Source organism: Gadus macrocephalus, chromosome 19 (genome assembly GCF_031168955.1).
Source record: "Gadus macrocephalus chromosome 19, ASM3116895v1".
NCBI classification, from domain to species: domain Eukaryota; kingdom Metazoa; phylum Chordata; class Actinopteri; order Gadiformes; family Gadidae; genus Gadus; species Gadus macrocephalus.
In genome coordinates, this window is record NC_082400.1 from 17,440,332 (window position 1) to 17,511,923 (window position 71,592).

The 71,592-nt window shown below is 44.7% G+C and overlaps 4 protein-coding genes across 13 annotated transcripts in view; 3 read left to right on the plus strand and 1 right to left on the minus strand.

The window, feature by feature from the left end:
* Positions 1 to 230: 230 nt before the first annotated feature.
* On the plus strand, positions 231 to 4,871 carry atp2b1a (ATPase plasma membrane Ca2+ transporting 1a). Its single transcript, XM_060038882.1, has one exon. The coding sequence runs from the start codon at positions 1,043 to 1,045 to the stop codon at positions 1,565 to 1,567; it is 525 nt and encodes a 174-aa protein (XP_059894865.1). The 5' UTR covers positions 231 to 1,042; the 3' UTR covers positions 1,568 to 4,871.
* Positions 4,872 to 11,483: 6,612 nt separating this feature from the next.
* Positions 11,484 to 41,686, plus strand: LOC132447360 (NACHT, LRR and PYD domains-containing protein 3-like). Of its 9 annotated transcripts, XM_060037993.1 has the most exons (16): positions 11,484 to 12,135; positions 12,827 to 12,923; positions 13,108 to 13,224; positions 15,755 to 15,871; positions 16,862 to 16,978; positions 17,581 to 17,647; positions 17,826 to 18,051; positions 18,515 to 20,333; positions 23,470 to 23,643; positions 24,928 to 25,101; positions 34,083 to 34,256; positions 37,238 to 37,411; positions 38,367 to 38,540; positions 38,756 to 38,929; positions 39,100 to 39,146; positions 39,934 to 41,686. In XM_060037993.1, exons 2-16 carry the CDS (start codon positions 12,841 to 12,843, stop codon positions 40,497 to 40,499), a joined length of 4,203 nt encoding a protein of 1,400 aa, XP_059893976.1. In that variant the 5' UTR covers positions 11,484 to 12,135; positions 12,827 to 12,840; the 3' UTR covers positions 40,500 to 41,686. The 9 variants fall into 9 exon arrangements, with proteins under 9 accessions (XP_059893976.1, XP_059893980.1, XP_059893982.1 ...); XM_060037997.1 differs by lacking the exon at positions 38,367 to 38,540 and having other exon boundaries at positions 11,485 to 12,135; XM_060037999.1 differs by lacking the exon at positions 23,470 to 23,643 and having other exon boundaries at positions 11,485 to 12,135.
* Positions 41,687 to 58,958: 17,272 nt separating this feature from the next.
* LOC132447325 (mesoderm-specific transcript homolog protein-like) lies at positions 58,959 to 65,473 on the plus strand. Its single transcript, XM_060037935.1, has 12 exons — positions 58,959 to 59,183; positions 59,436 to 59,620; positions 59,721 to 59,800; positions 59,930 to 60,007; positions 60,366 to 60,502; positions 60,748 to 60,806; positions 61,125 to 61,165; positions 61,268 to 61,338; positions 61,593 to 61,694; positions 61,912 to 61,988; positions 63,885 to 63,948; positions 64,992 to 65,473. Exons 2-12 carry the CDS (start codon positions 59,467 to 59,469, stop codon positions 65,107 to 65,109), a joined length of 981 nt encoding a protein of 326 aa, XP_059893918.1. The 5' UTR covers positions 58,959 to 59,183; positions 59,436 to 59,466; the 3' UTR covers positions 65,110 to 65,473.
* A 12-nt stretch (positions 65,474 to 65,485) lies between these two features.
* copg2 (COPI coat complex subunit gamma 2) overlaps positions 65,486 to 71,592 on the minus strand; it is a 19,801-nt gene continuing 13,694 nt past the window's right edge. For both annotated transcript variants that reach the window (XM_060037934.1, XM_060037933.1), the window contains exons 19-24: positions 70,756 to 70,937; positions 69,775 to 69,904; positions 69,124 to 69,221; positions 68,327 to 68,465; positions 66,532 to 66,630; positions 65,486 to 65,830 (exon numbers count right to left, since the gene is read on the minus strand). In XM_060037934.1, coding sequence (XP_059893917.1) covers positions 65,700 to 65,830; positions 66,532 to 66,630; positions 68,327 to 68,465; positions 69,124 to 69,221; positions 69,775 to 69,904; positions 70,756 to 70,937 — 779 coding nt within the window. In that variant the 3' untranslated portion in view covers positions 65,486 to 65,699. The remainder of the gene's footprint in view (positions 65,831 to 66,531; positions 66,631 to 68,326; positions 68,466 to 69,123; positions 69,222 to 69,774; positions 69,905 to 70,755; positions 70,938 to 71,592) is intronic.

A 71,592-nucleotide genomic window follows, 5' to 3' on the forward strand; every position in this document is an offset into this window, starting at 1 on the left:
CTTCCAACTCGTTCTGTCCTTCTCACACTGTGTGTGTCCGTCTCTCTCTCTTACTGTCCTTCTCACTGTCTCTCTCTCTTACTGTCCTGCTCACTGTCTCTCTCTCTTACTGTCCTTCTCACTGTCTCTCTCACTTCCTCTGTCCTTGCTGTCTCTCACTTCCTCTGTCCTTCTGTCTGTCTCTTTTTCTCTTACTCTGTCTTTCTCACTTTCTCTCTCACTTACTGTCTCTCTCTCTTACTGTCTTTCTCCCTGTCTCTCTCTTGTATTTTTGCTTGTCTCTCTCTTACTGTCTTACGTGCTGTCCTCATCTGTCTCTCCTATACATTTACTCTGCCAATTTCTCTATCTCTCTTTCTGTCTCTATCTGTCCCTCACTGTGTGCGTGCGTGTGTGTGTGTGTGTGTGTGTGTGTGTGTGTGTGTGTGTGTGTCTCTGTCTCTGACTCTCTGTCTCTCTCTCAGTGTGTGTGTCTCTCTCTGTCTTTGTCTCTCTCTCTGTCTCTGTCTCTCTCTCTCTCTCTGTGTCTCTCTCTCTCTGTGTGTCTCTCTCTCTCTCTCTCTGTCTGTCTCTGTCTCTGTCTCTCTGTGTGTGTATCTCTCTCTGTCTCTCTGTGTGTGTATCTCTCTCTGTCTCTCTTTGAGCATGTTCAACAACAATAACCTCTTGTCTTTGGACCTGTCCTCGGTCAAAGAACTATTTTCCTTCCTGTCCCCTCTTTGCACTTTTGATTAAATTGGCCTCGGCCCTAATCCAGAGATGTTATTTGGTGAAATGCCCCTTCTAACCCTACAGTCACAGACTGCATTCTATTGGTCGGTTTCAACGCTCCCCAGGGGTCACTACTTACTTCTTCCCAAAGTATTTATTTGAACCTCCTCACTAAACAGACCTGAGTGTTTCAACGGCAGTCAATGATTAACCACCAGCATCAGGACTACTCAGATGTACTACTAAGCACCACAGCATTCCTGCATGCATGCCCCCGCCGCCCAAAGCACACGAGTCGTCCCTACTATTGACCCTATTAAACCCCTCCTGAATGCAGTGCTGCCAGCTGTTTAAGGTCCAAATGTGTGTTTCTATGGAAACGAGACTGACTTTATCTCTATCCCCCCCCCCCCCCGCGGTGCAGATCCGGGTGGTGAATGCATTCCGCAGCTCCGTGTCCCTCTATGAGGGCATGGAGAAGCCCGACCCGCGCTCCTCCATCCATAACTTCATGAGCCACCCCGAGTTCACCATCGAGGACTCGGAGACGCACATCCCCCTGATCGACGACACGGACGCCGAGGACGACGCGCCCACCAAGCGCAACTCGGCCAGCCCCCGCAACGCCTCGCCCGCCCCGCCCTCGCCCGGCCCCGCCCCCGGGAGCCCCGCGCCCAGCCCCGCCCCCACGCCCCCCCTCCAGGGCCCCGAGCCCCCGCCGGCCACGCCCAACCAGAACAATAACGCCGTGGAGAGCAACAACCACCTCCACGTCGGCCTGAAGCCGCCGGCCCCCACCGCCTCGCCGCTGGCCAGCCCCGGGAGCCCCCTGCACAGCCTGGAGACCTCCCTCTGAACCCCCACCGAGGGAGGGGGCCCTCACAGCCTGGAGACCTCCCTCTGATCCCCCCCCAGGGAGGGGGCCCTCACAGCCTGGAGGGGGCCCTCACAGCCTGGAGACCTCCCTCTGATCCCCCCCCCAGGGAGGGGGCCCTCACAGCCTGGAGACCTCCCTCTGATCCCCCACTGAGGGAGGGGGCCCTCACAGCCTGGAGACCTCCCTCTGATCCCCCCCCCAGGGAGGGGGCCCTCACAGCCTGGAGACCTCCCTCTGATCCCCCACTGAGGGAGGGGGCCCTCACAGCCTGGAGGGGGCCCTCACAGCCTGGAGGGAGACCTCCCTCTGATCCCCCCCCCAGGGAGGGGGCCCTCACAGCCTGGAGACCTCCCTCTGATCCCCCCCCAGGGAGGGGGCCCTCACAGCCTGGAGGGGGCCCTCACAGCCTGGAGGGGGCCCTCACAGCCTGGAGGGGGCCCTCACAGCCTGGAGACCTCCCTCTGATCCCCCCCCAGGGAGGGGGCCTCACAGCCTGGAGGGGGCCCTCACAGCCTGGAGACCTCCCTCTGATCCCCCCCCAGGGAGGGGGCCCTCACAGCCTGGAGGGGGCCCTCACAGCCTGGAGGGGGCCCTCACAGCCTGGAGGGGGCCCTCACAGCCTGGAGACCTCCCTCTGTTCCCCTGGGGCCGGGGGGGCCACACTGCTACTACTACTACTACTACTACTACTACTACTACTACTACTACTACTAGTACTACTACGACACACACACACCCCTGACACCACCTCCCTCAGTCCCCCCCAACCCCCCCTCCACACACACACACACACACACACACACACACACACACACACACACACACACACACACACACACACACACACACACACACACACACACACACACACACACACACACACACTGCTCCACGCACGCCACCACTTTACCGCCCAGCTCGGGAGGAAGCTCTGACTACCGGACAGATGCACTAGCAGGGGAAGGGGAGAGGAGACGAGGAGGCGAGGAGAGCAGTCAAGGAGGGGCCGCAGGCTCCTCGGGGGGAGCAGGGGGGTCCGGGATTGGCCCGGCTGGGCCTCGTGATGCATCAGACATTGGTTCAGAGTGGAGGGTTTTGGTTGGTGTGGATGCATTTGTCTTTTTAAACATTTTTTCTCTCCCCCCCCCCCCACCCCCGGACTCCCCGCCCTTGCCCCCCCACCCCCGGACTCCCCGCCCCCGGACTCCCCCCCCCCCCCCCCCCCCCCCACCTCCCTTCCTCCGTGGTATAATTGTCTTTTTCTCGGTGCACGAGAGGTGTGATAACAAACTCGGATTGAAAGTGACCTGTTTTTATTATTATTATTATTGTTGTTGTTGTTATTCTTCTTCTTCTTCTTATTATTATTGATTGAGGAGAAGAAGCTCCTCCTGGCTTGATGATCGGCTGTACGAATTTAAAAGAATCTCTACGCTTTTATCTGAATGATGTATATTTAGCTCTCTGGCCCTCGCTCATTCAAAGCCTCTGCTCCATTGGCTGTTAATATTCTGAACTATTTATGTTTTTTTTTTTTTGATAAAGCAGGTCTGTTTACAAAGTTTGTAGATACTTTTTTTCTGTTCGTGGGCAAAAAGAGCTTCCTGGCGTACGATCGAATTAAAACTGGGGACAGTTTAAAAAAACTAAAAAGAAGAGACACAAAAGATCGAATGAGACACTATTTCAGATACTGCTGTATTTTCAGGAAAAAAAGGGTGTTTCTATGGAAACCTAACTATTTTTGCCTGCACGTTTTACTTGTTATATATTTGTAGATAAATATAAAACTCTCTAGCCAAACAGATAAACACTAAGGCTTGTGAAACAGTGGAACAGAGGTCTGCCGCAGGGGATTTCACAGGAAAAAGGGTGTTTGTAGGACAAACCGGACCTCTCTCCACTCACATTTCTATGTAAAGTTTCTGAGGAGCTCCGAGTTCTATTCACTCACTCATTCATTCAGTCATTCATGGGTTTATTGATTGCATTCAAGGGCTCTGGACACCTTGATGGTCACGTTTTGAAAGGGTATGTTCTTAAGAGTTTTTGAAAACTGCTGGTTGACCTACACATTGACCTTCTCTTGATTTCTTTCCTCTCCTTTTTTTACATCAGTCCCTGCCAATGTACAATATTCATATTTGTTTACTCAGGCATAGAAAGGAATTAATACAACAGCAACAAAAAAAATCGACTAAGACGGAATCTTTTAACTTAACTTTGTCTTTAGTAGCGAAATGTTGTCTCTGGTCAAATCAAATGGATTTTTTTTCCTTCATATTTCATTCAATCTTTAAGATCTCTCTTTGGAACAACTTTATGCATCCCTCTATCCCATATCTATTTTGTTGACTCTTAAAAAATAATCCCTCACCACAAAAAAATAAACAGTTTGTATCGTCCATCTTTGTCCATAAGACTCCTTCTACCACCACCATGAAAATGTTGCTGCATCTGGGTTGTTTGTAAAATATTTTTGACACCTGATGTACTGGAAACAAACAAAAAAAAAAGGATTTGACACGTCAACATAAACGACACATACACTGGTATCTGCACAGGGTACTTTATTTCATAGCGTCCCTTGGGGAACAAATTTTGATACACACCAGACAAATTGTACCTTTGTATTTTTATGACGACACAGATGCTAACCTTTCCTCCTACTCGCAGAACGCGAGACTTGACACACAAAAACGCGGAACTGGGGTGGGGGGGCTTCGGGCTCTTGAGGATTAAAACAAATGGGTGTAAATTGGTGTGATAGGAATATTCTTCTCAGGGTGCACACGTTTTGAAAGAGAACCGGCTTCTATAGTAGAGTTTGCGGTCAAAATTGTAATGCATTGTGAAACCGATTGGGGGAATTCCTTGGCCGGCACGGTGACTGCATAGCATCGCTCCTGGTATGAACCTGGAGGACGGAGGCACAAGGGAAATGTTAACCACAATAATACATAACGTTATTTTCTGGAAATGTTTTCTTTTTTTTTTGTCATGTTTTACAGATGAAATAAAGCAGCTTGATATGGCGTACAAACTGAAGGATGAGAAAAAAGCAGTATCCATACAAAGGAGTTTGTTCCGTAGCTTCTTCCTGTAACGGGAATGAATGTTTATCCATCTGTTTTCTGGACTTTTTTTTAACATTTGGAAAATAAAGTACTTCATGTCTGGTTATCTTGAGCAATTTAAATGGTTATCGTGATTGGATTTACATTTGAAACTTTGTCAAGTAATGTGTATGGTTTTTAAAAATAAAAAATGTATTTAGCCTAAATGCAGGGCCCTGCGTTTTATTCATCAGTGGCAGTTTTGGCAGGAATCCGTGAAGACGACTAAAATGTGTAAAAAATATTCATGTCCTAAGGTTAGGGTGTCCGGGCTGGCCTCCAAGGTGGGCCAATTAACAGCGGAGCTCGAAAGCATGAAGTCCCTGTTCCTGGCCTTTCAGGCTGGGACTGGTGCAGGGGAGCCAGGTGCTCTTGCTCCTCCGGCAGCCGCCTTGGAGCCGGAGGAAGATGTGCTTTCTCTGGCAGCGTCAGCTGCCGAGTACGAGCCGGATGGGGTCCTACAGGACGCAGCCTCCCGTGCCTCCGCAGCGTGCTCCCGTCCTTCGACCCACAGCTCTACTAGTGCTTCTGAGGACAACTCAATGGGAGCCATCATTCGTATGGCCCTGGCCCGTCTGCAGCTAGACGTGCCGCAAGCGCAGCCGGCTCCGGCCAGTGCTTTCTTCAGGCGTGGCCCAGCCCCCACCAGCTTTACCGTGCCTCCATCGGAGGAGTATCTGAGGGATTTGCATGCATGCTGGAGGGATCCTAGAGCCCTCTCTCATGCAACATCCGACGGTCGGACCCTGGCAGCCATGCAGGATGCACCCAAGTTTGGCTTGGACCGCATGCCAGCAGTTGAGCCGACCATAGCCGCTCTAATTGTCTCGCCTGATGCGGCTCTAAGACCGGATGCGGGGTGTCCTCGTCCCGAGTGTCGGGTTCCGGATAACCTGCTCTACAAAGTTTACGACGCAGCGGCACGCATGGGACGCATAGGCAATTCTATGTCCCACCTGATGCTCGCTCTGTCAGCATCCCTGCAGGAGGTTGCAGTGGATGCTCCGGCCCATGATTTCAGCGACGCTTCTCTGCAGGCGTTCGAGCTGATGTCCAGAGAGTTGGGGCGGGTGATGTCCACTCTCGTCCAGGCTCGCCGCCAGGTTTGGTTGGCACAGTCTCCTCTCACTGAGGCGTGCAGGAGAACCCTCCGCAGTGTTCCAGTGGAACTTGGGGAGCTGTTTGGCTCTGCAGCTCGAGAGGCGCTTGAGCGAAATGTCCAAGCCAGAAAGACTCGCCAGCAGCTCTCTGTGCTTCAAAAGAGTCTGCCTCCTCCTAACAGGCCTAGAGGTTCTTCAGCTGCCCCACAGCCCAGCTCTCGACCACAGGCTCATCCCAGTGGCTACCTCAGGCCTCAGCACCCACGTCCACAGCCTGCTCAGCAGCAGGCACCGGCCTTTCGGGCCCCTGAGCGGCTGCCCTCGGGGCAGCCTCAGGTCCCATATGCTGCCCGTCGTTCCCCCAGAGCCTTTAGAGGCCGGGGGACCCGGCGCTGAGGGTCGGGGCCGGTCGTCGGATGCTTTTCCCAGCAGCAGCTCTGCTATTGGGCTGCTTCCACCAGGGACCCGTGGGTGCTTTCCACCTTGAGCCACGGGTACAAACTACAGTTCCCACGCCGGCCCCCAGCCTGTGGCCGGGTCAAGATGACCATCATACGACCCGGCAAAAACCCAAGCCCTCACCCAGGAGTACTCAACTTACTTTCTGGTAACAAAGAAAGACGGCGGACTCCGTCCTATCCTCGACTTGAGGGGTCTCAACAGGTTCCTGAAGGTCCTGAGGTTCCACATGCTAAGTACTGCAGAGGTTCTGCCTACTGTTGCCAGAGGGGAGTGGTTTACATCAGTAGACCTGACTGAACGATGCCTACTTTCACGTTCCCATAGCACCGCACCACAGACAGTTTCTGCGGTTTGCTTTCCAGGGGCGACGTTTTCAGTTCATGTTGCTGCCGTTCGGCCCCTCCCTTTCCCCACGGATGTTCACCAGGTGTGTGGCGGTAGCCCTCTCACCCCTGCAGTCGCGGGGCATGAAGAACCTGCCATATCCGTTTGCCTTCTTGCCCTGGCTCCTTGCAGGGACAGATCGTTTCTTCTCCAGGGCAATCAGGCTGCAGACTCACTCTCCCGTTGCAAGCCGCCGCCGGGGGAGTGGCGGCTTCATCCGGAGGTCATCCTCAACATCTGGGACGGCTTCGGCAGGGCAGAGGTGGATCTCTTTGCCACAAAGGAGTCTACCCATTGCCCCCTGTGGTTCTCCTGGACAGAGGAGAGCAGCCCTCTGGGCCAGGATGCTCTCGCCAACGATTGGCCAGAGGGTCCCCTCTATGCCTTTCCACCAACCCCTCTGATATTTCAGACGCTACAGAGGGTCCTCCAGCAGGGTCACAGACTGCTGTTGGTAGCCCCTTTCTGCCCGGGAGAACGTGGTTTCGACCGCTGCGCAGGCTCTGCAGCAGTTCACCACAGCGCCTTCCCGACAGGAAGGATCTCCTGTCTCATTTACAGGGCAAGATCTGGCATCCCGACCCTCGTTGCCTGCAGCTATGGGTCTGGCCTCTGCAGGGAGTGCTCAGACGATGTCTGCAATACCATACTATACGCCAGGGCGCCTTCTACCCGGGCGCAGTAGGAGAATAGGTGGCAGCTATTTACGGCATGGTGTTCAGACAGGGCTGAGGACCCTGTGCATTGTTCAGTTCCAAAGATTTTGGAGTTCCTCCAGTCACTCCTGGATGGCGGCCGGGCCCCTGCTACTCTGAGGGTATACGTGGCAGCCATCTCCTCGAGACATGCTTGGGTGGATAATAACACAGCGCGTTGCGGTTACAACCCCCCGAGCACAGCGTGCCCCAGTATGGGATCTGCACCTGGTGCTCGATGCTTTATGCTTGCCTCCTTTTGAACCCCTGGCTCAGGCGGAGCTGAAGTGGGTGTCCACTAAAACTTCCTTTCTCCTCGCCATCGCGTCAGCGAAGCGCGTCGGGGAGCTTCATGCTGACTCATGTCTGAGGTGGAACTCAGATGGCTCAGGGGTTACCCTGTGGCCGAATCCAGCTTTTCTCCCGAAGGTTCTGTCATCATCGAACCTCAACCGACCTGTCCGCCTGGCACAATTTATCGCCTCGGAAGGGGAGGACAGGTTCAAACTGCTGTGTCCTGTGCGAGCTCTGAGAGGTTACGTAGCTGCGACCGCAGGCATTAGACGGTCGGACCAGCTCTTCCTCTGCTATGGTGGTCCTAGGAGGGGCTGTGCTCTCTCCAAGCAGCGATTGTCTCATTGGGTTGTGGACGTCATCACCCATGCCTATAAAGGAGGTGGTCACCCCCTGCCATCCAGGGTCAGGTGCCACTCTACCAGGGCTGTCTCAACGTCATGGGCTGCCCTGCGGGGCGTGCCCCTGGAAGACATCTGTGATGTGGTCCTGTTGCCCGACTCTGCTGTTCCCTCTCAATGAGGTAGGTGTTAGAGTTCCTCTTGACCTTGTTGGTATGAGTAATCCAGTGCTTGAAGCACCGGTCAGTAAGTATGAAATAGAACGATAGTTACGTATGTAACTACGGTTCTATGAATCCTGGATGACCGCCAGAGTGCTCTGTCACTCAGAAGCCTCGGTACTCGCGAGAAGATTCTGCAGGAACTGATCCTCTAATGTCAGCGGAATATATAGGCTGTCCGGAGCTCATCAGGGGTCACAGCAGGTGTCTTTGTACCGCCTCTGGCGGTCATCCAGTATTCATAGAACCGTAGTTACATACGTAACTATCGATTCATACGTTCCACTGACGCAATTAAAGTGTTGATTTAAACAAGGTGGTGATATCTTTGAAGGATGGAGGAGGATTGTACATGGGGGAGTTCAGCAGACACAGAGCAGAGGAGGCCTTTTCTACTTGATGTGCTTCTATTCATGACGTTATCGGTCTCTTTATTGATAACATGGTATCTGTGTTCCTGTTGGTTCTGCTGTAGAGAAGCAGCTGACTCAGTGACTGAGTGGCTCTACAGGCTGGTTGAACCATCTAGTGTCTCTTGGTTTTTCTCTGAGCTTCTACACATCACAGCTCTCTGTCCATCATTCTTATTTTAACAAAGTTATTATTCTTGGATCAGCCGCCTTAGCATGTTAGTCTGGGAGGAGTATGAACTAGGAGTGGAACTGGTCCAACTGGTTGGTTCATCATTTCCTTGTTATGATTCGGACGGTTTGGTGTGGCTCACTTCATAACAGCAGGAAGACGACTAAGGTACTGTAGTCCACTCTGATCCGTGATAGATCAAAAATAACTTTGAATCTCATCAATAGGGTGATGGTTAGTTTCCTGTAAAACCACATGGTTAAAAGCTTTAGTCAATATATGGATGCATTGCTATTTGATAAATTTGCTATTGAATCATTTTGAAGATTCCCGCTCTGTGGAATGTTACTAATGTTAGAATGTGGCAATTGGGGACCAAACCCTGAACCTTCCAGTCTGGAATCAAGTGTCCGGTTGAGGTTATAATGACTGTTTCCTCTGAGTTAGAATGTGTTCTTAATCACAAGTGTCCTTTGGTGACTTTAAAGGTACTTAAGATATAATGTACAGTTGTTATATTTGTAGTGTGTTGTTATGAGTACATTATTTAGACAGGAAGACGGCCATCTTGGTTAGGGAAGGTGTTTATACGTCCTCTTGTACTGGGTCTTTTTCTCTGTGGGCCTGCATCATTCTGCAGTAGTGTATAACCTTCTCTATATCTGAGAGTATCCCTCGTATGAGACGGAAATGACCTTCAAGTTTAATTAACTCTGCTGTAGAGAAGCTGACTCAGTGACTTCTGTGTTGACAGCCTCAACACAAGTCACTGGTGACGACTGGTTTGTGTTTTTTAAGTCAGCCAATCGCACTGACATCCTCTCACCAGCAGGTGGTGCTGCGTTGCACCTTTTCCAGGGTTTCAAACGGACCCTGTGTCAAATCATTTGGTTAACTACTCTCAAGACGTTTAAATGATTCATGTACACTTATAGCAAAATGTTCCACTTTACTACAGCTGGAGTTGAATGAATCACAGACTGCAGCAGAGTAGACCGTTCGGGATCTTAAAGGGTAGGATGTTAAACGTGGCAAAAGTGAAGGTGTGTGTGTGTGTGTGTGTGTGTGTGTGTGTGTGTGTGTGTGTGTGTGTGTGTGTGTGTGTGTGTGTGTGTGTGTGTGTGTGTGTGTGTGTGTGTGTGTGTGTGTTGGGCCTTATCTGAATACCTGCCAGGAAAGGGTGTAGCATAAGGGAGGAAAAGACGCAAGAAGAATCCAACCGAACGAGATTCTATTCTAGACTCATTCAAGAGAAATGAAGAAGAAAAAAAAACTACTATTAAAAAAGGTAGGGTTCCTGGGAATCTGTGTTGCCTGATTAACAAATGGCCTTTATCGTCCTTTGTAATTGTTTGGGTAAGTGGGGTTAATGGGTTGGGGTAGTTAATTGGTTGTGTGTTGTTGAGTGTTAACATGTTGTGTGTATTGTTGCCGCCAACGTTACCAAGAAGGACATGTTAGTTTGTTGGGTGCGATGTTTGCCGTATGGTCATGAATAAAGGTTCTGCAGTCGTGCGGTGTATGGTACGCAGAACTACGATTTATTAAATGTAGACAATGTGTGCTTCTTGGCAGCCGTTACAATCTGTTCATCCTGAGGAAATAGAGCGGCAAGGTCACGCCCCTTCCGGTAGAGCCCATGGGACCTATGAGATCAAAAAATATGAATGGGTTTCAATGGAGAGAAGTAATTATTTTCTGGCCCCAGTCTTTACATGCCCCGGATTACACATACGTTGTTTTTGGATTTAAATGATAATTTTTCATGTCAACAGTTTTACCGTTTATTATGGAATTGTTCAGATAAAGGCTGTAGAGGAAACACAACGAGAAAGACTACATGTCTCGTGACGTCACTCTCCCTGCGACTGGCGTGGACGAGACCGACAATCTCCCCATCGGCATTACTGAAACTCTCCACATGCCTGACTTTTAATGGTTTTCATCTATTTTGATGCTTTTATCCTCCCCTTGGAAAAAAGCGGTGAAGTGGAACAGAGAGATCGCCATGTCTGTACCAGAGTGGTGGTGACGTATATCATTCGCGTCGAGAGCAACAAGGGGCTGTAGTTCACAAAGCGGCCTCACACAAATCCTAACATTATCAAACTTCTTTTTATTTTTCTTTGCATGAAAAATTATCATTTAATTCCACAAACAACCGCCGCTTTGTGAACTACAGCTCTTCGATGCTCTCGACGCATATGATATACGTCACCACACCCGCACTTGGAACTCGGCACAGAGATGGCACATAGTGATGGCACATAACTAAAACTCTCCACATGCCCCGACTTATAGTGGTTTTCACCTCTTTCTATGCTTTTATCCTCGCCTTGAAAAAAAGTGGTGAAGTGGAGCAGAGAGATCGCCATCTCTGTGCCGAGTTCCAAGTGCGGGTGTGGTGAAGTATATCATATGCGTCGAGAGCAGCGAAGAGCTGTAGTTCACATAGCGGCCTCACATAAAACCTACAATTATCAAGCTTCTTCACGAACATTTTTAGTTTTCTTTGCATGAAAAATTATCATTTATATCCACAAACAACCTATGTGTAATTCAGGGCATATAAAGACTGGGACCAGAAAATAGATACTTTCCATTGAAACCCATCCATATTTTTCGATCTCAAAGGTCCCATGGGCTCTACCGGAAGAGGCGTGACTTCGCCACTCTAATATAAACTAGGTAGTGATCCTTTAGGATGGAGGAGGATTGTGCATGGAGGTGTTCAGCAGACACAGAGCCGAGGACGCCTCTTCTACTTGATGTGCTTCTTTTCAGGATATCAGTCTCTTTATTTGTAACACGCCATCTATGTTCCTGCTGGTTCTGCTGTAGAGAAGCAGCTGACTCAGTGACTGAGTGGCTCTGCATGCTGGTTGAGCCATCAAGTGTCTCTTGGTTTTTCTCTAGTCTGTTTACATGAACATACAAGTTAATGGCCTTTAGCTGTGATGTGTAGAAGCTCAGACTAGTATTCATTTGTTTGTATCTGACATGTTTTGAATACTTCCTGCAGTCTTCTTCAGATGCGTCAGCTGTTGCTGTGACGTGTGTTGTGTCAGCTGAAGTTATAGACAACCATGTCAGATACAAATGAATAATAGTCTGTTTACATGAACATACAAGTTAATTTATCAAGTTAGACTAAATGAACTTTTTCTGAGCTAAAGTCCATCATTCATATTTTAATAAAGTTATTATTCTTGGGTAAGCCGCCTTAGCATGTTAGTCTGGGAGGAGTATGAACTGAGAGGGGAACTGGTCCAACTGGTTGGTTCATCATTTCCTTGTTATGAGTCAGACGGTTTGTTGTGGCTCACTTCATCACAGCAGGAAGACGACTAAGGTACTGTAGTCCACTGTGATCCGTGATGGATCATAAATATGAATAACTTTGAAACTTATCAATAGTTTGATGGTTAGTTTCCTGTAAAACCACATGGTTAACAACTTTAGTCAATGTATGGATGCATTGCTATTTGATACATTTGCTATTGAATCATTTTTAAGATTCCTGCTCTGTAGAATGCTACCTGTTAGACTGTGGGCATTGGGGATCGAACCCGGAACCTTCCAGCCTGGAGTCAAGCGTCAGGTTGACGTTAATAGTGAATTTTTTTTCGTGTGTCTCCTTGTGTCCTTGGGTGACTTTAAAGGTACTTAGGACCGAATGTACAGTTGATATATTTGTAGTGAGGTATATGATTACATTATTGAGACAGGAAGATGGCCATCTTGGTTAGTGAAGGTGTTTAAACGTCATCTCTTACCAGGTCTTGTTCTCTGTATTTGTTCTCTGGAATGATGATATGTTATTAAATAGTATATTAGAAACGTCTGGGCTGCATCTCCTCATCCCTCCCCTCGTTGAGGACGAGAGGGTCTATGAATCTGCGTCTAGTTAAGACCACCCTGCCCCTGGTCCAAAGAGACAGAGACAACAGCCCCCTGTGACCGGAAGTACGCAGCTCATATAAAAGCAGAGAATAAAGCAGAGAGTGGTCGTAGGAACCTTATGGAGCTGTGTTTGTATCCAGGTCTCCGGTCGACTATGGACGAGGAGAGAGAGGAGGGGGGGCCTACCTCTAAGACCACTCTGTCCGGGGAACATGGTGGCCAGAGCAAAGCTAAGAGGTAAGAAGAGGATCTCTCTGTCTGTGACTGTTGTCCATCTCAGAGCTCAGCAGTGATACATCATACTCCATCATTAGTCTGAGTAACAGGTGTGTGTGTGTGTGTGTGTGTGTGTGTGTGTGTGTGTGTGTGTGTGTGTGTGTGTGTGTGTGTGTGTGTGTGTGTGTGCGCGTGTGTGTTGAAGCCCAGAGCAGCAGGAGAGAGCACACTCCCCTGGACCCAGCTGTGTCTCCATGAAGAGTGACCGTTCTATGGGTAGACCTCCTAACCTTAAAGATGGATGCCCCTCCAGAGAGGAGAGGTAGGAGTTTCAAACAAACGATAACAGGCTGTGTCGTTATTATCAGACTAAAACGATACTGACGTTTTCAATTCAGGAAAAATGCAATTGATTGTGTGTGTGTGTGTGTGTGTGTGTGTGATAATAAGCAAAAACCAAATGTAGATTCAGTTGATTAACTTTTCTTCAGATTGATTTCTTCGCACTTCGCTCAATGACTGCCTGGCTTGTACCTGTTCCACCTATGGTCTCAGGTAGCACACACTGTCACCTCCCTCTCCACCTCTAGAGGGAGCCCTGGCACAGAGTCACACACTGTCACCTCCCTCTCCACCTCTAGAGGGAGCCCTGACACAAGGAGTCACACACTGTCACTTCCTTCTCCATCTCTAGAGGGCGCCCTGACACAAGGAGTCACACACTGTCACCTCCTTCTCCACCTCTAGAGGGAGCCCTGACACAAAGAGTCACACACTGTCACCTCCTTCTCAATCTCTAGAGAGCGCCCTGACACAAGGAGTCACATACTGACTGTCACCTCCTTCTCAATCTCTAGAGGGAGCCCTGACACAAGGAGTCACACACACACAAAACGTGTTTTACTCACGCACAACGATTCACACACACACTCAGCGTGGTTTGCAAATACAAACCATCACAAACTAATGCATTTTTCTTCAGAAACAAATACAGTATGTTTTACACATACAAAGAAACATATTTCTTTAATTACAAAAAAATATCCTCCAAGTACAAAATAAAATCTTTCAAGTACAAACTAAAATCTTTCAAGTACAAAAGAAAATCCTTCAAGTACAAAACAATTCTGCAAGTACGGAAATCTGAAAGTTGCACGTGGATCTGAAGGCATTTGCGCGTGGATCAGCAAGGCGGAAAATTAGTGCCAAAAGTCACGTGACAAACAAATGTCCTGTGATTCACACTACACAACAGCAGGTGGCGCTTTTGAGTCAGTTTAAGGCCGCCAGGACGATCTTTTTTTCTACCCAAAATCTTTATTTGCAACACATTCTCACTCCGAGCGTGACGATTTTTGACGGACGGTCAGTGACTTTGGCTTCAGCCTCTGACGCAAAAGGGTACCCTTGTGCTTCTTTTTTCGACGCATGGGGTTTTCAACTGGTTACAATGTGGGCCTAATCCCTCCACGGCAATATATGAAGCTATGAGAATTCATCCCATTGGCTAACGGAAGACCCGATAGCTGCACATTAACAGCGAAATCTGTGACATTACTCAACACAACTACCCCAACGTGTCCTTGTTAATTACACAACATGTATGGGTTAAGGCTATGGACATCAGTTGTCCTGTTTTGTGATTTGATTGAGAGAAACAACATTTTTTTTGATCAGTGTTGGGTAGCTGAGGTCGTTGCTATAGAGACCACATCCGTCCGCTTTTTTTGACGACTGACAGTGCAACCCAATCTCATCAAAATTACGTTCCCAGAGAACTATTCAGCATTTTCAATTACGTTTGTCTGAACGTATTTTGTCCGTGATTACGTTTTATTGAACATATCGCAAATGCGTATCCGTTCTCAGCCTATTTTTTGCCATTTATTTACCGTGTTACAATGGCAAAGAAATATGTTTCTTTGTATGTGTAAAACATACTGTATTTGTTTCTGAAGCAAAATGCATTAGTTTGTGAATGATGTTTTTTATTTGCAAACCACACTGAGTGTGTTTGTGAATCGTTGTGCGTGAGTAAAACACATTTTGTGTGTGTGAATCGTTGTGCGTGAGTAAAACACATTTTGTGTTTTTTGGTCTCAGGTAGCACACACTGTCACCTCCTTCTCCACCTCTAGAGGGCGCCCTGACACAAGGAGTCACATACTGTCACCCCTTTCTCCACCTCTAGAGGGAGCCCTGACACAAGGAGTCACACACTGTCACCTCCTTCTCCACCTCTAGAGGGAGCACTGACACAAGGAGTCACACACTGTCACCTCCTTCTCCACCTCTAGAGGGAGCCCTGAAACAAAGAGTCACACGCTATGAGAGATATGAACTCATGTGCAGTAAATAAACTGTATTGTATAACAGAAGATAAGAAGTATATCTGGCTCCTACACAGAGGATGGACACTTTCCAGTTGGTTTTTATGAGACCCTGTGGAGAAGATACATATAATAGGTCAAGGTCAAGGTTGCTTTATTCATAGCCGTGGGTAAATATGGTTTGCAGTTCAAGAAAAGGGCGTTCACGGAAGACAAGACAGACACAGACAAAAATCACAGAGGTGCTCAATACATCAGAAAGTGCAACAAAGTTATGCACCACTAGTGGCGCTGCAACGATTTGTTAGTACAGATAATGGTTGCAGGAACAAAACTGTTCCTGTAGCGGTCGGTTCTGCTTTGGGGAACTTTGAGCCTCTGTCTAGACTGAAATTGTGTGTGTGTGTGTGTGTGTGTGTGTGTGTGTGTGTGTGTGTGTGTGTGTGTGTGTGTGTGTGTGTGTGTGTGTGTGTGTGTGTGTGTGTGTGTGTGTGTGTGTGTGTGTGTGTGTGTGTGTTGAAGCCCAGAGCAGCAGGAGAGAGCAGACTCCCCTGGACCCAGCTGTGTCTCCATGAAGAGTAACCGTTCTATGGGTAGACCTCCCAACCTTAAAGATGGACGCCCCTCCAGAGAGGAGAGGTAGGAGTTTCAAACAGACGATGAAAACAGGCTGTCTTGTTATTATCAGACTAAAACGATACTGACGTTTTCAATTCAGGAAAATTGCAATTGATTCTGGGTATGTGTGTGTGTGTCTGTGTGAGTGATTATAAGCAAAAACCAAATGTAGATTCAGTTGATAAACTTTTCTTCACACTGACTTCTTCGCACCTCACTCAATGACTGCCTGGCTTGTACCTGTTCCATCTATGGTCTCAGGTAGCAGACACTGTCAACCCCTTCTCCACCTCTAGAGGGAGCCCTGACACAAGGAGTCACACACTGTCACCCCCTTCTCCACCTCTAGAGGGCACCCTGACACAAGGAGTCACACACTGTCACCTCCTTCTCCACCTCTAGAGGGCGCCCTGACACAAGGAGTCACATACTGTCACCCCTTTCTCCACCTCTAGAGGGTGCCCTGACTCAAGGAGTCATACACTGTCACCTCCTTCTCCACCTCTAGAGGGAGCACTGACACAAGGAGTCACACACTGTCACCTCCCTCTCCACCTCTAGAGGGAGCCCTGACACAAGGAGTCACACACTGTCACCTCCTTCTCCACCTCTAGAGGGAGCCCTGACACAAGGAGTCACACACTGTCACCTCCTCCTCACCTCTAGAGGGAGCCCTGACACAAGGAGTCACACACTGTCACCTCCTCCTCACCTCTAGAGGGAGCCCTGAAACAAAGAGTGACGCGTTATGAGAGATATGAACTCATGTGCAGTAAATAAACTGTGTTTGTATAACAGAAGATAAGAAGTATATCTGGCTCCTACACAGACGAAGGACACTTTCCAGTTGGTTGTTATGAGACTGTGGAGAAGATAAATATAATAGGCGTGTGTGTGTGTGTGTGTGTGTGTGTGTGTGTGTGTGTGTGTGTGTGTGTGTGTGTGTGTGTGTGTGTGTGTGTGTGTGTGTGTGTGTGTGTGTGTGTGTGTGTGTGTGTGTGTGTGTTGAAGCCCAGAGCAGCAGGAGAGAGCAGACTCCCCTGGACCCAGCTGTGTCTCCATGAAGAGTGACTGGTCTATGGGTAGACCTCCTAGCTTTAAAGATGGACGCCCCTCCAGAGAGGAGAGGTAGGAGTTTCAAACAGACGATAACAGGTTGTGTTGTTATTATCAGACTAAAACGATACTGATGTTTTGAAGTCAGGAAAAATGCAATTGATTCTGTGTGTGTGTGTGTGTGTGTGTGTGTGTGTGTGTGTGTGTGTGTGTGTGTGTGTGTGTGTGTGTGTGTGTGTGTGTGTGTGTGTGTGTGTGTGTGTGTGTGTCTGTGTGAGTGATAATAAGCAAAAACCAAATGTAGATTCAGTTGATTAACTTTTCTTCACACTGATTTCTTCGCAATTCACTCAACTCAATGTACCTGTTCCACCTATGGTCTCAGGTAGCACACACTGTCACCCCCTTCTCCACCTCTAGAGGGAGCACTGACACAATGGGTCACACACTGTCACCCCCGTCTCCACCTCTAGAGGGAGCCCTGACACAAGGAATCACATACTGTCACCTCCTTCTCCACCTCTAGAGGGCGCCCTGACACAAGGAGTCACACACTGTCATCACCCTCCTCACCTCTAGAGGGATCCCTGATACAAGGAGTCACACGCTATGAGATTGTGTGACTCTTTGTTTCAGGGCTCCTGAGTGTGTGTGTGTGTGTGTGTTCTCCACAGACCCCAGGAGAGGTCAAAGGTTTCCAGTGCTCAGTCGGTACAGCAGCATCCAACAGAGCTGATCAAGGTGTGTAAATGTCCACCGAGACATTTTGCTTCTGCTCTTCATTAGAAAGAATCTCTTGTTTTGCTAATATTCTCCAGGCTTCCCTCTTTAGAGCAGCGGACGTGAATCCAGAACAGATGCTTCTGGTGTCCTCAGTTAGTTCAGAGTAAAGTTCTCCTTGATGTTTGTTCTGTTCCAGAGGGCTGAGGAGAACGCACATGCTTTTCTAGACAAGGAGCTGAAGAAGCTCTGGAGGGATCTCTTCCGAGATTACCCACAATGCTCAGAGAGTCAGAGGGAGGAGGAGGAGGTGGATGATAAGAACGAGGAGCAGAGGAGGCGCGCCATAAAGGGAGTGGTAGACATCACAAAGCTCTGCCTGATGGAGATGAACCAGCAGGAACTGGCCGACACACTGTGGGCCGGTAAGAGACTCTTATTTTGAAGACAGAGGAGACTCTAATCTTTAAAATACATTCAATTCAATTTTGAAGAGCAGTATGAGATTCTTATTTGTTTTGTTCAGACTTATTGATATAATGTGAGACTTCTACATTTCAATTTTTTTCTTTAATGTGGTGATATCTTTCATCTTGGGGGTTAAATGGTTGGATCCAGATATGTAGTGTTATTGTGAATCCATCAGGTTAAAGAACATTATACTGCAGATCAACAGAAGATTAATTATTTTTACATCAGCATAGAAACTCACTTTTTACTGGTTCACTATTATTAGACAAATCACGACCAGCTTCTCCGACCACAAGTAATGAAGCCACTAAATATCATGAAGTTGATCGTAAGATAATTCCATAACAGGAAACATTGACATGTTTCCATTGATGTCAACATCCACTAACTGATGTCTTCTGTTGTTTTGTCTTTTAGGATCTGCTGCTGTCGAGTGCCAACATAAAATCAAGTTTTATTTGAAGAAGAAATTCAGGCGTGTGGTTGAGGGAATCGCTAAAGCAGGACAGCGAACAGGGCTGAATGACTTCTACACAGATCTCTTCATCATAGAGAGAGGCAGTGGAAAGGTCAACCAGGAACACGAGGTCAGACTGATTGAAACAGCTTACAGGAAACCAGCTGAGGAAAAACCAATCAGATGTGAGGACATCTTTAAACCCTTACCTGGACAAGATCAACCAATCAGGACAATAATGACAACTGGAGTGGCCGGCATTGGTAAAACAGTCTTAACACACAAGTTCACTCTGGACTGGGCTGAAGACAAAACCAACCAGGACATACACTTCACATTTCTCCTCACTTTCAGAGAGCTGAATTTACTGAAAGGGAAAGAGTTTAGCTTGGTGGAACTTCTTCATCACTTCTTTATTGAGACCAAAGAAGCAGGAATCTGCAGATATAACCGGTTCCAAGTTGTCTTCATCTTAGATGGACTGGATGAGTGTCGACTTCCTCTGGACTTCCTGAGAAACCCGATCTGGACTGATATCACAAAGTCCACCTCGGTGGACGTGCTGCTGACAAACCTCATCAGGGGCGACCTGCTTCCCTCCGCTCGCATCTGGATAACCACACGCCCTGCGGCAGCCAATCAGATCCCTGCTGAGTGTGTTGACATGGTGACAGAGGTGAGAGGGTTCACCGACCAACAGAAGGAGGAGTACTTCAGGAAGAGATTCAGAGAGGAGACGCTGACCAGCTCTATCATCTCCCACGTCAAAAAATCACGAAGCCTCCACATCATGTGTCACATCCCAGTCTTCTGTTGGATCACTGCTACAGTTCTGGAGGACCTCTTCAAAACATCCCAGATAGGAGAAGAGATACCCAAAACCGTGACTCAGATGTACAGCCATTTCCTGAGGGTTCAGTCCATACAGGGGGACAGGAAGTACCATGGGAGAGCTGGAACAGATCCAGACTGGAGTTCAGAGAGAAGGGAGATCATTGTTTCTCTGGGAAAACTGGCTTTTAACCAGCTGGAGAAAGGCAACCTGATCTTCTATGAGGCAGACCTGGCAGAGTGTGACATCAATATCAGAGCAGCCTCAGTGTACTCAGGAGTGTTTACCCAGATCTTTAAAGAGGAATGTGGGCTGTACCAGGACAAGGTGTTCTGCTTTGTCCATCTGAGCTTCCAGGAATTTTTGGCTGCCCTTTATGTCCTTCTGTCCTTCATCAACACTGGGGTCAATCTGCTCTCTGAAGAACCAACAACCTCTGGTAAAGATAAACTCCTCCTCCTCTACAAGAGTGCTGTGGACAAGGCCTTACAGAGTGACAACGGACACATGGACTTGTTCCTCCGATTCCTCCTGGGCCTCTCTATGGAGACCAATCAGATTCTCCTACGAGGTCTGCTTGGAAAAAAAGATAGTAGATCACTGATCAATTGGCTGAGACAGAGAGGAAGGGGCTCACAGACCAATCAGAAAACAGTGTCTTACATCAAGGAGAAGATAGGTGAAGATCTCTCTCCAGAGAAAAGCATCAATCTGTTCCACTGTCTGAATGAGCTGAACGACCGTTCTCTAGTGGAGCAGATCCAACAGTCCCTGACATCAGGAAGTCTGTTCAAAACACATGTCTCCCCTGCTCAGTGGTCAGCTCTGGTCTTCATCTTACTGTCATCAGAAGAGGAGCTGGACGTGTTTGACCTGAAGAAATACTGTGCTTCAGAGGAGGGTCTTCTGAGGCTGCTACCAGTGGTCAAAGCCTCCAAAACATCTCTGTAGGTTCATTAATAACATGTATAACATTACACACAACACAATATACCTGATTTACCTACAATTTTATGATAACATAGAAAAGATCTTTCGAAGTTATCTTATAACATGTATCTCAATATACACAACTTTATATTGTGTAACCAGGTTGAAAAGTCAAACTCAAAAGCTCTATTCATTATGAAATAACGAAATAATGAAAGAAAGAATTGCTATTGTTTAACAATAATTAAATACAGCTGTAATTAATTATGTAGCAATATGTATAAATAGGTAATTATTGATAAGGATAGATTCATAAATATTAGTGTTTATTATGAATTAAAGATAACCCACTATTTTAAAAAATGTTACCTTGTTTAGTAGTTTGGTTAAAGACGATTTGGGTTTAACAAATATGATGTGTTGATAAAGACACTTCAGGGTCATCTGGGGGAAGGGTGAGAGGTCATGATTGAGCGGGAATAGGGAGAAATAGGGAAGAGAAAAAGGGAGAGAGTACTTTGTTCTCTGTAGAGATCGCCCCGCTTAATTATATTTAAACATTTACTTATAAGTAGTGCTGTCAGTTAAACGCGTTATTAACGGCGTTAACGCAAACCAATTTTAACGGCGTAAATTTTTTTATCGTGCGATTAATTTTTTTTTTCTTTTAAAAAAACTTTTTTTTTTTTTTCTTTGGCTCAAAACAAAGAAGGAGTAGCCTGACTGTTATGTTCAAGGCAGTATCTTTGTATGTTCATCGTTTAATTGCACTATAGGCTTTTTTTTTGGATCGTCCTGTTTTGATCAGTATCTGCCAATGTTTTTATCAATAAAAAAGAATTTGCACAAGGCAAGCCGATGCACTTCACCATGTTGATAAGAGCATTAAAATGAGAAAAATTAATGGGACAAAGAAATCAAGGGATATTTAGCATAGAAAAAAGAATTGCGATTAATCGCGATTGCTCACGATTAATCGTGAGTTAACTATGGAATTAACGCGATTAATCGCGATTAGACTTTTAATCGCTTGACAGCACTAATTATAAGTTGTAACCAGTAGCGGTGCCAAAGAATTATGATTGCGGGAGCTATGGGGGGCTAGATTGTTTATAGCAAGGGCTGATACATTTTGACGCAACAAATAATACTACACACTACAATATGATACAAATCAACCAATCAAATCACACAACAAGCAGCAACGGTCATCATCACTTACACAAATGAAAAATACGATTTCATAGTTCAGTTTTGTTACATATAGATCAGTGCGATATCTTCATCTAATAATGTTTACATATATATATTATTATTATATTATTGTTGCGATCACGGTTGTGGTCGTCCAAGTGCCGCTAGGGATCCTGGGAGGGTCGGCGGCACCGAGGCAGTCGTGGTTGTGGGCGACAGGATGTGTGTTTCAGGTGTGTGTTTGGTGTGTTTACATTAAGTCTTTCTCAGGGTCGTGTGGAGTAGGGCTGGCCCGAATTATTTGAATATTCGAATACTCGTTCGGAAAATTTGTATTCTAAACTTAAATCAGTATTCGGAGCTTCGTTTTTTTTTTTTTTCACGTACGTGACGTTACCAGAGTGAGGGAGGCAAACTATAAGCGTCAGCGACACCAAGCAGAGAAGCGAGAGAGGTGGAGGAAGAATAGATATCTTGTTTCCCTTTACTTTATAACACAACATTAGCGGGATCTCTGGAGGAAAAGTAATACTTAAAACCTTAGCTTAGTTGTTTGTTTACGTTCGCTGTACAGCGCCGCGCCAATCAACTGTGACTGGCTTGCTGCAGAGCGTGAGCGCCTTGGGAATACCCGGTCAATATAATGGATATAATATGGACACATAAGACAATCAATATTCGGTATTTGTTATGGATTTATTGTACAAATTCCCTGAAAAGATGCACGTTCCAGGATGAATTGAAAAGCTCCCGTAAGGGCTGAGATGGCAGAGAACGGCTGATTTGGAACGGAGCAACAGCTGTTCGCTTTCACGGGGAAAAACGAAGGAACTTCAACCTACTTAGGCCTACTAATTAACGGTCAAAAGCTATTAAATCGTCAACAAAATATGCAGATACTGTCAACTCGGTTCCAGGGAGTATATAGGGATTATTAATGTTGTTTTTTTCTGGAACGAGTATTCGAATATTCGCTCGGAAAAACCAACGAGTATTCGAAGCCTGAAAAATGGCATTCGGGCCAGCCCTAGTGCGGAGTATGGGCCACAAGACCTGCAAACTCTTATTACTTGGACTCCCGTCTGGTTGTTCCCCTGCTGCTCGCCACATTATTATTAAAAACGTATTTTTACCATTAATATTTGTCACAACAAATTGACTGGGGGTTTTGAGAGGGGGAGCTTGGAGGGGGGTCAGCCTTTTTAGGGGGAGCTTAAGCCCCCGCTAGCCCCCCCCCCCCCCCTTTATCATCACTGGTTGTAACCCTTATATACAAAACATGTCTTTAGATGTACTATAACATGTATTATAATTGGTGCTGTCAAGCGTTTAAATCGATTAATCGCATTAATGGCATAGTTAACTCACGATTAATCGAGAGCAATCACGATAATCGCAAATGTTTTTTCTATGCTAAATATCCCTTGATTTCTTTGTCCCGTTAATTTTTCTCATTTTAATGCTCTTATCATCATAGAGAAGGGCATCGGCTTGCCTTGTGCAAATGTTTTTTTATTGATAACAACATTGGCATATACTGATCAAAACAGGATGATACAAAAAAAAAGCCTATAATGCAATTAAACGATGAACACAAACATACTGCCTTGAACATAGCAGTCAGGCTACTGCTTCTTTGTTTTGAGCCAAAGAAAAAAAAATAATAATAACAAAAAAAAGAATTGCGCGACAGCACTAATTATAATACAATACATAAAATACATAATACTACAAGAAAAAGTCAAATTAATATACAAAACAGGTCTCAATCACTACAAAAAACTCCAATATTGAATAAAAATAAGGATCTAATGTAGTTAACTCATAGTATATATTAGTTATATTAATAAAAGATCTCTAATCAAAGATTTCAACATAAGTCCTTCAATATGTTGCAAGTAAAAGATGTAAATTACTTTAATCACATTTCCTAACATGTTCTGTTTATTGTGTGTACAGGCTGAATGACTGTCAGCTGTCAAAGAAATGCTGTGAAGCTCTGGCCTCAGTTCTCAGCTCCAACTCCTCTAGTCTGAGAGAGCTGGACCTGAGTACCAATGATCTGCAGGATTCAGGAGTGGAGCTGCTCTCTGCTGGACTGGGGATACCACAGTGTACACTGGAAACTCTCATGTCAGTTTAACTCAATGGTTAAACACTTACACCACAAATTCCACATCAGAGGACTTTGAACAGATTTACCTCCAAGAAGTAGTTGGGTCTAAATATATAAGCAGAATTTGTCTTCTCAGGGCTCTCAAGACACATTTTCTGGGGCCGCCAACTTTTTCATTTTGTGGCAACCTAACAAATGTGGTCGCACCCCTTTATTAGACGTGAAAATGCCCGTGGTCACGTACCATCCATCTCTGTCCGTTCATGTGAACAGATTCACTCACTTTAAATAAGCTGTTTAAGTTTTGATTGCATAGGGGTCTTTTTCTTTTTTTACCGCCAGCGCCTCGACATCTCTTTCCCCGACAATCAACCCTTCATCCTCCTCCTCCTCAATCAAATAGCTACTAATAATAGCCAGCATTTCTTCACAGGCACTTGAATAGCGCTAGAGCTGCGGTGACATTTCAATGTAACTTTGCACAGTGTTCATGCCACTATTTTAGTTTTCCGATCAAAGCAGAGTGTCTTCATGGGAACTTAAGTGGGTCGTGTTTCCCAATAGAACGATCACACAGTTAAGTTTAATAACAGGCTTTTCTGTTTTTTTCTTAGGTTTGTATCTTTTATCTTTTATATATATGTATATATTTATATTATATATATATAATAATATTTATTATCTTATATATTCTATTTTATTCTTAATATTTGTGTATGTATTTCTGGAGTTCGTGACAAAAATAATTTCCCCCTGGAATTATTAAAGTATTAATCAATCAATCAAACTTAGATCTCGGTCTTTTTAGGGACATTTTCAGGAGTTTTCTTGAATATATAGTTATCTGACCTCTAAGTTAGTCATATTTTAAAGATCTACTGTACTGACATTTAGTTGCACTAATAAAACATATCTAATAACAAGTTTCAAATAAAACATGAAACACAGTTGCTGCCATGTTATGTTTATTTTGTATGAGGTGTGTGTTGTAACACATTCTTGTTTTGTTAATGACGGTATAAGGTGTGTGTTATATCATTTATATAAAACTTATGTAATAATCAGACAGCAAACTGGTCTTTAAAATTATTTATTAAGGTTTCGTAACAGCCTCTTCATAGTTTTTTTAAGGGAAGTATAATGATACAATTTGTTTATGAACTATCGGAAATCGAACTCTTAATATTTAGTTTATTAACATTAATTATATTTTTCGTTCATCTGTGTTAAATTACTTTGGTTTCAATGATCCTAAAACATTAATCACAGTTCCTAACATGTTCTGTTTATTGTGTGTACAGGCTGAATGGTTGTCATCTGCCAGAGAAATGCTGTGAAGCTCTGGCCTCAGTTCTCAGCTCCAACTCCTCTAGTCTGAGAGAGCTGGACCTGAGTACCAATGATCTGGGGGATTCAGGAGTGAAGCTGCTCTCTGCTGGACTGGGGAGTCTACAGTGTACACTGGGAACTCTCAGGTCAGTTTTACTCAATGGTCAAACAGTTACACCACAAGTTCTACATCAGAGGAAGTTAACAGGTCTAAACAAGTCAAATATGTCCTCTCAGGGCTCAAGACCCATTTTCTACTGGTGCACTTAACTTTCTCATTTGGTGGCACCTTAACAAATCTGGTTGCACCCCTTTATTAACCATGAAATTATCCTTGGTCACGTACCATCAACCCGTATCCATTCATGTGAACAGATTCACTCACTTTAAATCAGTTGTTAATGTTTTAAATGCATAGGGGGTCTTTTTCTGTTTTTGCCGCCAGCGCCTCAACATCTCTTTCCTCACCAACCAACTCTTCATCCTCATCCTCCTCAATCAAATACCTACTAATAATAACTAGCTGCTGATTGGTTAATATATTCCAATTAGGATTTATCTTCTTCTCTGGGTCATCCAGAATAGTGCATTACTTCACAGGCTCTTGAATAGCCTTAGTGCTGCGGCGGAATTTCAATGAAACTTTGCACAATCCAGTGTTTTAGTTTTCTGATCAAAGCAGAGTGTCTCCATTGGAACTTAAGTGTGTCGTGCTTCCCAATAGAACGATCACACCGGCACAGCAATACAGCCGCTCTTTAATTCAGCACTGAACTAAACCTGGTAGTTGATAAAACTTCATAAAACCTTTTTGAAGAATAATGATATGATTTGTTTATGAAATATGTGAAATATAACTCTTAATATTTAAAGATCCAGTTTTTTAACATGTACATTTATTAACATTGTAAAATGACTTCGGTTTTAAACATCCTAAAACACGTCCTTCATTATGTTAAAAGTAAAAGATGCAGGTTACTTAAAGGTGCCATGACATGCTATTTTATGGATGCTTTAATATAAGTATTAGTGGGCCACTAACACAGTATTCAAAGACGTTCCTGAAATTCAGCCGTGGTGCAGAGTTAAAGCCACTCCGAGCCAGTCGCACATTGAGCTTCACCCAAATGCGCTGTTCTATTTCATTCCTACTGACCGCCAGAGGCGGTGCTTTAGCACTGATGTTCCATCTCGCGCATGCGCAGGTCGAGTAATTATACCAAAAAAGTCACCTGATACCTGGGTGACCCGAGAAAGTCTATATATTCCGGAGTCACCCGAGGTTCTGTTCCTTCTATTTTCTCGCGGTAGCGTACTAGCAGGACACACAAACATTGTTTGTTGTAAGAGATACCATATTAGCTTGTCGCAAGTAGCCTTGTAACCCAAGGGTTTTATTTTATTTTATTTTATTTTATTTAACCTTTATTTCACCAGGAAGGTCCCATTGAGTTACAGTAACTCTTCTCACAGGGAGTCCTGGCCAAGACAGGCAGCAGAAAAGAAGTTGCAGAATTTGCACAAGGCCACACACACACACAAACAAAGTACACCACAATTGACACTATAATGCTAAAATTACACTTCATAACAGGCTATATAAAAACAAGCTAATACATACAGCTAAAAAAAAACAAATAAAAAATAAATAAAAGGCATCAGGTTAAAAACAGTTGCAGTGTTCTTTTAGAGCTGATTGTAACATGTTTTTAAAGGTACTGAGTGGTGGGAGTGATTCCAGCTTTAGAGTGGCTTGAAGTTCATTCCAGACCTTTGGTGCATATGATGAGAAAGCTGTTGTACCCAGTTGTGTTCTTGTTAGTGGTGTGGTTAATAACATATATTCTGATGACCTTGTTTTGTAAACACTGTTATGGAAGGAAAGCAAATTTGAAATGTAAAGGGGTAGTTTACCCATTAGTGCTTTTGCAATAAAAATCAGTGCATGTAGTTTCCTTCTAAGGGAGAGGGAGGGCCATTGTACAGCCTCATACAGAATGCAGTGGTGAGTTCTAGCTGGGGCACCTGTGATGAAGCGCAGGGCTGAATGGTAAATCACTAACCTTTTCCTTGCTAAATGAGGAAAACACTTTTTCATGCGAAAAAAGAAACCTAATTTAGGTCTAAGTTTTTTTAAAAGGCTCACAATATGGACCCCGAGAGACAGCTTATCATCAAGCCAGATACCTAAGTATTTATTAGACGATACTCTCTCTATTATCGTACCATCCTGAGTTGTTAAAGTGATGTTTATTGGTGCCTCGATTTGACTTCGTCCACCAAGGGCTGCGACTTGCAATTTGTTTGATTTCGGCAGGGGTGAGTAAAGTGTGTAGGCTACGCGTAGTCGACTATCCGTCGGCTAGCGCGGCAGCTGATTTCACCTTTCTACCCTTTGCTTTAATTTGCTTAGAGCATTAATTGGCGGCTGGTTTTCAGTCGCTGTGTTATTCTTTCGGTCTTGCACCGTTTCTCGGGTGCGTTCGCCTAAGCCCGGTTGCTCATTTGTATGCGCCAGTGCGCGGCTTGGGGTCCAAGCTGCCGCCGTTTATTCAGCCAGTTGCGCTCTTTGATTAATCGCCAGTGAGTGGCTTGGGTTTCCAAAAGCCGTCACTGTATTTTCCTGGCGCCGTCACTCTATTGTCGGGCGCATTATTGCTCGGGTGCTCTCGCCTGTAGCTTGATTGCCTAGCCTGCGCTGATTGCTCTCCGGTGGGCGGCTTGGATTACCAAGGCTCGCCGTCACTGTGTTGTTGCCGGGGTGTCGCATCGCGTCGTTGCTCGGGTGCTCTCGCCTAAAGCTCGATTGCCTAGCCTGTGTTAATTTGCTCTCCAGTGGGCTGCTTGGGTTTCCAAGGCTCGCCGTCACTGTTATTGTCGGAGTGTCGCGTCGCTCGGGTGCTCTCGCCCGTAGCTCGCCGTCACTGTTATTGTCGGGCTGTCGCGTCGTTGCTTGGGTGCTCTCGCCTATAACTCGATTGCCTAGCCTGTGTTAATTTTCTCCCCAGTGGGCTGCTTGGGTTTCCAAGGCTCGCCGTCACTGTTATTGTCGGAGTGTCGCGTCGCTCTGGTGCTCTCGCCTGTAGCTCGCCGTCACTGTTATTGTCGGGCTGTCGCGTCGTTGCTTGGGTGCTCTCGCCTATAACTCGATTGCCTAGCCTGTGTTAATTTGCTCTCCAGTGGGCTGCTTGGGTTTCCAAGGCTCGCCGTCACTGTTATTGTCGGAGTGTCGCGTCGCTCGGGTGCTCTCGCCCGTAGCTCGCCGTCACTGTTATTGTCGGGCTGTCGCGTCGTTGCTTGGGTGCTCTCGCCTAAAACTCGATTGCCTAGCCTGTGTTCATTTTCTCCCCAGTGGGCTGCTTGGGTTTCCAAGGCTCGCCGTCACTGTTATTGTCGGAGTGTCGCGTCGCTCTGGTGCTCTCGCCTGTAGCTCGCCGTCACTGTTATTGTCGGGCTGTTGCGTCGTTGCTTGGGTGCTCTCGCCTGAAACTCGATTGCCTAGCCTGTGTTCATTTTCTCTCCAGTGGGCTGCTTGGGTTTCCAAGGCTTGCCTTCACTGTTATTGTCGGGGTGTCGCGTCGCTCGGGTGCTCTCGCCTGTAGCTTGCTGTCACTGTTATTGTCGGGGTGTCGCGTCGTTGCTCAGGTGCTCTCGCCTAAAGCTCGATTGCCTAGCCTACTGATTAATTTGCTTGCAATTAATTTGCCGACATGCTAAGCGCCCATAGTGTGTCGCCTTCATGGCCTCCCTGCAGGCGGAGGATGGCCATGACCAGTGTGCATGAACTGTAGTTTCATGCCTCATGCACTGAGGCTAGCTAGGTTGGCTGAGGTGGAGGGCAGACCAGGGTTGCCCCCTTCGGGTCTTGGTCAGATTAAAGCCCTCCTACAGAACCTCCAACCAGCTCAGGGGGTACCAGCCGCGGCCCCTGCGGCTGCGCAACCCACTTATACAGAGGATGACATGCTGTTTACAGCTGCGTCCTGTAGCCTCTTTGCAGAGGAGGAAGAGCAAGCGTCCCTTGCCTCTCAGGCGTTCTCTCAAGGGTCTCGGGGCTGCTCGGCTAGAGGGTCAGTGTCCGGCCGCGACACTGTTAGACCAGCCGTGCGAATGGCCCTGGCAAGGCTGGGGTTGGATGAAGCTCCTGTTTCATCTGCACCTGTGAACGCCTTTTTTCCACAGGCCGCTCAACCTTCCGTTTTCTCTTTGCCCCCCTCTGAGCCCTACATCGCAGAGCTTCATAGATGCTGGCCAGATTCAAGGGCTCTCTCCCAGCGCACTAGTGATGGCAGAGGTCTGGCAACTAGGGCCAATGCTGATTCTTATGGCTTGGACCGGTTGGCTCCGATTGAGCCTGCTATAGCGTCCCTGGTTGTCTCCCCGGACGAGGCTCTGAGAACCGATGCGCGCTGCCCTCGGCCCCAGTGCCGGATTACAGATGACCTCCTTACCAGGAGTTGCTGCCCGTGTGGGACGTCTTGGGAATTTGCTTTCTCACATCGTTCTGGCGCTGTCTCAGACTATACAGGGGTCAGGTGCTGATCCTTTAGCACAGACCCTCAGTGATGCTTCACTGCAAACTTTTGCGTACATGACTAGGGAGCTAGGCAGGTTAATGTCAACTGTTACGTTGGCGCGCCGCCAGGTTTGGCTGGCGCAGTCACCCCTGTCGGAGGTGTGTCGACGGACCCTCCGTTCTCTTCCAGTGGTCCCAGGCCAGACGTTTGGGCCAGCTGCTCTTCAGGCCCTGGAGCGTACAGGTGTACGCTCCAGGTGTGTACAGGTTGGCCAGGCTAGCCAGCAGTTTGCTAGCTTACGGCGTGCACCTCGGCTTCATTCTAGGCCGGTGGCCTCTGCGGTACCCCGTGCCAATAGCTCTCAACCACGTTCAGGTGGACAATTGAGGGGCCAGCACTTCTCAGCACGGGCTGACCAGCGCCGTAGCTCTGCGCCGCGGGTGGCATTTCAGGCGCCAAGAGGTTCGGCGCCCAACCGCCGCCCCCTTCAGGTAGGTACTAAAGTCCAAGGGCCAGTCGTCGGGCGCTTTTCTGAGCAGCACCTGAGCTACTGGCAAGAGCAGACCACAGACCCTTGGATAGTGTCCACACTATCCAACGGGGACATGCTCCAATTCCGACGCCGGCCCCCAACTTTCAGCGGGATCAAGGTTACCGTGGTCACCAATCCCGACAGATCCCTGGTCCTGAGACAGGAAGTAGCCACCCTCCTTGGGAAGGGTGCTATCGAAGTAGTAGAACCACAAGAACAGCTCGATGGGTTCTACTCAACCTACTTTCTGGTACCGAAGAAGGATGGCGGGTTTCGCCCCATTCTGGACTTGAGAGGGCTGAATCAGTCCCTCAAGGTTCTTCCCTTCCACATGCTGCATGTTGCGGACGTCCTCCAGGCTATCGCTCAGGGGGACTGGTTCGTATCAATAGACCTGAAAGACGCTTACTTTCACGTCTCTATTACCCAATGTCGCAGGCGGTTCCTCCGCTTTGTTTTTCTGGGCAAGGTGTACCAGTTCAGGGTTCTTCCGTTCGGGCTGTCTCTGGCCCCGCGTATATTTACACGGTGTGTAGCAGCAGCCCTGTCACCATTACAGGCCACAGGTATGGCGATACTGCCATACCTGGACGACTGGTTGGTCATTTCCCCAACTCGGGAGCAGGCGGTCAGGGACACAGCCATGCTCCTCAGCCATGTGGACCGGCTTGGCCTTATGGTCAACTTTACCAAGTGCAACCTTACACCATGTCGGGTTGTGAGCTATCTGGGGCTGGTGCTCGACTCGGTGGCCATGCGAGCCTGCCTCTCTCCAAAGCGCGTAGCTACCATTTTGCAGCTGCTACAGCGCTTCAGGCGGGGGAGGTTGCTGGAATACAGCCTCTTCCTGCGACTGATAGGTATGCTGACCTCAGCATCCATGGTGGTCCCACTAGGCCTTCTGGAATTGCGTACCCTGCAGATCTGGGTGAATGGTCTCCGCTTGGACCCCAAGTGGCAGAGACTCAAGATGGTCAGGGTGTCTGGGCGGTGCCTTCGGGCCCTCAGACTCTGGAAAGAGAGGGCATACCTGTTTGCGTGGTCGCCCTTAGGGAGGATAGCTTCCCGGCGGGAGGTTGTGGAGACGGACGCCTCCCTTTCCGGCTGGGGTGCAGTATGGCAGTGCAGGACTGTCAGAGGCCAGTGGGATGCCCAGCAGAGACTGGAGCATATAAATGTGCTGGAACTCCTTGCGGTGTTCTTAGCTCTCAGGCACTTCCTTCCAGTTCTGAGGGACCGACATGTTCTTGTCCGGATAGACAACACCTCCACAGTCTACCACGTCAACCATCAGGGGGGCACCAGATCGAGGCAGAGCCTGCGGGTCACGCAAAGGCTCCTTCCGTGGGCGTTCCCCCATTTTCTAAGCCTGAGGGCTGTCCATGTTCCAGGTGTCCGGAACACAGCGGCAGACCTTCTCTCTCGCCAAGGGCCACCCCCCGGAGAGTGGAGACTCCATCCGGAGGTGGTGGGGATGATTTGGGACAGGTATGGCAGGGCAGTGGCGGATCTCTTTGCTTCCGAAGAGACCACCCACTGTCCCCTTTGGTTCTCCTTGACGGAGAGGACCAGTCCCCTAGGGCAGGACGCTCTGGCTTATGCTGGGCCAGACAGCCTGCTTTATGCATTTCCCCCAATTCCAGCGTGGCTGTTACAGCCTACTTCTGGTGGCTCCACATTGGCCAGGAAGGCCATGGTTCACCATTATTGAAACTCCTCAACGGAGGGCCTTGGTGCCTCCCAGAGAGACAGGACCTTCTGTCTCAGGTAGGCGGACGCATATGGCACACGAATCCGGGCCGCCTGCGGCTGTGCGTGTGGCCCCTGAGAGACAGGACCCGCTGCTGACGTCTTGCGCCCAGTGGTGCGTGGCGCGGGGCGAAGTCCTGGAGACTTGCTCAGTGGTAGTGATACTACACTTTCTGCAGTCTGTGTTGGACAACAGAAGAGCTGCGTCTACCCTGCGCGTTATATGGCCGCGATCTCGGCCACACACGCAAGGGTGGATAACCAGACGGTAGGGTCCCACTACCTAATCAGGCAGTTTCTGAAGGGGGCCCAGAGGCTTCAACCGCCGCGATCCCTGAGGGCACCATCATGGGACCTGCAAGTAGCTCTGAGGTCCTTATGTCTACCCCCATTTGAGCCACTAAGTCAGGCAGACCTGACGCGGCTGTCCATGAAGACGGCATTTCTCCTTGCCATTGCGACTGCAAAACGGGTCGTGAACTCCATGCCTTGTCAGTGAGCCAGGCATGTTTGCGCTGGCACGCAGATGGGTCAGGAGTGGTGCTCTGGCCGAACCCATCCTTCCTACCCAAACGATTGTCTCCCCATCATGTAAACCAATCAATGGAGTTGGCTGCTTTCAATCCCCCAGGCTCTCCAGGGGGTGCAGAAAGAGTGTCAGACCTGTTGTGCCCGGTGCGGGCGCTTAGGGCATATGTTGAAGCGACAACCAGCTTGCGTAAGACGGATAACCTCTTTGTCTGTTACGGGGGCTGCAGGAAGGGGGCTCCCCTGTCGAAACAGAGACTCTCCCACTGGGTTGTGGATGTGGTCTTGAATGCCTATAGGGCACAGGGGCTCCCTGGGCCCCGTTGCCGTTAAGTGCCACTCTACCAGGAGTATGGCTACATCATGGGCTGCCTTGATGGGGGTTCCACTTCAGGACATTTGCTCCACGGCTACATGGTCCTCATCATGTACGTTTGCCCGATACTACAGGGTTAATGTCGCTGCTCCTCATCCTGTGGCGACGGCTGTCTTGTCGACGGCTTCGAGCCCTTGATTGAAGTGAGCACTCTTCGTGACCTTTTTGGTATTAGTCATCCAGTGCTAAAGCACCGCCTCTGGCGGTCAGTAGGAATGAAATAGAACGATAGTTACGTATGTAACTACGGTTCTATGAATTCCGGATGACCGCCAGAGTTCTCTGTCACTCAGACTTCTCAGATTCCGCGAGAAGATCCAGTTGGAACAGAACCTCGGGTGACTCCGGAATATATAGACTTTCTCGGGTCACCCAGGTGTCACAGGTGACTTTTTTGGTATAATTACTCGACCTGCGCATGCGCGAGATGGAACATCAGTGCTAAAGCACCGCCTCTGGCGGTCATCCGGAATTCATAGAACCGTAGTTACATACGTAACTATCGTTTTGGTGTCTGTAGCTATAATGCAAATGAGGAGGAGCGAGGCGGGTCAAGGAGGAGGGTGGGGGTGTGGCCCTGAGCAGCTTGCAGCCACGGTACCATGCGCTCTGTTTACAGTGGATATATCGCAATGGCGAGGCGCACACAGCCTTTAGCCGTGTTTTGTAAATATTCTAGAACACATGGGAGTCCTGGAGCTCTATATCGAAATAATATCCTATACATAGATATCTATATCATATAATATATATTATCACGGCCGAAAGCTGAGTGAGCCGATAATATGAATCTCAAACGACCTCGTTGGGTTCTCCGACGTTCCTGGTTCTTCTACATCCACATCAATGTGAAGTAGACTGAACCGCGACAAGGAGGAGAAGGGGATGGTTGCCGGGCAGCGCTTAGGCAGCTCCGCCTCCTGCAGCGCCGAGGTGGTGGTCCCTCGGCAGCGGTCAGCGCTTAGGCACCTCCGCCTCCTGCAGCGCCGAGGCGGTGGTCCCTCGGCAGCGGGCAGTGGGGCTCAAGGGGGAGACATCCGCCGCCAACAATCCCTTTCTCCTCCATGTCGTGGTTCATGTTCTTGAGAGAGTCAAAGCCAAAGTTCCTTTCTCCCAATTCATTCTCAACCATGGCTGAGATAACCCCCACTACGAGTCTCGTTCTAGAAATACCAGAGACGAGAGTCCGACGTGTTATGCGCCATAACACCAAAAGCAGAACGGTTATCTAAATAACAAGGAAGTTTAAAATACTTGCGTTACAGTCCTGGAGCTCTATATCTAAATAATATCATATAATACATATTATCACGGCCAAAAGCTGTGTGCGCCTCCAGACGATAGAAAACCTCATAAAGTGAAGTTTTCATGCCATGGCACCTTTAACTCACAGTTCCTTACATGTTCTGTTTATTGTGTGCAAAGGCTGAATGGCTGTCATCTGTCAGAGACATGCTGTGAAGCTGTGGCCTCAGTTCTCAGCTCCAACTCCTCTAGTCTGAGAGAGCTGGACCTGAGTACCAATGATCTGCAGGATTCAGGAGTGAAGCTGCTCTCTGCTGGACTGGGGAGTCCACACTGTGCACTGCAAACTCTCAGGTCAGTTTTACTTAACAGTTACACTACAAGTTCCACATCAGAGGACTTTGAACAGATTTACCTCCAGAAAGTGAACGGGTCTAAATAAATAAGTAGAATATGTCCTCTCAGGGCTAAAGACACATTTTCTACTGGTGCCAATTACTTTTTCATTTGGTGGCAACCTAACAAATGTGGTCGCACCCCTTTATTAGACGGGATAATATCCTTGGTCACGTACAATCCATCTGTCTCCATTCATGTGAACAGATTCACTCACTTTAAATAAGCTGTTTATGTTTTGATTGCATAGGGGGTCTTTTTGCCAGCGCCTCGATATCTCTTTCCTCACCAACCAACTCTTTATCCTCCTCCTCCTCCTCCTCAATCAAATAGCTACTAATAATAGCCGGCTGCTGATTGGATAATATACTCAAATTAGGATTTAACCTCTTCTCTGGGTCATCCAGAATAGTGCATTTCTTCACAGGCAATTGAATAACGCTAGTGCTGCGGTGACATTTCAATGTAACTTTGCACAAAGTTCAACCCAATATTTTAATCTTCTGATCAAAGCAGAGTGTCTTATTGAGAACTTAAAGGGGTAGTTCGGAATTTTGGACATAGGGCCTGATTCCCAAGTGAGCATTGGTATTCTATATCACTGGAGACAGTTTTCAACACATTTCATACAGTCCTTCTAGTTGCAGAGTTCGCTCGTGCTAGGCTAGCGCAAGTCAACGGGCAATGCTAGCCTGCTATTAAAAACAGTCTTACCCACTCCACAGTACACCTGAGGTAAATCAATTATAACGACAGACTATAAATCTAAATGTCTGTTTATAGAATAATGTTAGAAATAAAACCAACCTTGCATTGCATTGCATTTTGAGGGAATTGCGGGGTCTCAGCAGCAGTGTTTATATTCCTGTACGTAGGCTACGGCAGCGGCGGACTGATACCTAGGTTACCTGCCGCTGTCATTGCTACAAACGCAGAGTACAGTGAACGAAGGAATTCTATAAGCGTATTCAATTAACAAGATATGCCCACGTTTGGAGGAGTTAGCGATGCATCTGCTTTTGAAGACGATTATGAGGAATTTGTTGTATCCAACGAGAACCGTACATGTACGAGCCGGTGTTTTGATGTCCAAGCCAGCAGCAACAAGCCACAGTTGAGTCCTTTCTGGATCTCGCACTGGAAATTGGTGGAAACTTTGTGGTACCCATCTGTACCGTTTATTTCTACAATTTCTAAAAGCACACTGACCCATCATGTTGCCTAGTCGTTCAATTGCGCTTCTGTCCCACGCTTCTCTGTTTACGTTCTTCTGTCGTGATTCGGTTACAAACCTAACCAGCGCATAGTAAAATTCCGCCTCTAGTAGTCCCTCGAAAGTAGTCCCTCGATGATTCATGCGATGCAAGGTTAGTTTTATTTCTAACATTATTCTATCAACACAGACATTTAAATCTATAGTCTGGCGTTATAATTGATTTACCTCGGGTGTACTGTGGAGTGGGTAAGACTGTTTTTAATAGCAGGCTAGCATTGCCCGTTGACTTGCGCTAGCCTAGCACGAGCGAACTCTGCAACTAGAAGGACTGTATGAAATGTGTTGAAAACTGTCTCCAGTGATATAGAATACCAATGCTCACTTGGGAATCAGGCCATATGTCCAAAATTCCGAACTACCCCTTTAAGTGGGTCGTGTTTCCCAATAGAGCGATCACACCGGCGCCGAAATAAAGCCGCGCTTCAACTCAGCACTGAACTATATCTTGGCAGTCTGCATGCATTGCAGCGCCATTACCACTCATCTTATCACACACGAGACCTAGGGCCCTATCTTGCATCCGGCGCAATTTAATTTCTCACTGGCGCATGTGTCGTTGGTAGTTTGCAACTGGCGCAGAGCGTTCTTTTCCCTCCTGCGCCACACGTTAATCAATTAGGGAATGATCTTGCGCCCCAAGGGGCGGTTCGGCGAAAGGAGGAGGCGTGTTCTGGCGCTAACGTTCCCTGGTGCTATTTTGCAGTTTCAGAAATCACTTGCGCCACAAACCAGGAAATACCTGGTTTAAAGTCAGTTTCGCGTTGTTCAGATGCTATTTTAAGGGCGCATGCATAATGTTGCTTGTGCTCCTCGCGCATACACTTTGCTTCTCTCATCTACCTAGCCACACATTCTTGGGAAATTATTATAACAGCTGATACAGCGGTAATAAGTTGTACTTTTAAATCAATGCATCTGCAAGCACCATACAGCAAACACATATTTTCTTAACACAGACATCGTGTACATGCCCATAACTTTTAGGATTGATGAGTATTTGATCGTGAGAAAACATTGTTTTACCGCGAGTGAGTGTTAAAAAGGATGAATGAATTCGGGTGCGTGTGTGTGCGTCTATCTGTTTAAAAACACGCAAAGTTTGTTAATGATAGTATAAGGTGTTTGTTTTAGTATATTCCTATTCTACTCATAATCATGTGGTCAGATAGTAAGGTGGACTTTAGACGTGTTCAGTTAGATTTAATAACAGTTTCTTCTTAGATCTCGGCCTTTTTAGGGACATCTTCAGGAGTTTTGTTGAATATTTAGTTATCTGACCTCATATTTTATAGATCTACTGTACTGACATTTAGTCAAACTAATATAACACATCTAATAACAAGTTTCAAATAAAACATGAACCACAGTTGCTAACATGTTATGTTTGATTTGTATGAGGTGTGTGTTATAACATTTCTATTCCACTTATCCACTTACTTAATGATTTATTAAGGTTTAGTAACAGCCTCTTCATAATTTTTTAAGGGAAGTATAATGTTACAATTTGTTTATGAACTATGTGAAATCGAACTCTTAATATTTAAAGATCCAGTTTATTAACATTCATTATATTTTTCGTTCATGTGTGTTAAATTACTTTGGTTTCAATGATCTTAAAACATTGTTTACAGTTCCTAACATGTTGTGTTTATTATGTGTGAAGGCTGAATGGCTGTCATCTGTCAGAGACATGCTGTGAAGCTCTGGCCTCAGTTCTCAGCTCCAACTCCTCTAGTCTGAGAGAGCTGGACCTGAGTAGCAATGATCTGCAGGATTCAGGAGTGAAGCTGCTCTCTGCTGGACTGGGGAGTCCACACTGTACACTGGAAACTCTCAGGTCAGTTTTACTCAATGGTCAAACAGTTACACCACAAGTTCCACATCAGAGGAAGTTAACAGGTCTAAATTAGTCAAATATGTCCTTTCTGGGCTCAAGACACATTTTCTACTGGTGCACTTAACTTTCTCATTTAGTGGCACCCTAACAAATGTGGACACATCCCTTAATTAAACATGTCCTTGGTCACGTACCATCAACCTGTGTCCATTCATGTGATTCACTCACTTTAAATCAGTTGTTATTGTTTTGATTGCATGGGGGTCTTTTTCTGTTTTTACCGCCAGAGCCTCAACATCTCTTTCCTCACCAACCAACTCTTCGTCGTCCTCCTCTTCTATCAAATACCTACTAATAATAACTAGCTGCTGATTGGATAATAACTCCAATTAGGATTTATTTTCTTCACTGGATCATCCAGAATAGTGCATTTCTTCACAGGCTCTTGAATAGCGCTAGTGCTGCGGAAACATTTCAATGAAACTTTGCAGAAAGTACAAACCAGTGTTTTAGTTTTCTGATCAAAGCAGAGTGCCTTCGTGAGAACTTGTGTGGGTCGCGCTTTCCAATAGAGCGATCACACCGGCGCCGCAATAGAGCCAAGCTTTAATTCAGCACTGAACTAAACCTGGTAGTTCATGAAACTTCATAATACCTTTTTGAACTATAATGATATGATTTGTTTATAAACTATGTGAAATCTAACTCTTAATATTTAAAGATCCAGTTTATTAACATGTTCATTTATTAACATTGTAATTCTGTTTTAATCATCCTAAAACATTAATCAGAGTTCCTAACATGTTCTGTTTATTGTGTGGGAAGGTTGAATGTAGTTAAATGAATAAATCATCTCTATTTAAAGTTTTCAACAGGTCCTTCATTATGTTAACAGTAAAAGATGCAAGTTACTTAAATCACAGTTCCTACCGTGTTCTGTTTATTGTGTGTACAGGCTGAATGGCTGTCATCTGTCAGAGAGCTGCTGTGAAGCTCTGGCCTCAGTTCTCAGCTCCAACACCTTTAGTCTGAGAGGGCTGGACCTGAGTTCCAATGATCTGCAGGATTCAGGAGTGAAGCTGCTCTCGGTTGGACTGGGGAGTCCACACTGTACACTGGAAACTCTCAGGTCAGTTTTACTCAACAGTTACACCACAAGTTCCACATCAGAGGACATTCAACAGATTTACCTCTAGAAACATAATAATTCTTGTGTGTGTGTGTGTGTGTGTTTGTTTGTATTTGTGTGTGTGTGTGTGTGTGTGTGTGTGTGTGTGTGTGTGTGTGTGTGTGTGTGTGTGTGTGTGTGTGTGTGTGTGTGTGTGTGTGTGTGTGTGTGTGTAGCCTGTCTGGCTGCCTGGTCACACAGGAAGGCTGTGCTTCTCTGGCCTCAGCTCTGAGCTCCAACCCCTTCCATCTGAGCGAGCTGGACCTGAGCTACAATCACCCAGGAGACTCCGGAGCTGCGCTGCTCTCTGCTGTAGTGGAGGATCCACGCTGGAGACTGGACACTCTCAGGTATGGAGAGGACAGCTCACCACTCAGGGATTAAGTCTCCTATTGAAGCCGCTGTTAGATTAAGTGGTTTGAAAAGGCAGCTGTATCTCATGTTGTGTGGAACGTGATCAGACAGCAGATGATGAAGGTGAATATTTCAACATGCTGCTCTCAATTTGATTCCCCCCCAGTTTGGAGCACTGTGGAGTGTGGAGGCTGAAACCAGCTCTAAAGAAGTGTAAGTGTCTGTTTGATTCATCACAACACACACTCACTATTGAGAAAGTCCATCCACACAGTAGGATGTGACGTCCGGTCATTACCATATGGACTTCTGTATACGAATGTGTAGCTATGTTTCCCTGTGTTTATGTATGTCAATCTTCTTTGAGTCGGTGTGTGTAAGTATGTGTACATGTCTATGTATATTATGTATGAACCAGGTCTATGGTACCAACAGTTAGTTTCCAGCCTGTATGTGAGCTCAGCTGGTTCAGTCTGTGGTTTACACAGGTGGAATACAATGGATGTGTATTGTAACATTTCAAAGTCTAATATCTTGAAAACGATGTCGACTATAGCTTAGAAATTTGAGAGGAGGAATAAGCTCACCATGTTGAACGTTTTGGTGTACAAAATTTGTATGTTGTGTAAATATTGCGGGAGTAGATTCAGTTCATGCATTTTCAAGGCTTCAATGTTTGAATGGGACAGCCACTCACACACACATGGGATTTACATTTAAGTTTAACTTAAATGATTGTATAACCAATGTTCACAACTATTTCTAAAGCTATAGCACACTAGTCCACTATAGTAGTTCTGACATGATTTAGTCTTTCTAGGTTAGTTGATGTTTGTAGAGTAGATGAACGTGAAGAAGAAGAAGAAAATGCAAGAGTAACAGTTCTAGGGATGTTGATGATGGTGATGGTGGTGGTGATGATGATGATGATGATGATGATGATGATGATGATGATGATGAAGAATGGTTCAGCAGCTCATCATGTCTTGTTCTCCCTTAGATGACTTTGAACTCACATTGGACCCAAAGACAGCCTACAGACGACTCTCTCTGTCTGAGGACAACAGAAAGGTGACGCGGGTAAGAGAGGACCAGTCGTATCCGGATCACCCAGAGAGATTTGACTACTGGTACCAGGTGTTGTGTAGAGAGGGTCTGACTGGCCGCTGTTACTGGGAGGTAGAGTGGAAAGGATTTGTTGTTATGGGAGTGACATACAGAGGAATCACAAGGAGAGGAGGGGGTGTAGACAGCGAGCTTGGAAAGAACAACAAGTCCTGGCGTCTTCTTTGTTGTTTTGGTTGTTACATTGCCGTGCACAACGGTAGAGGAACAGCCATACGTCTCCCCCCCGCTGGCTCCACCAGAGTAGGAGTGTATCTGGACCGGCCTGCTGGCTCTCTGTCCTTCTACAGAGTGTCCCCAGGTGGAGGAGGGTCCTCAGACACACTGACACACATCCACACCTTCAAGGCCTCCTTCACCCAGGAGAACCTCCTCCCTGCGTTTGGGTTATGGGGAGATGAGGGTGACTCAGCGTCTCAAGTTACACTGTGTAAGTTATAGTCTCTCTCTCTCTCTCTCTCTCTCTCTCTCTCTCTCTCTCTCTTTCTCTCTCTCTCTCTCTCTCTCTCTCTCTCCGAGTCTGAGGACATACATGAATACACACATGCATATATTAACGCACACACACACATATATTAACACAAACACGTGTGCATATATTACACACACATGCATATATAAACACATACACACATGTACAGACACACACACATATTAAGACACGCAAATACACACACACATATAAACACATGCTCGCACGCACACACACACACACATAAACACACATGCGTGCGCACACACAAAACGCTTATATAAACACACATGACACGTGTATATGAACACACACACACATATATGAACACATACACGTATATATGAACACACTCACCCGCGCACGCTCACACACACACAAATACACAAATTATGTAAACACACACACACACATGCATATGTAAAGGCACGCACACACACACACACACACACACACACACATATATAAACACTCAAATATACACAAACATGCGCACATACACATGCAGTTATGAACACACACACACACATGCAGATATAAACACACACACATACACGCAGATGTGAACACACACGCGCACGCATGCATTTGCAATGAACACACACACACCAACACAGACTACACACACATCTATATATAAACACACACACACACTCTGTGTTTCGTAATTAAAGTCCATGTACTCATGTACGTTTTCTTGGGCTTCTGAAAGTTGATTAATTATTGATTGATGGTAAATCTACACATGTATATGCTACAATACTGTGTATGTTTTCAGACGTTAATAGTTTCATACGGCACGGCTCTGATATCAGTTTATATTTTGAGCCTTTTTAAGCCTAACATAAAGCAGATTTAATATTATATTCATAATGCAAGCGGTCTGGGAAAGGCTGTTGATCATGTCGTGATGACTTTAAACTGAGCATTGATTTCTTGTGTTCTGGTGGGAACAACACAGCAGCAGAATGTTTATGATTAGTAATGCATAACTGTTTATGATTAGTTATGTCTGCTGCTTTTATTGTTTAAGTCCTTGTATTTATTGTGTTCATGTAATTGACTGTTCTTCTATTGTTTGAGTCCTTGTGTTTATTGTGTACATGTTAGGGACTGTTTTTCTGTTTGGTTAATAAAGCATAATGGTGATAATCAACTCAGAGGATCCACTGAATGTTGTCTGTGTTCAGCAGAGGATCAGTTTACACTTTAAGGTCGGGGTTCACTGAATAAAAAGCACAGCAGAGGCTTTGTCTACCCTACAAGGTCTGTAGTCTCTGTTGGTCTGTAGTCTCTGTAGGTTTGTAGTCTCTGTAGGTCTGTAGTCTCTGTAGGTCTGTAGTCTTTGTAGGAGGTCTGAAGTCTCTGTAGAAGGTCTGTAGTCTCTCTGTAGAAGGTCTGTGTAGGGCTGTAGTCTCTGTAGAAGGTCTTTAGTCTCTCTGTAGAAGGTGTGAAGTCTCTCTGTAGGGCTGTAGTCTCTGTAGAAGGTCTTTAGGGTCTCTGTGGAAGGTCTGTAGTCTCTGTAGGTCTGTAGTCTCTGTGGAAGGTCTGTAGTCTCTGTAGGAGTTCTGTAGGTCTCTGTAGAATGTCTGTAGTCTCTCTGTAGAAGGTCTGTCTCTCTGTAGAAGGTCTGTAGTCTCTGTAGAAGGTCTGTAGTCTCTGTATACGGTCTGTAGTCTCTGTAGGTCTGTAGTCTCTGTAGAAGGTCTTCAGTCTCTCTGTAGAAGGTGTGAAGTCTCTCTGTAGGGCTGTAGTCTCTGTAGAAGGTCTTTAGGGTCTCTGTAGAAGGTCTGTAGTCTCTGTGGGAGGTCTGTAGGTCTCTGTAGAAGGTCTGTAGTCTCTGTAGAAGGTCTGTAGTCTCTGTATACGGTCTGTAGTCTCTGTAGGTCTGTAGTCTCTGTATACGGTCTGTAGTCTCTCTGTAGGGCTGTAGTCTCTGTAGAAGGTCTGTAGTCTCTGTATGTCTCTGTAGAAGGTCTGTAGTCTCTGTAGGAGTTCTGTAGGTCTCTGTAGAAGGTCTGTAGTCTCTGTAGAAGGTCTGTAGGTCTCTGTAGAAGGTCTGTAGTCTCTTTATACGGTCCGTAATCTCTCTGTAGAAGGTCTGTAGTCTCTGTAGAAGGTCTGTAGTCTCTGTAGGTCTGTAGTCTCTCTGTAGAAGGTCTGTAGTCTCTGTATACGGTCTGTAGTCTCTCTGTAGAAGGTGTGAAGTCTCTGTATGCCGAACATGGAGGTGGAAGAGGCGTTGATGTGCTTCTTTAACCACATAGCCGGTGTGTTGGTCCCAGGTGACTGCATCACTGCATGGAACGTATCCACTGGGTTCAGAGGTCAAAGGTCAGAGCGCTGAATCCCCAGGAGGAGAGCTATGAGGGTCGTGTTGGAGCGCTCCGGTTCAGAACAAGTGGAGAACCTGGCGTTCTTGGGAAGAAAATGAACAAAAAAATAAAGAATAAAGATTCTGAAACCCTAAACCCTCTGAATACTGAGTGACATCACGTTACAATGGTTGTAAGCTCTGCTGCTTTGATAAGACCAGCGACGCGGGAAGTGGGGGTGCTTAGGGTGCTGCAACACCCCCCCCCCCCTGGCGGCCCCTGGCTGTAACTGCAAGTGAGAAAGTTTTCTGAACAAATCAATACTTTTATTTATTTTTGTATAATTTTATCATACAACATGATTTTTCATTAAATTATTGACATCCACCCTTTTTATGATATTTATGATATTATCATTTCATTTTATTTCGAACATTGTCTGTGTAGGCTGACGTAGGCTATGACGCACAACGCAGAACTGTCCATTGCTGAATATGGTACTATACTGATTTTACATAAGCATGTTGGTGTTCAACATCTGTTGTAGTGAACATCTTAAAACTGGTGTAAAATGTTGCTGCCATATTAAAGGCACCCAGTGCAACTTTATGTAAACATTCAATGAAAAATAAACATTCAATTTCTAGTCTTTTTTACACGTAGTAAGTTTCAATAACTCCATACCATTACATATCGACATTCAAGGAGCAAAGATGAGACGTCGTTGTGTGGTGAGAACTGATAGAAAATCGTAAACAACAACAATCGCCGGTGGGGAGAAGCCATTTTTCCATTGACTGGAAGCCTGCTTTATTTATTGTAGGTTACAAAAAATAAAGAAAATGGCGGCATTGTTGTTGTTATCGATTTTGTATCAGTTCTCACCACACAACGACGTCTCATCTTTGCTGCTTAAATGTCGGTATGTAATTGTATGGAGTTATTGAAACTTACTACATGTAAAAAAGACTAGAAATTGAATGTTTATTTTTAAGCCTCGAAAGTTGCACTGGGTGCCTTTAATAGACACGTTGAATGTTATCGTTTTGATTCTGGAATCCCGCGCGTAAACTGGTTGGCAAAAAAAGAGCAAAGACGGACGGTTCACTTGACGGAGAAACCGCCACTTTCCTCATATCAGACAACTCGTAACTCTGGATGAAAATGAAGGCTTTCTTTTATTGTAATTTTCCTTTGTAAACCTTTAGAAATAACCTCCTGAATCCTTGTTATAACGCTGTGTATAATTCCGGACCGCAACGGCTTGTCGGCATGTTGTTAGTGTGTGAAATTCAGCACAGTATCAGCCGAGTTGACTCTAATTTCCACATTGTTTACTTGCTAACGTTTGTGAATAACAGTGGCTAGTTGGCAGAACTCTTTTTACACACCAGTAGATTGTTTATCAGAGCGGAGCCCTGAATGTGACGTCACCCGTCATCTCTTCTCTTTAAACAATGGATGTTGCGCAGCATTTATTATGACGTCATTATATAGACTCTCTCTCAGCACCCCCCCCTCGGACTGACTTCCCGCGTCCCTGGTGTAACCCCCTATGTTTTATTCGATACATTTCGACAGTGTTTCCCCTTATGGGTTTTTCATGACGACGGATAAAAAAATGACAGTGTTACCCTTCACGTTCATTTGATAAAAACAACAGTGTTACCCCTTATGTTTTTTTTGATGACGACCAATAAAAAACAACAGTGTTACCCCTTATGTTTTTTTTCCCATGATGACTGATGAAAAACAACAGCTTTACCCCTTATATTTTATTTGACAAGGACAATTTTTTTTTTTTATTCAAATATGTTTTTTTTCATGACGACCAAAAAAGACGACAGCGTTACCCCTTATATTTTATTTGACAAAGACAACAGTGTTACCCCTTAGGTTTTTATTCATGACGACCAATAAAAAAACAACAGTGTTACCCCTTATGTTTTTTTTGATGACGACCAATAAAAAACAACAGTGTTACCCCTTATGTTTTTTTTCATGACGACCAATAAAAAACAACAGTGTTACCCCTTATGTTTTTTTTCATGACGACCAATAAAAAACAACAGTGTTACCACTTATGTTTTTTTTCATGGCGACCAATAAAAAACAACGGTTTTACCCCTTATGTTTTTTTTCATGACGACCAATAAAAAACAACAGTGTTACCCCTCATGTTTTTTTTCATGGCGACCAATAAAAAACAACAATGTTATGCCTTATGTTTTTATCCATGACGACCAATAAAAAAACAACAGTGTTACCCCTTATGTTTTTATCCATGACGACCAATAAAAAAACAACAGTGTTACCCCTTATGTTTTTTTCATGACGACCAATAAAAAAACGACAGTGAAACAACAGAAGTCATGTTTTTTTTCATGACGACCAATAAAAACGACAGTTTTACCCATTATGATTTTTTTCACGACGAACAATGAAAAACAACAGTTTTTCATGACGACCAATAAAAAACAACAGTGTTACCCCTTATGTTTTTTTTCATGACGACCAATAAAAAACGACAGTGTTACCCCTTATGTTTTTTTTCATGACGACCAATAAAAAAAACAGTTTTTCATGACGACCAATAAAAAACAACAGTGTTACCCCTTATGTTTTTTTCATGACGACCAATAAAAAAGGACATTGTTATCCCCTTGTGGTTTTTTAATGACGACTAATAAAAAACGACAGTGTTACCCCTTATATTTTATTTGACAAAGACAACAGTGTTACCCCTTATGTTTTTTTTCATGACGACCGATAAAAAACAACAGTGTTACCCCTTATGTTTTTTTTCATGACGACCAATAAAAAACAACAGTGTTACCCCTTATGTTTTATTTCATGGCGACCAATAAAAAACAAAGGTTTTTTTTTTCATGACGACCAATAAAAAACAACAGTGTTACCACTTATGTTTTTTTTCATGGCGACCAATAAAAAACAACGGTTTTACCCCTTATGTTTTTTTTCATGACGACCAATAAAAAACAACAGTGTTACCCCTCATGTTTTTTTTCATGGCGACCAATAAAAAACAACAATGTTATGCCTTATGTTTTTATCCATGACGACCAATAAAAAAACAACAGTGTTACCCCTTATGTTTTTATCCATGACGACCAATAAAAAAACAACAGTGTTACCCCTTATGTTTTTTTTCATGACGACCAATAAAAAAACGACAGTGAAACAACAGAAGTCATGTTTTTTTTCATGACGACCAATAAAAACGACAGTTTTACCCATTATGATTTTTTTCACGACGAACAATGAAAAACAACAGTTTTTCATGACGACCAATAAAAAACAACAGTGTTACCCCTTATGTTTTTTTTCATGACGACCAATAAAAAACGACAGTGTTACCCCTTATGTTTTTTTTCATGACGACCAATAAAAAAAACAGTTTTTCATGACGACCAATAAAAAACAACAGTGTTACCCCTTATGTTTTTTTCATGACGACCAATAAAAAAGGACATTGTTATCCCCTTGTGGTTTTTTAATGACGACTAATAAAAAACGACAGTGTTACCCCTTATATTTTATTTGACAAAGACAACAGTGTTACCCCTTATGTTTTTTTTCATGACGACCGATAAAAAACAACAGTGTTACCCCTTATGTTTTTTTTCATGACGACCAATAAAAATCAACAGTGTTACCCCGTATGTTTTTTTTCATGACGACCAATAAAAACGACAGTGTTACCCTGTATGTTTTTTTTCATGACGACCAATAAAAAACAACAGTGTTACCCCTTATGTTTTTTTTCATGACGACCAATAAAAAACAACAGTTTTTCATGGCGACCAATAAAAAACAACAGTGTTACCTCTTATGCTTTTTTTCATGACGACTAATAAAAAACGACAGTGTTACCCCTCATATTTTATTCGACAAAGACAACAGTGTTACCCCTTATGTTTTCTTTTCATGACGACCAATAAAGAACAACAGTGTTCCCCCTTATATATTTTTTCATGACGACCAATAAAAATCAACAGTGTTACCCCGTATGTTTTTTTTCATGACGACCAATAAAAACTACAGTGTTACCCCGTATGTTTTTTTTCATGACGACCAATAAAAACAACAGTGTTACCCCTTATGTTTTTTTCATGACGACCAATAAAAAACGACATTGTTACCCCCTTGTGGATTTTTAATGACGACTAATAAAAAACGACAGTGTTACCCCTTATATTTTATTTGACAAAGACAACAGTGTTACCCCTTATGTTTTCTTTTCATGAAGACCGATAAAAAAACAACAGTGTTACCCCTTATGTTTTTTTTCATGACGACCAATAAAAAAACGACAGTGAAACAACAGAAGTCATGTTTTTTTTCATGACGACCAATAAAAACGACAGTTTTACCCATTATGATTTTTTTCACGACGAACAATGAAAAACAACAGTTTTTCATGACGACCAATAAAAAACAACAGTGTTACCCCTTATGTTTTTTTTCATGACGACCAATAAAAAACGACAGTGTTACCCCTTATGTTTTTTTTCATGACGACCAATAAAAAAAACAGTTTTTCATGACGACCAATAAAAAACAACAGTGTTACCCCTTATGTTTTTTTCATGACGACCAATAAAAAAGGACATTGTTATCCCCTTGTGGTTTTTTAATGACGACTAATAAAAAACGACAGTGTTACCCCTTATATTTTATTTGACAAAGACAACAGTGTTACCCCTTATGTTTTTTTTCATGACGACCGATAAAAAACAACAGTGTTACCCCTTATGTTTTTTTTCATGACGACCAATAAAAATCAACAGTGTTACCCCGTATGTTTTTTTTCATGACGACCAATAAAAACGACAGTGTTACCCTGTATGTTTTTTTTCATGACGACCAATAAAAAACAACAGTGTTACCCCTTATGTTTTTTTTCATGACGACCAATAAAAAACAACAGTTTTTCATGGCGACCAATAAAAAACAACAGTGTTACCTCTTATGCTTTTTTTCATGACGACTAATAAAAAACGACAGTGTTACCCCTCATATTTTATTCGACAAAGACAACAGTGTTACCCCTTATGTTTTCTTTTCATGACGACCAATAAAGAACAACAGTGTTCCCCCTTATATATTTTTTCATGACGACCAATAAAAATCAACAGTGTTACCCCGTATGTTTTTTTTCATGACGACCAATAAAAACTACAGTGTTACCCCGTATGTTTTTTTTCATGACGACCAATAAAAACAACAGTGTTACCCCTTATGTTTTTTTCATGACGACCAATAAAAAACGACATTGTTACCCCCTTGTGGTTTTTTAATGACGACTAATAAAAAACGACAGTGTTACCCCTTATATTTTATTTGACAAAGACAACAGTGTTACCCCTTATGTTTTCTTTTCATGAAGACCGATAAAAAAACAACAGTGTTACCCCTTATGTTTTTTTTCATGACGAGCAATAAAAAACAACATGGCCCCTTATGTTTTTTTTCATGACGACCGATAAAAAACAACAGTGTTACCCCGTATGTTTTTTTTCATGACGACCAATAAAAAACAACAGTGATACCCCTTATGTTTTTTTTCATGACGACCAATAAAAACAACAGTGTTACCCATTACGTTTTTTTTCATGACGTACAATAATAATCAACAGATTTTCATGATGACCAATAAAAAACAACAGTATTTATGTTTTTTTTCATGACGACCAATAAAAAACAACAGTGTTACCCCTTATGTTTTTTTTCATGACGACCAATAAAAAACGACAGTGTTACCCCTTGTGGTTTTTTAATGACGACTAATGAAAAACGACAGTGTTACCCCTTATATTTTATTTGACAAAGACAACAGTGTTACCCCTTATGTTTTTTCATGATGACCAATAAAAAACAACGGTGTTACCCCTAATGTTTTTTTTCATGACGACTTATAAAAAACAACAGTGTTACCCCTTATGTTTTTTTTCATGATGACCAATAAAAGACGACTGTGGCACCCCTGTCGACGTTCTTGCGGGGATCCGAACATGAGCTATTTGGAGTGTTAACCTCCGAACTTACCATTTCACCATCAACACACCGGATAAAGTCATCACAAAGGTTATGCTTGACTTTATAATTTGCATGAAATAGAGATATGAGTCTTCCAATAGACGACATCAACCAGACTTGAACCCCGGTCTCCAGGGGGTTAGGCAGAGTGCACTCCACTGCATTACTGAGGCGATGACAATACACAATAATCAATCATCAATAAAGAGGATGTACATGACATTAAAATGTATGTGTGTATTTCTGTTATTTTCCTTATGTTTTTTTTCATGATGACCAATAAAAAACGACAGTGTTACCCCTTGTGTTTTTTTTCATGACGACCAAAAAAAAACAACAGTGTTGCCCCTTATGTTTATTTCATGACGGCCGTTAAAAAACGACAGTGTTACCCCTTATGTTTTTTTTCATGACGACCAAAAAACGACAGTGTTACCCCTTATGTTTTATAAAAAAAACAACAGTGTTACCCCTTATGTTTATTTCATGACGGCCGTTAAAAAACGACAGTGTTACCCCTTATGTTTTTTTTCATGACGACCAAAAAACGACAGTGTTACCCCTTGTGTTTTATTTGATAAAAAACGATAGTGTTACCCCTTACGTTTTTTTTGATGACGGGCAATAAAAAACGACAGTGTTACCCCTCACGTTTTATTTGATGACTGGGAATAAAAAACGACGGTGTTGCCCCTTATGTTTTATTTGATAAAAAACGACAGTGTTACCCCTTATGTTTTATTTGATAAAAAACGACGGTGTTACCCCTTATGTTTTATTTGATAAAAAACGACAGTGTTACCCCTTATGTTTTATTTGATAAAAAACGACAGTGTTACCCCTTATGTTTTATTGAAAAAACAACAGTGTTACCCCTTACGTTTTATTTGATAAAAAACGACAGTGTTACCCCTCACGTTTTATTTGATGACTGGGAATAAAAAACGACAGTGTTACCCCTTATGTTTTTTTTGATGACGGCCGATAAAAAACGACAGTGTTACCCCTTATGTTTTATTTGATAAAAAACGACAGTGTTACCCCTTATGTTTTATTAAAAAAACGACAGTGTTACCCTTTATGTTTAATTTGATGACGGGCAATAAAAAACGAAAGTGTTACCCCTTGTGTTTTATTTGATGGCGGGCAATAATTTAATTGCACAGCTAGGAATCGAACTAGCAACCTTTCAGTTATAAGACAACGGCTCTACCTCCTGAGCCAAGCCGGAAGATACTTCCCAAAGCCGCTTACGTTTTATTTGATGACGGGCAATAAAAGAACAACAGTGTTACCCCTTATGTTTTATTTGATTAAAAAAAAACGACAGTGTTACCCCTTATGTTTTATTTGATAAAAAAAACGACCCTTACGTTTTATTTGATGACTGGGAATAAAAAACGACAGTGTTACCCCTTATGTTTTTTTTGATGACGGCCGATAAAAAACGACAGTGTTACCCCTTATGTTTTATTTGATAAAAAACGACAGTGTTACCACTTATGTTTTATTTGATAAAAAACGACATTGTTACCCCTTACGTTTTATTTGATGACGGGCAATAAAAAACGACAGTGTTACCCCTTACGTTTTATTTGATGACTGGGAATAAAAAACGACAGTGTTACCCCTTATGTTTTTTTGGATGACAGCCGATAAAAAACGACAGTGTTACCCCTTATGTTTTATAAAAAAAACAACAGTGTTACCCCTTATGTTTATTTCATGACGGCCGTTAAAAAACGACAGTGTTACCCCTTATGTTTTTTTTCATGACGACCAAAAAACGACAGTGTTACCCCTTGTGTTTTATTTGATAAAAAACGATAGTGTTACCCCTTACGTTTTTTTTGATGACGGGCAATAAAAAACGACAGTGTTACCCCTCACGTTTTATTTGATGACTGGGAATAAAAAACGACGGTGTTGCCCCTTATGTTTTATTTGATAAAAAACGACAGTGTTACCCCTTATGTTTTATTTGATAAAAAACGACGGTGTTACCCCTTATGTTTTATTTGATAAAAAACGACAGTGTTACCCCTTATGTTTTATTTGATAAAAAACGACAGTGTTACCCCTTATGTTTTATTGAAAAAACAACAGTGTTACCCCTTACGTTTTATTTGATAAAAAACGACAGTGTTACCCCTCACGTTTTATTTGATGACTGGGAATAAAAAACGACAGTGTTACCCCTTATGTTTTTTTTGATGACGGCCGATAAAAAACGACAGTGTTACCCCTTATGTTTTATTTGATAAAAAACGACAGTGTTACCCCTTATGTTTTATTAAAAAAACGACAGTGTTACCCTTTATGTTTAATTTGATGACGGGCAATAAAAAACGAAAGTGTTACCCCTTGTGTTTTATTTGATGGCGGGCAATAATTTAATTGCACAGCTAGGAATCGAACTAGCAACCTTTCAGTTATAAGACAACGGCTCTACCTCCTGAGCCAAGCCGGAAGATACTTCCCAAAGCCGCTTACGTTTTATTTGATGACGGGCAATAAAAGAACAACAGTGTTACCCCTTATGTTTTATTTGATTAAAAAAAAACGACAGTGTTACCCCTTATGTTTTATTTGATAAAAAAAACGACCCTTACGTTTTATTTGATGACTGGGAATAAAAAACGACAGTGTTACCCCTTATGTTTTTTTTGATGACGGCCGATAAAAAACGACAGTGTTACCCCTTATGTTTTATTTGATAAAAAACGACAGTGTTACCACTTATGTTTTATTTGATAAAAAACGACATTGTTACCCCTTACGTTTTATTTGATGACGGGCAATAAAAAACGACAGTGTTACCCCTTACGTTTTATTTGATGACTGGGAATAAAAAACGACAGTGTTACCCCTTATGTTTTTTTGGATGACAGCCGATAAAAAACGACAGTGTTACCCCTTATGTTTTATTTGATAAAAAACGACAGTGTTACCCCTTATGTTTTATTTGATAAAAAACGACAGTGTTACCCCTTACGTTTTATTTGATGACGGGCAATAAAAAAACGACAGTGTTACCCCTTATGTTTTATTTGATAAAAAACGAAAGTGTTACCCCTTACGTTTTATTTGATGACTGGGAATAAAAAACGACAGTGTTACCCCTTATGTTTTTTTTGATGACGGCCGATAAAAAACTACAGTGTTACCCCTTATGTTTTATTAAAAAAACAACAGTGTTACCCCTTATGTTTTCTTTTGATGACGGCCGATAAAAAACGACAGTATTACCCCTTATGTTTTATTTGATAAAAAACGACAGTGTTACCCTTTATGTTTTATTAAAAAAACAACAGTGTTACCCCTTACGTTTTATTTGATGAAGGGCAATAAAAAAACGACAGTGTTACCCCTTATGTTTTATTTGATGACTGGGAATGAAAAACGACAGTGTTACCCCTTATGTTTTATTTGATAAAAAACGACAGTGTTACCCCTTACGTTTTTTTTGATGACGGGCAATAATAAAACGTCAGTGTTACCCCTTACGTCTTATTTGATGACTGGGAATAAAAAATTACAGTGTTAACCCTTATGTTTTTTTTGATGACGGCTGATAAAAAACGCCAGTGTTACCCCTTATGTTTTATTTGATAAAAAACGACAGTGTTACCCCTTACGTTTTATTTGATGACTGGGAATAAAAAACGACAGTGTTACCCCTTATGTTTTTTTTGATGACGGCCGATAAAAAACGACAGTGTTACCCTTTATGTTTTATTAAAAAAACAACAGTGTTACCCCTTATGTTTTTTTTTGATGACGGCCGATAAAAAACGACAGTATTACCCCTTATGTTTTATTTGATAAAAAACGACAGTATTACCCTTTATGTTTTATTAAAAAAACAACAGTGTTACCCCTTACGTTTTATTTGATGAAGGGCAATAAAAAAACGACAGTGTTACCCCTTACGTTTTATTTGATGACTGGGAATGAAAAACGACAGTGTTACCCCTTATGTTTTATTTGATAAAAAATGACAGTGTTACCCCTTACGTTTTTTTTGATGACGGGCAATAATAAAACGTCAGTGTTACCCCTTACGTCTTATTTGATGACTGGGAATAAAAAATTACAGTGTTAACCCTTATGTTTTTTTTGATGACGGCTGATAAAAAACGCAAGTGTTACCCCTTATGTTTTATTTGATAAAAAACGACAGTGTTACCCCTTACGTTTTATTTCATGACGACCAAAAAACGACAGTGTTACCCCTTACGTTTTATTTGATAGAAAACGACAGTGTTACCCCTTGTGTTTTATTTGATAAAAAACGATAGTGTTACCCCTTACGTTTTTTTTGATGACGGGCAATAAAAAACGACAGTGTTACCCCTCACGTTTTATTTGATGACTGGGAATAAAAAACGACGGTGTTACCCCTTATGTTTTATTTGATAAAAAACGACAGTGTTACCCCTTATGTTTTATTTGATAAAAAACGACAGTGTTACTCCTTATGTTTTATTGAAAAAACAACAGTGTTACCCCTTACGTTTTATTTGATAAAAAACGACAGTGTTACCCCTTACGTTTTATTTGATGACGGGAAAAAAAAAACGACAGTGTTACCCCTCACGTTTTATTTGATGACTGGGAATAAAAAACGACAGTGTTACCCCTTATGTTTTTTTTGATGACGGCCGATAAAAAACGACAGTGTTACCCCTTATGTTTTATTTGATAAAAAACGACAGTGTTACCCCTTATGTTTTATTAAAAAAACGACAGTGTTACCCTTTATGTTTAATTTGATGACGGGCAATAAAAAACGAAAGTGTTACCCCTTGTGTTTTATTTGATGGCGGGCAATAATTTAATTGCACAGCTAGGAATCGAACTAGCAACCTTTCAGTTATAAGACAACGGCTCTACCTCCTGAGCCAAGCCGGAAGATACTTCCCAAAGCCGCTTACGTTTTATTTGATGACGGGCAATAAAAGAACAACAGTGTTACCCCTTATGTTTTATTTGATTAAAAAAAAACGACAGTGTTACCCCTTATGTTTTATTTGATAAAAAAAACGACCCTTACGTTTTATTTGATGACTGGGAATAAAAAACGACAGTGTTACCCCTTATGTTTTTTTTGATGACGGCCGATAAAAAACGACAGTGTTACCCCTTATGTTTTATTTGATAAAAAACGACAGTGTTACCACTTATGTTTTATTTGATAAAAAACGACATTGTTACCCCTTACGTTTTATTTGATGACGGGCAATAAAAAACGACAGTGTTACCCCTTACGTTTTATTTGATGACTGGGAATAAAAAACGACAGTGTTACCCCTTATGTTTTTTTGGATGACAGCCGATAAAAAACGACAGTGTTACCCCTTATGTTTTATTTGATAAAAAACGACAGTGTTACCCCTTATGTTTTATTTGATAAAAAACGACAGTGTTACCCCTTACGTTTTATTTGATGACGGGCAATAAAAAAACGACAGTGTTACCCCTTATGTTTTATTTGATAAAAAACGAAAGTGTTACCCCTTACGTTTTATTTGATGACTGGGAATAAAAAACGACAGTGTTACCCCTTATGTTTTTTTTGATGACGGCCGATAAAAAACTACAGTGTTACCCCTTATGTTTTATTAAAAAAACAACAGTGTTACCCCTTATGTTTTCTTTTGATGACGGCCGATAAAAAACGACAGTATTACCCCTTATGTTTTATTTGATAAAAAACGACAGTGTTACCCTTTATGTTTTATTAAAAAAACAACAGTGTTACCCCTTACGTTTTATTTGATGAAGGGCAATAAAAAAACGACAGTGTTACCCCTTATGTTTTATTTGATGACTGGGAATGAAAAACGACAGTGTTACCCCTTATGTTTTATTTGATAAAAAACGACAGTGTTACCCCTTACGTTTTTTTTGATGACGGGCAATAATAAAACGTCAGTGTTACCCCTTACGTCTTATTTGATGACTGGGAATAAAAAATTACAGTGTTAACCCTTATGTTTTTTTTGATGACGGCTGATAAAAAACGCCAGTGTTACCCCTTATGTTTTATTTGATAAAAAACGACAGTGTTACCCCTTACGTTTTATTTGATGACTGGGAATAAAAAACGACAGTGTTACCCCTTACGTTTTATTTGATGACGGGCAATAAAAAAACCACAGTGTTACCCCTCACGTTTTATTTGATGACGGCCGATAAAAAACGACAGTGTTACCCCTTACGTTTTATTTGATAAAAAACGACAGTGTTACCCCTTACGTTTTTTTTGATGACGGGCAATAAAAAACGACAGTGTTACCCCTTACGTTTTATTTGATCACTGGGAATAAAAAACGACAGTGTTACCCCTTATTTTTTATTTGATAAAAAACGACAGTGTTACCCCTTATTTTTTATTTGATAAAAAACGACAGTGTTACCCCTTATGTTTTATTGAAAAAACAACAGTGTTACCCCTTACGTTTTATTTGATGATGGGCAATAAAAAACGACAGTGTTACCCCTTATTTTTTATTTGATAAAAAACAACAGTGTTACCCCTTACGTTTTATTTGATGACGGGCAATAAAAAAACCACAGTGTTACCCCTCACGTTTTATTTGATGACTGGGAATAAAAAACGACAGTGTTACCCCTTATGTTTTTTTTGATGACGGCCGATAAAAAACGACAGTGTTACCCCTTATGTTTTATTTGATAAAAAACGACAGTGTTACCCCTTACGTTTTATTTGATGACGGGCAATAAAAAAAACACAGTGTTACCCCTCACGTTTTATTTGATGACTGGGAATAAAAAACGACAGTGTTACCCCTTATGTTTTTTTTGATGACGGCCGATAAAAAACGACAGTGTTACCCCTTATGTTTTATTTGATAAAAAACGACAGGGTTACCCTTTATGTTTTATTTGATGATGGCCGATAAAAAACGACAGTGTTACCCCTTATGTTTGATTAAAAAAACAACAGTGTTACCCCTTATGTTTTTTTTGATGACGGCCGATAAAAAACGACAGTGTTACCCCTTTTGTTTTATTTGATAAAAAACGACAGTGTTACCCCTTACGTTTTATTTGATGAAGGGCAATAAAAAAATGACAGTGTTACCCCTTACGTTTTATTTGATGACTGGGAATAAAAAACGACAGTGTTACCCCTTATGTTTTTTTTGATGACGGCCGATAAAAAACAACAGTGTTACCCCTTACGTTTTATTTGATAGAAAACGACAGTGTTACCCCTGGTGTTTTATTTGATAAAAAACGATAGTGTTACCCCTGACGTTTTTTTTGATGACGGGCAATAAAAAACGACAGTGTTACCCCTTACGTTTTTTTTTAATGACGACCAATAAAAACAACAGTGTTACCCCTTATGTTTTTTTCATGACGACAAATAAAAAACAACAGTGTTACCCCTTATGTTTTTTTTCATGACGACCAATAAAAAACAACAGTGTTACCCCTTATGTTTTCTTTCATGACGACCAATAAAAAACTACAGTGTTACCCCTTAAATTTTATTTGACAAAGACAACAGTGTTACCCTTTATGTTTTTTTTCATGACGACCAATAAAAAACAACAGTGTTACCCCTTATGTTTTCTTTTCATGACGACCAATAAAAAACAACTCTGTTACCCCTTATGTTTTTCTTCATGACGACCAATAAAAAACAACAGTGTTACCCCTTATGGTTTTTTTCATGACGACCAATAAAAAACGACAGTGTTAACCCTTAAATTTTATTTGACAAAGACAACAGTGTTACCCTTTATGTTTTTTTTCATGACGACCAATAAAAACAACAGTGTTACCCCTTGTGTTTTTTTTCATGACGACCACAGAAAAACAACGGTGATACCTCCTATGTTTTATTTGATAAATATCGACAGTGTTACCCCTTATGTTTTTTTTCATGACGACCAATAAAAAACAACAGTGTTACCCCTTATGTTTTTTTTCATGACGACCAATAAAAAACAACAGTTTTTCATGGCGACCAATAAAAAACAACAGTGTTACCTCTTATGCTTTTTTTCATGACGACTAATAAAAAACGACAGTGTTACCCCTCATATTTTATTCGACAAAGACAACAGTGTTACCCCTTATGTTTTCTTTTCATGACGACCAATAAAGAACAACAGTGTTCCCCCTTATATATTTTTTCATGACGACCAATAAAAATCAACAGTGTTACCCCGTATGTTTTTTTTCATGACGACCAATAAAAACTACAGTGTTACCCCGTATGTTTTTTTTCATGACGACCAATAAAAACAACAGTGTTACCCCTTATGTTTTTTTCATGACGACCAATAAAAAACGACATTGTTACCCCCTTGTGGATTTTTAATGACGACTAATAAAAAACGACAGTGTTACCCCTTATATTTTATTTGACAAAGACAACAGTGTTACCCCTTATGTTTTCTTTTCATGAAGACCGATAAAAAAACAACAGTGTTACCCCTTATGTTTTTTTTCATGACGACCAATAAAAAAACGACAGTGAAACAACAGAAGTCATGTTTTTTTTCATGACGACCAATAAAAACGACAGTTTTACCCATTATGATTTTTTTCACGACGAACAATGAAAAACAACAGTTTTTCATGACGACCAATAAAAAACAACAGTGTTACCCCTTATGTTTTTTTTCATGACGACCAATAAAAAACGACAGTGTTACCCCTTATGTTTTTTTTCATGACGACCAATAAAAAAAACAGTTTTTCATGACGACCAATAAAAAACAACAGTGTTACCCCTTATGTTTTTTTCATGACGACCAATAAAAAAGGACATTGTTATCCCCTTGTGGTTTTTTAATGACGACTAATAAAAAACGACAGTGTTACCCCTTATATTTTATTTGACAAAGACAACAGTGTTACCCCTTATGTTTTTTTTCATGACGACCAATAAAAATCAACAGTGTTACCCCGTATGTTTTTTTTCATGACGACCAATAAAAACGACAGTGTTACCCTGTATGTTTTTTTTCATGACGACCAATAAAAAACAACAGTGTTACCCCTTATGTTTTTTTTCATGACGACCAATAAAAAACAACAGTTTTTCATGGCGACCAATAAAAAACAACAGTGTTACCTCTTATGCTTTTTTTCATGACGACTAATAAAAAACGACAGTGTTACCCCTCATATTTTATTCGACAAAGACAACAGTGTTACCCCTTATGTTTTCTTTTCATGACGACCAATAAAGAACAACAGTGTTCCCCCTTATATATTTTTTCATGACGACCAATAAAAATCAACAGTGTTACCCCGTATGTTTTTTTTCATGACGACCAATAAAAACAACAGTGTTACCCCTTATGTTTTTTTCATGACGACCAATAAAAAACGACATTGTTACCCCCTTGTGGTTTTTTAATGACGACTAATAAAAAACGACAGTGTTACCCCTTATATTTTATTTGACAAAGACAACAGTGTTACCCCTTATGGTTTTTTTCATGACGACCAAAGAAAAATGACAGTGTCACCCCTCATGTTTCATTTGATAAAAACGACAGTGTTACCCCCTATGTTTTAATTGATAAATATCGACAGTGTTACCCCTTATGTTTTTTTCATGACGACCGATAAAAAAAGACAGTGTTACCCCTTATGTTTCATTTGATAAAAACGACATTGTTACCCCTCATGTTTCATTTGATTAAAACGACAGTGTTACCCCTTGTGTATTTTTTCATGACGACCAAAGAAAAACAACAGTGTTACCCCTTATGTTTTTTTTCATGACGACCAATAAAAAACAACATTGTTACCCCTTATGATTTTTTTTCATGACGACCAATAAAAAACAACAGCGTGCGCGCGCGTCTGTTTCTATCTAAGAGCGACACTGTAATAACTTGTCTGATTTGAATGAATCTAAACCTCCTCTCTTGTTGTGTTGATGGAGGATTTGGTGAAAAACGTTATTGGAGACGATATAGGAGCGTAGATATGAGCCCAAACTCGCCCCCCTCGGTACAATATCTGAACCCATTGGTTCCAGGCGGTAGCTTAGCAACATGCTGTCAGTTTTGTTTACCGTAAAGTGGACGTAACGTGTGTGCAAATTGCGCATGCGTGATGGGGATTTTCCTCCACGGTCCAGGAAGAGGCGGCGTGTGCAGCAGGACAGCTGAGACTGTTCTTATGGTCCCTACGCTATGAGACGGACAGCCGCTGTCTGCAGATGACACCTCGGTTGGTTGAAGCACAAGGAATGACCCGCTGCACCGCCGAGCATCTGTGAGTACCGTCGCGTCGCTCTTACTTTACGCCACTTTATTGTTGATAGTAGGAACACGATATCAAACCTGAACTCTACATTGGACTTTAACCAACTGTAAACCACACTCGGCTCAAGGCTGCCAATCGGAGCGATAAGGAGAACCTAGAGTAGTCTTACGCTATGCAATGCTGGTCGTTTGAGGTCATGCATTCTGACTCATGATACCTTACGGTGAATATCCTTCTGAGTCGCGTCAATTTGTCATTCAGAACTAGGTTTCACTACTGCTGCTGAGTCAGGATGAGAGAATGGTGGCTTCTGGTGGGCTTGATCTGCGTCCCGCTGATGGCGGTGTACCTGCACATCCCGCCCCCCACCCTCTCCCCTGCCCTGCAGAAATGGCACAATTCAGGGGAGAGTTTCAACTTCAAGGGAAGCAACATCTTCTATAGAGGTAATAAAGAAAGTGTGTATGTGTTTTATTTCCTTATTTTGTGAGTGATCCACATGTTGATTACCCGTTGCTAACTGGGCTCTTCTCCGCTGATCGCCAGACTCCCTCGGTGCTGTTGGAAGTTCGGATGTTGTCGTCTTGCTGCACGGATTCCCAACGTCTAGTTACGACTGGAACAAGGTGATGAGTGAAGGAATAGTGTGGAGCTAGTGATGTGGGTCTTCTTTGTGGAGTCTGTCGTTTTATTATTGAGTACGTAATGTCATCGATACGCATCATCCTGAAGCTCTTCATGTTGTTTTGGGGCAGATCTGGAGCGCTCTGAACCAACGCTTCCACAGAGTCGTAGCACTGGACTTCTTGGGGTTTGGCTTCAGCGACAAACCTGTACGGGTCTAAAACACACACAGACACAGAGACAGAGACACAGACGCACACACATACTAAAGTTTTAATTTTATAATGATCCAAATATTTGAGTTTCTGGAACATTAAGCAGAAAACATTGGTATTTGTGTTCTTGGTGTCTTGAATGATTAACCCATTTTCAAACTTGGATTAAGTTAAATTCGAGCGGTCAGTCGACTCTGTCCTTTGATCCGCCAGAGTGGAAGAAGCTATTTATTTAGAATGTAGACCTGGTTTGGTTTCCCTCTGGAACGGTCGACTGTGTCGGCCGCTGGCTGGTGGAAGGTGTTCAGCCTGGGCCTGAGTCCTTCCTCTCTCCCCCCCCGCTGCGTCCCAGCGGGGCCACAGGTACTCGGTGTTCGAGCAGGCCAGCGTGGTGGAGGCGCTGCTGGCCCACCTGGGGCTGGGGGGGCAACGGGTCAACCTGCTGGCCCATGACTACGGAGACACGGTGGCCCTGGAGCTGCTCTACAGGTGTGTGTGTGTGTGTGTGTGTGTGTGTGTGTGTGTGTGTGTGTGTGTGTGTGTGTGTGTGTGTGTGTGTGTGTGTGTGTGTGTGTGTGTGTGTGTGTGTGTGTGTGTGTGTGTGTGTGTGTGTGTGTGGATTGTCAATTAGTTATAAAGGATTGTTCTAAATATTGACTGTAGAATGAATGACTTGAATCAGTAAATACCACCTCTCACCCTCTCTCACTCTCTCACTCCCTCACTCTCTCTAGGAGTGACCAGAACCGAACAGGTCACCTGACCATCAACAGCCTGTGTTTGTCCAATGGGGGTGAGTGACCCTGTGTTTACCCAGGAAAGTTGGGGTTCAGTGCCTTTATGTCCAGCTCCATACCAGACATAAAGATGTCCCACAAAATATTATCGGTTAACACTCTGAGTGTTGATCCATCCTTTAGTTAACAGAACTAACTAAACGCTCAAGACTTGGACTGGTGTTTTGGAGGTCACTGGGACTCAAGTATTGACATACCAGACACCTCTAAGGCAGAAGCTCAAGCCTCTTTCATTTTACATCCAAAGATTCAGCTTTTTCTGCCCAAATATAAAAGACATGGCACTCTCTCCCTTTCTACTCTCTTTTTAACAGGACTATTCCCAGAAACACACTACCCCAGATGGATTCAGACTGTAAGCGATGGCTTATTTGCATAATTGTAATCAAACTTACTTGGTAATTGTTGGAGCAGCAGCTAGCGTAGCGTAACGTGTTTGTCGTTGTTTGTGTTGAAGGTTCTGAAGGACGTCGGCCTTCTGTCTCCTGTTCTGACGCGTCTCACCAACTACATGATGTTCTCCAGGAGGTAGGCGGACGCTGTGTGGAAACACACTGGACACACATTGGTTTCATCTTGTAATGGTAAATACGTTTCATGTGTATTTCAAGTTTATATTATTTATTCCGATTTTAATCTCACGCATGTATGTATGTATGTAGTGTACATGGGAATGACGGATTAATGTATCTTTCTTGAGCTGTCTTTTTGATGAGCTAACCGGCTTACATTTGTTGATAGGATTATGCATATCTGGTGCCCAAACCCTTTTGTGTGTGTAGTGTGGGGCAGGTGTTCGGGCCGTACACGCAGCCCACTGATGAGGAGTTCTGGGACATGTGGACGAGCCTGCGCTTCAACGACGGCAACCTGGTCATGGACAGGTGTGTGTCTCTGCGTGTGTGTGTGTGTGTACCAGGTCATGGACAGGTGTGTGTCTCTGTGTGTTTATAAAGCGATGGGAGAAATGCGATATCATACAATCATACATATCATCAACTATCATGTGTGACATAGAGTCAATCTCTCTATCTCTGCCTCTGAGTATAAGTTTGATAAGTAAGTCTGTCTCTGTTTCTCTCTCCTCCCCCCCCCCCACAGTGTTCTGCAGTTTCTCAACCAGAGGGCGAAGCACAGAGACCGGTGGGTGGGGGCGCTGACCTCCACGCTGGTTCCATGTGAGTACCGCGCAACGCTAGAGCGCGCTGTAACGCGCAACGCTAGAGCGCGCTGTAACGCGCAACGCTAGAGCGCGCTGTAGCGCGCAACGCTAGAGCGCGCTGTAGCGCGCAACGCTAGAGCGCAACGCTAGAGCGCGCTGTAGCGCGCAACGCTAGAGCGCGCTGTAGCGCGCAACGCTAGAGCGCGCTGTAGCGCGCAACGCTAGAGCGCGCTGTAGCGCGCAACGCTAGAGCGCGCTGTAGCGCGCAACGCTAGAGCGCGCTGTAGCGCGCAACGCTAGAGCGCGCTGTAGCGCGCAACGCTAGAGCGCGCTGTAGCGCGCAACGCTAGAGCGCGCTGTAGCGCGCAACGCTAGAGCGCGCTGTAGCGCGCAACGCTAGAGCGCGATGTAGCGCGCAACGCTGGAGGGCGCTGTAGCGCGCAACGCTAGAGCGCGCTGTAGCGCGCAACGCTAGAGCGCGCAACGCTAGAGCGCGCTGTAGCGCGCAACGCTAGAGCGCGCTGTAGCGCGCAACGCTAGAGCGCGCTGTAGCGCGCAACGCTAGAGCGCGCTGTAGCGCGCAACGCTAGAGCGCGCTGTAGCGCGCAACGCTAGAGCGCGCTGTAACGCGCAACGCTAGAGCGCGCTGTAACGCGCAACGCTAGAGCGCGCTGTAGCGCGCAACGCTAGAGCGCGCACAACGCTAGAGCGCGCTGTAACGCACAACGCTAGAGCGCGCTGTAACGCACAACGCTAGAGCGCGCTGTAACGCACAACGCTAGAGCGCGCTGTAACGCACAACGCTAGAGCGCGCTGTAACGCACAACGCTAGAGCGCGCTGTAACGCACAACGCTAGAGCGCGCTGTAACGCACAACGCTAGAGCGCTGTAACGCACAACGCTAGAGCGCGCTGTAACGCACAACGCTAGAGCGCTGTAACGCACAACGCTAGAGCGCGCTGTAACGCACAACGCTAGAGCGCTGTAACGCACAACGCTAGAGCGCCTACAGCCCAGGAGGATCTCAGCCCAGGTCTCCGGGGCCCGGTGGTCGACTCCGGGGCCCGGTGGTCGTCTCCGGGGCCCGGTGGTCGTCTCCGGGGCCCGGTGGTCGTCTCCGGGGCCCGGTGGTCGTCTCCGGGGCCCGGTGGTCGTCTCCGGGGCCCGGTGGTCGTCTCCGGGGCCCGGTGGTCGTCTCCGGGGCCCGGTGGTCGTCTCCGGGGTCGACTGGAGCCTGGTTGTGGAGTAGGGGGCTAGGAGCTGGTATTATGCCAGACAATTCTTAGCTAGCCAACCAAATGTAAGCTGCTTAGCCGGTGTGGAGAAGCTGCTTAGCCACGTTGAGACGGCCTACTGGTGGTTATGGGGGGTCGAGGTCGGTGCAAACTGTTGTTTGAACCCAAGGAGGCACCACAACTATTCATACATTTCTAATGCTCAATACAATCCTGATGCCAGTAATGGAATAATGAGGAAACTCAATCAATAACATGTCCTCCATGTATGTCTTGTGTAGAGCAATGCAATGTGGTCTTGATGCCAGCAGGTGGTGATGTTTTAAATGCCTACAAGTAGGCATGCAATAATTGACCTGAGAATGACGCAGCACAGTAGTCCAGATTTGATTAGCTATTTGACTTTTGCCAGATGTTATTTTTGGGTGGTATGGATGTCCCCTTGGTGGTCACTGAAACAACACTAGGTCAATCTGCTTCAACATACAGCTGTGTTGCCATTGGTTAAAACTAAAGTGTGTTGGGTCGTCACAAATCTGTTGAACCATTAGCATGACCCACTATTAACCTCTAACACTACTAGCGTCACGTACTCTCTCACTAATAGATACTTTCACTTATTTGACCCACTGAGTTTACACTGAAGTGTGTGTGTGTGTGTGTGTGTGTCTCCTCAGTGCACATGATCTATGGACCCATGGACCCGGTAAACCCTCACCCCGACTTCCTCCTGCGATATAAGTAAGAGGCCGAGCTGAAGGCTCTCTCCCAAACTGTACCGACGTGGTTTGTTTAATTTATCACTCAACTCTCCGCTCCCATTTCTTTTATAGCTTTTTGATTAATTGCGTTTCCGTCAGCTTTGCCAAGGCCAAACGACAGCGTCATTTTATTCGGTGTGCTTGTTTGCATTCGAGTTGAATTTGTTTCAGATGCCTGATCGCACCAACATAATATATCTTAACGCAATAATACTATCAATCAAATATCCTGATAGTCTATCCAAACCAACTGAAATCAAACGCCCTGTTTGGTATCAGTTGGCTTGTGACCAACTGACCAGTGAGGTCTGTCCTCTGGAGTAATAGCGGGGATAAGTGAATCATTTCTTTAAACAAGGTGCAGTTCAAGTGACTGTGTGCCTAAAGTTGAACTGCACCCTAGTTATCATCACTAGTTATGATAACCCTAGTTATCATCACTAGTTATGATAACTAGGGTGTTATCAAAAAGTTGCAACAAAAGTCAATATTTTTCACGTGCAGCTTCTTCTTGGGTTCTATGCAGACGACTATAACCTGGAGGTGGTCTTTATCGAGAAGGCCTTAATGCAGGCTGGCTGAAGGCACAGGCCTGACAGGCCTATTGGGGCGTCTCTGCTGGCGCTTAATTAAAATAGAACTTAAATTGGCCGGGTGCCCTCCCTTATTTTCTGCATCGACGTAACAAATGAATACATAAAGAAATACAATTTTCCCCGCTGTTCCTCGTTCAGTTCTGGAGAGTAATGTTTCTGTATCCTATGAAACCTTTGGTTGGAGTCCTGCCGTGGTGGTTTAGTGGAGTCACTGTCTGAACGAGTGAGTCACTCTGAATGAGTACGCTCATTCAGAGCCATTGGGAATGAATGGATGAGGGAATGGATCCCGTCACCCGACGGTCATCGACCCCATGTCTCCAGAACAGATCCTCAACCGCTCTGTAGTTGAGGATCTGTTGTGTTCTGTTGTGCAATGTGCAGCCTACATGTGGAATGCCTTTGGTCTGATCCGTGTTGTCTGCAGGTACCTGGTGCAGAGGTCCACCGTCACGCTGCTCGACAAACACATCGGCCACTACCCTCAGCTGGAGGACCCCCTGGGATTCCTGAACGCCTACTACGGCTTCATCAACTCCTTCTGACGCCCGTCCACCGCGTCATGAGGGCTGACACCCGTCCACCGCCCCGTCCACGAGGGCCTCATGCTCAACCGTCGCAGGAATGAGTGCAGAATCATCGACAAGCATCAGCAACGCGACTACCAACACTAACGCTGTGTGTGTGTAACGGTCATAACCGTATGATTCTGAAGAGAACAAGTTTATACCAACATGTACGATTCATTACCGATAGACTAATAGTAGGAATGACCTAAAATGATGTCAACGATTTGGTGTACTCGATTATTGTGGGGAACTAATTATTCAGATTCAGCCATTGAACAATCTTCCAATCCATGTTAACATGATTCACAAACGTTGGCAAATAAAAGTAGTTTTCTAAGAAGGGACTGGTGTGTTCATTGACAGGTTCTTTATTTAATCTTTACTAATCCGTTCATTAACTCCTGCATCACAACAACAGAAACATAACTGCACAGAGTCGACCGCCGCAAGGACGTCAAAGTGTAGAGTGCCGACGTGGATATGAAAAGGGGGGGGGGGGGGGGGGGTATAGATAACTGGGCGATGGCGGGGATTTGGTCGTGTGTGTGTGGGGGGGAGGGGGGTGTCTAGCCGACCGACGCCAGGATCACGTCAACGGGCGTCTCGTCTGCGCCGCGAACCGTCACCTGCATGGTGACGCCGTCCGACAGCGCCAGACGGGCACGCACCAGCAGGTCGTGACCCCCGCGGAACACACCTGGGGAGGGGGGGGGGGGGGCGGAGGTTAGGAGGGGTCCACAGGTGAAGTCAAGGCAATATCTGTCTTCTACTGGAACATTTAAAGTCCATGTCTACAACACAGTGATCGTCTAGGGCCGAACGATTTGGGGAAATAATCTGATTGCAATTATTTTGAACAATATTGCGATTTTTTTAATTGATCAAGTTCCTTTATGTTCTGTATTATTCACTAAAAAATCAAAAAAACATTCTTTAGTATGACCAACACAACATTGGAAGCAGTCAACATATAAACGGCTCTTTCCTTTGGACCAGACCGATGTGTTGATATAACATCTTTATTTAACTGTTGAATTGGGTCGGCTTAGCTCAGGAGGTAGAGCAGTTGTCTTGTACCTGAAAGGTTGCTAGTTCGCTCCCCAGCTCCTCCTAGCTGAGTGTTGATGTGTCCTTGAGCGAGACACTTAACCCTAACTGCTCCTGACGAGCTGGCTGTCGCCTTGCATGGTTGACTCTGCCGTCAATGTGTGTATTAAACGATGTGAGTCGCTTTGGATAAAATCGCTGCTAAATGCCCTAATTGTAAATTGAAAAATTGCAAAAGAAAAATATATTTTTGATTTGAATTAGATTAATCGTTCAGCCCTATTATCATCCTACACATCCGGTGGCCAATAGATACGGTTGAGGGAGTCAACGCCGTTCAGATGTACTCACCAGCGAGGAAGAGGACGTGGGAGTTCTTGTTCTCGGGGACTTTGTCCGAGCGCTCGCACGGCTGCATACCCAGGAAGCTCACGATGTTCCCGACCGCCTCTACACACGGGAGGAGAGAGAGAGCGAAGGGGTGAGCCTAGCGGCCCAGCCTGGTGAACTCACAGGTCCCGGGGTTACAGGACACATTTAGGAACGTAACAGTACAAAGAAAAGGAGTCATATTTTGATAATTAGTTATCCTTTCAAGGTATTTATCAAGTACAATACCAAACAGTTAATGCTAAATGCTTTCAAAACTCCCCAGAACTGTTCATGGATAACTACAAAATGTATTCTTCGGTTATATTTCGCTGCTCGCCAGATAAGCAAAAACTGTAAGACATCTCTCTGGTCGCATTTGCCATTATTTGGGAAATGTTAAGTTATCGACTTGATTAATAGAACAACAATTATTTATCCACTTTTAAAATACTCCTTAGCTGCAGCCCTAATATCCATCACAAAGATCCCAACAGAATAAACGCAGCTTTAGGAATACCGACTGATGGTCGCTGCAGGCTGGCATCGCAGCATAACGGGGCCACAGAACGTACCGTCCAGAGTGCGGACTGAACGGGGCCACAGAACGTACCGTCCAGAGTGCGGACTGAACGTGGCCACAGAACGTACCATCCAGAGTTCGGACTGAACGGGGCCACAGAACGTACCGTCCAGAGTGCGGACTGAACGGGGCCACAGAACGTACCGTCCAGAGTGCGGACTGAACGGGGCCACAGAACGTACCGTCCAGAGTGCGGACTGAACGGGGCCACAGAACGTACCGTCCAGAGTGCGGACTGAACGTGGCCACAAAACGTACCGTCCAGAGTGCGGACTGAACGTGGCCACAGAACGTACCGTCCAGAGTGCGGACTGAACGTGGCCACAGAACGTACCGTCCAGAGTTCGGACTGAACGGGGCCACAGAACGTACCGTCAAGAGTGCGGACTGAACGGGGCCACAGAACGTACCGTCCAGAGTGCGGACTGAACGTGGCCACAGAACGTACCGTCCAGAGTGCGGACTGAACGTGGCCACAGAACGTACCGTCCAGAGTGCGGACTGAACGTGGCCACAGAACGTACCGTCCAGAGTTCGGACTGAACGGGGCCACAGAACGTACCGTCCAGAGTGCGGACTGAACGGGGCCACAGAACGTACCGTCCAGAGTGCGGACTGAACGGGGCCACAGAACGTACCGTCCAGAGTGCGGACTGAACGTGGCCACAGAACGTACCGTCCAGAGTGCGGACTGAACGTGGCCACAGAACGTACCGTCCAGAGTGCGGACTGAACGTGGCCACAGAACGTACCGTCCAGAGTGCGGACTGAACGGGGCCACAGAACGTACCGTCCAGAGTGCGGACTGAACGGGGCCACAGAACGTACCGTCCAGAGTGCGGACTGAACGTGGCCACAGAACGTACCGTCCAGAGTGCGGACTGAACGTGGCCACAGAACGTACCGTCCAGAGTGCGGACTGAACGTGGCCACAGAACGTACCATCCAGAGTGCGGACTGAACGTGGCCACAGAACGTACCGTCCAGAGTGCGGACTGAACGGGGCCACAGAACGTACCGTCCAGAGTGCGGACTGAACGTGGCCACAAAACGTACTGTCCAGAGTGCGGACTGAACGGGGCCACAGAACGTACCGTCCAGACTGAACGGGGCCACAGAACGTACCGTCCAGACTGAACGGGGCCACAGAACGTACCGTCCAGAGTGCGGACTGAACGGGGCCACAGAACGTACCGTCCAGAGTGCGGACTGAAGCCAGCGCGAACGTCTCCTCCTTCTCAAACTCGTCTCCTACTTCCTCCCAGGCCGCACCGAAGTTAGGCTTCAGAACCTTCTGGATGTGGTCCGCGACCGTCACCTCCAGGTCCTCCAGCTGGGGAGAGGGAGAGAGAGAGGAGGGGGGGGGGGGGGGGAGAGGGAGAGAGAGAGAGAGAGAGAGAGGGGGGGGGGGGGGAGAGAGGGAGAGGGGGAGAGAGAGGGGGGGAGGGGAGAGCCAGGGGGGAGAGAGAGAGAGAGAGAGGGAGGGGGGGAGGGGAGAGCCAGGGGGGAGAGATAGAAAGAGAGAGGGGGGGAGAGGGAGGGGGGGAGGGGGGGAGAGGGAGGGGGGGAGGGGGGGAGAGGGAGAGAGAGAGAGAGAGGGGGGGGGGGAGAGAGGGAGAGAGGGGGGGGGGGGGAGAGAGGGGGGGAGGGGAGAGCCAGGGGGGAGAGAGAGAGAGAGAGAGGGAGGGGGGGAGGGGAGAGCCAGGGGGGAGAGATAGAAAGAGAGGGGGGGAAAGGGAGGGGGGGAGGGGAGAGAGAGGGGGGGGGGGGGGAGAGAGAGAGAGAATTAATTTGCATCCATTTTTTCACAGGGTGAGCTGTCTTTGTAGACGGCTTCACTCCTCCTGCCGTTCAACTTCACAGCTACATCAGAGGAAGACTAAATGCTAAGCCATTACAACTTGTTACAAAAGTAGACCAAGTGGAAGGATGCTGCAGTGAAGCAGACAGCCGATTGGCTGGAGACAGTGAAGGGGGCGTGGGCTTCGTACCACGTATTCATCATCGTAGCCGTCGTCGTCGGGGTCACCGGTGTTGGGGTCGCAGTCTCTCACCAGGTACCTCATGGTGCAGCTGAAGGTACACGACACTGCAGAGAGAGGAGACGTTAGAGATCAGCTGACACACACACACACACACACACACACACACACACACACACACACACACACACACACACACACACACACACACACACACACACACACACACACACACACACACACACACACACACACACACACACACACACACACAGCTCTGTGACTAAACAGCTCAGTGACATTTCATTGTAAAGTCACTGCTCAACATCATGTCTGTTACTATTCCCCTGCTAGATTCAGCCAGGAGTTGAGATTATCGTTCTCAATCCAATAACTAACGGGGCTCATATCTCAGGAACAACAGTGTGTGGATTTACCATGTTTAGCCGTTCATCCAAATAAAATGTATTCATTATCAAAAGTGGTCGGCTTTTTTCGGTACTCTGCTATGACTACATGTCCCACAATCCCCAGAGCAGCTACCCCCTCTGGCCCCCGCCCCCCTCTGGCCCCCGCCCCCCCCCCCCCTGCCCCCCTCTGGCCCCCGCCCCCCCCCCCCCCCTGCCCCCCTCTGGCCCCCTGGCCCCCCGGGGTGCGTACCGGCGGTGGGGTCCTCCTCAGGCAGCCGCACCAGGCTGTAGCAGGAGCCCGGCTGGCTGTAGGGCAGGTTGGCCGCCGGGATGTAGTGCAGCACCTCGTAAGACTCTGAGGGCTCCATCTGCACCACCACCTGGGACACACACACACACCATTACACCACCACCTGGGACACACACACACACCACCACCTGGGACACACACACACACCATTACACCACCACCTGGGACACACACACACACCATTACACCACCACCTGGGACACACACACACACCATTACACCACCACCTGGGACACACACACACACCATTACACCACCACCTGGGACACACACACACACACACACACACACACACACCATTACACCACCACCTGGGACACACACACACACACACACACACCATTACACCACCACCTGGGACACACACACACACCATTACACCACCACCTGGGACACACACACACCATTACACCACCACCTGGGAGACACACACACACACACACACACACACACACACCATTACACCACCACCTGGGAGACACACACACACACACACACACACACACACACACCATTACACCACCACCTGGGACACACACACACACACACACACACACACACACACCATTACACCACCACCTGGGACACACACACACACACACACACACACACACACACACACACACACACCATTACACCACCACCTGGGACACACACACACACACACACACACACACACACCATTACACCACCACCTGGGACACACACACACACACACACACACACACACACACACACACACCATTACACCACCACCTGGGAGACACACACACACACACACACACACCATTACACCACCACCTGGGACACACACACACACACACACCATTACACCACCACCTGGGAGACACACACACACACACACACACACCATTACACCACCACCTGGGACACACACACACACTCCAGTATCGGGGTTACCTTCTGCAGCAGCTGGTCGTTGAGCGTGTTGGTGCAGTCGAACTGGAACACCATGTGCTGGGCGAAGGTGTGCTTGACGCAGCGCACCACGTACTCCGTCTCCGCCTCCGTCAGCTGCACCGCCTCCGACGACTTGAACAGCGGCCCCAGGCCCTGGAACTCCAAGATGGCCGCCAGTTGCTCTGTGCGGTCGGCAGCAGAGATCAACATTAATACCAACCTAAACTATAGTCAACTCATATCAACATTAATACCAACCTAAACTATAGTCAACTCATATCAACATTAATACCAACCTAAACTATAGTCAACTCATATCAACATTAATACCAACCTAAACTATAGTCAACTCATATCAACATTAATACCAACCTAAACTATAGTCAACTCATATCAACATTAATACCAACCTAAACTATAGTCAACTCATATCAACATTAATACCAACCTAAACTAGTCAACTCATATCAACATTAATACCAACCTAAACTATAGTCAACTCATATCAACATTAATACCAACCTAAACTAGTCAACTCATATCAACATTAATACCAACCTAAACTATAGTCAACTCATATCAACATTAATACCAACCTAAACTATAGTCAACTCATATCAACATTAATACCAACCTAAACTAGTCAACTCATATCAACATTAATACCAACCTAAACTATAGTCAACTCATATCAACATTAATACCAACCTAAACTATAGTCAACTCATATCAACATTAATACCAACCTAAACTATAGTCAACTCATATCAACATTAATACCAACCTAAACTATAGTCAACTCATATCAACATTAATACCAACCTAAACTATAGTCAA

Bases quoted from the DNA above. Each gene is read 5' to 3' on its own strand.
- LOC132447325 (XM_060037935.1), top strand. From the start codon at position 59,467: ATGAGAGAATGGTGGCTTCTGGTGGGCTTGATCTGCGTCCCGCTGATG. The intron at 61,989-63,884 runs GTGAGTACCGCG...GTGTCTCCTCAG, and splicing joins GACCTCCACGCTGGTTCCAT to TGCACATGATCTATGGACCC. The intron at 63,949-64,991 runs GTAAGAGGCCGA...TGTTGTCTGCAG, and splicing joins GACTTCCTCCTGCGATATAA to GTACCTGGTGCAGAGGTCCA.
- atp2b1a (XM_060038882.1), top strand. From the start codon at position 1,043: ATGCAGTGCTGCCAGCTGTTTAAGGTCCAAATGTGTGTTTCTATGGAA.
- LOC132447360 (XM_060037993.1), top strand. From the start codon at position 12,841: ATGGACGAGGAGAGAGAGGAGGGGGGGCCTACCTCTAAGACCACTCTG. The intron at 13,225-15,754 runs GTAGGAGTTTCA...TGTGTGTTGAAG, and splicing joins TGCCCCTCCAGAGAGGAGAG to CCCAGAGCAGCAGGAGAGAG. The intron at 34,257-37,237 runs GTCAGTTTTACT...TTATGTGTGAAG, and splicing joins TGTGCACTGCAAACTCTCAG to GCTGAATGGCTGTCATCTGT.